At 43.1% G+C, this 70,940-nt stretch overlaps 4 protein-coding genes across 4 annotated transcripts in view; 1 reads left to right on the top strand and 3 right to left on the bottom strand.

Moving 5' to 3' along the window:
• The window catches only part of ATPSCKMT (ATP synthase c subunit lysine N-methyltransferase), a 19,315-nt gene extending 4,361 nt beyond the window's left edge, over positions 1-14,954 (bottom strand). Inside the window, exons 1-5 of the mRNA XM_048312034.1 lie at positions 14,719-14,954; positions 14,012-14,283; positions 12,015-12,152; positions 11,227-11,277; positions 1-6,452 (exon numbers count right to left, since the gene is read on the bottom strand). The exon at positions 1-6,452 is cut by the window's left edge and continues 4,361 nt beyond it. Of these exons, the coding sequence (XP_048167991.1) occupies positions 6,255-6,452; positions 11,227-11,277; positions 12,015-12,152; positions 14,012-14,278 (654 nt within the window). The 5' untranslated portion in view covers positions 14,279-14,283; positions 14,719-14,954 and the 3' untranslated portion in view covers positions 1-6,254. The remainder of the gene's footprint in view (positions 6,453-11,226; positions 11,278-12,014; positions 12,153-14,011; positions 14,284-14,718) is intronic.
• Positions 14,955-15,088: 134 nt separating this feature from the next.
• CCT5 (chaperonin containing TCP1 subunit 5) lies at positions 15,089-23,135 on the top strand. The gene is made up of 11 exons (XM_048312021.1): positions 15,089-15,251; positions 16,165-16,225; positions 16,319-16,483; positions 16,965-17,163; positions 17,918-18,110; positions 19,011-19,160; positions 19,488-19,607; positions 20,011-20,196; positions 21,211-21,348; positions 21,725-21,905; positions 22,851-23,135. The coding sequence occupies exons 1-11, from the start codon at positions 15,147-15,149 to the stop codon at positions 22,976-22,978; spliced, it is 1,626 nt and encodes a 541-aa protein (XP_048167978.1). The 5' UTR covers positions 15,089-15,146; the 3' UTR covers positions 22,979-23,135.
• A 16,563-nt stretch (positions 23,136-39,698) lies between these two features.
• On the bottom strand, positions 39,699-49,486 carry LOC125335322 (serine/threonine-protein kinase SBK2-like). Its single transcript, XM_048322851.1, is given in 6 exon segments — positions 39,699-40,977; positions 41,225-41,427; positions 42,160-42,355; positions 49,251-49,343; positions 49,345-49,470; positions 49,472-49,486. Coding segments are annotated over 6 exon segments (1,203 nt in total). The 3' UTR covers positions 39,699-40,407.
• A 13,064-nt stretch (positions 49,487-62,550) lies between these two features.
• Positions 62,551-70,149, bottom strand: LOC125329699 (carboxymethylenebutenolidase homolog). Its single transcript, XM_048312008.1, has 6 exons — positions 69,915-70,149; positions 67,220-67,442; positions 66,324-66,431; positions 65,270-65,412; positions 64,053-64,144; positions 62,551-63,054 (listed from the first exon to the last, which is right to left on the bottom strand). Exons 2-6 carry the CDS (start codon positions 67,432-67,434, stop codon positions 62,875-62,877), a joined length of 738 nt encoding a protein of 245 aa, XP_048167965.1. The 5' UTR covers positions 67,435-67,442; positions 69,915-70,149; the 3' UTR covers positions 62,551-62,874.
• Positions 70,150-70,940: the final 791 nt, after the last annotated feature.

Raw genomic sequence — 70,940 nt, 5'->3', positions numbered from 1 at the left:
GCCACAAGTTCTATATGGTCTTCAAGAATCTCCTTTACTTTTAAAAACCACAACATACACAGTAAGCTGAAAAATATCCCTGTGCATTTACTGGTAAGCAGGTTTCACATAATTTTTACCAATGCCAGCAGTTCACAGGAGTATATCACAGTGATTGTTCCAGGTCTACACACCAACTTGCAGAAAAAACATCCATCTGACATTTCAACCAAAGCCTCTAATAGAAATACCAACATTATACTAAGAAAAAGAAATCAGCAAAAATCACACCTGAACAAACAACCCAAATCCAAAGAACAACCAAAGGGATAAAAGGCCTGTATTCATTTGCCATATGATGAAATATTATAAAAATGTGCATTTAGGTACTTAAAACTACTAAATAGCCAGAATTGTTGTAGACCAAGGCTATTTTTCAGTCTAAATACCATTGGTGTGGATGTGTTTTTCTTTCATATACTGGAAACAAAAGTCATGCTATGTCAGCACACAGACTGCAAAATAAATCAAGGTTAAAATGTTAGACAGAAAAAGAACATTCCTTAACATATTTAGTCTTCCTTCAAAGTGGTTGGGGAAAAAAAAAGGAAACTAATTTACAGGAAAAAAAACCTAAAGGAAATTTAAACACTGACTCATTTATGAAGTCAGTCAAATTGTAAAAAGACAATATGAAAAATTAAAGCAAACACTTAAAAATGAGGGAGAACTCAGGAAAAGAATGGGGAAAAAATGGTAGTTATCCATGTATAAGTCTCCCTCAGTAAAACATACAAGGATGAACAGCAAGATTATCATGCAAAGAAAAAAGCTGCAGAATGAGTATTTTTGTAATCTTACTCAAGGGTGATTTTTAAGTTAAACATAGATGCCACACTATCTTATCAAGAATTCAAGAGATCTTCTAGAAGCAGCGTATATTATTTCCGAAAAGCAAGTTGGGGCTACATTTTAAAACTACAGAACCACAATCTTGGCAAATGTAAAAGAAAAATAATTCACTCACAGCAGAATTTACTGGCGTTAAATCTGATGTAAGGCTGCCCTCTTCAACCACAGAATCTTTGAATATCCTAAGATGGAAGAGACCCACAAGGATCATTGAAGTCCATCCTGGCCCTGCACACGACAGTCCAAAATTCAACTATGAATTTGAAGGACTCGTGTCCTTTCTTGAATAAATGCTTCAGTGTTTAGCAAACTACGGAAAGTGAAACTATAGAGGTATGAGGCAAGCTATCAATAATCAGTGTTCATCCAAGAGCAGTGGTATCAGACATGAACCCATTTCTGAGTGAATGCTCATCACAGCCCATTTGTGGCATGGATTCTCCTACGCAGTGAGAAGTACACACAGATGATGCAAGTCTGTCAAACTGCTTCCGAAATAGATCAAACTGCCATACTTGAGCTATAAGATCCCCTTTCTCCCTTCCTCCCCTAGCTCCAAATATAAATAGTAACTAAAATGCTGCCTTTGCTTAATTCTACAGATCTTAATTCTACAGATCTTAAAATGGTCTTACAGTGGTCAAACTTTTTGTAAAAACACACGTGAGAAAAGCAACGCTGAAGTCATTGTTGAATTATAAAGAATTCAGGAGATCTCTGCTGCCTTCTGAGCTGTGTCCTTCGTGAAAGGTGAAAGACTTCCCCAAAGCCTGGAACCTGGAACTCTTTCCACAGACCATATTCACTCAACCGGTTTGTGTGGTGCTTAATCTGAAACTGGATTCTGTATCTTCTTACCTGGCTACAACTCCTGACTCAGAAATAAACAGTAGCTCAGAGACAGAGGATTAACTTCCTTGGAGCAGTATTAGATTAAGTAGCAGCATGTAATCAGACCAGAGGATAAACCAAGAACTTCAATATGCCCAGTAATACAGAAATGCCTAAAACCCACAAAAAATGTGTATATTTCCCAAACAAATCTGGACAAGTTTGGTTGACTGCTGTGTGGCTGTAGTGACTGCAACTTACTGAGCAAACTGCCTATCACGTCTTTCTTGCAGCCATACCACCACCTCCTTCTCTCTACAAAGCCAATTTCTGAAAAATGGAAATGGAAAACTACAAAATTAGAATTGCAGCACTAAGATGCTGCATTGGCACAATTCATCTTGCATCACAAAACCTGCATGGACATAATGTGTCTCAATAAAGAAAAAAAGGGGAGGGGGGGGGGAGAACAAAAACATTTCTAGGTCTGACCCTGACCTTTACTATTTACAAACAAATCAAATTCTACAGTATTTCAAGAAAGCATTAGTCATTCAGCAATTTTTTTTGCTAAAATCTGGCAGGGCAAGGAAAGAATAACATCAGTAACTCCAAAAGGCAAGTGATTCTACTATAAGAAACAAACAAAGAAAAACTACAGGTTTTTCTGTGCATCTGAATTACTTTGGTATTGAACAGCATGAGTAGCTTGAATGTTTCCTCCTTTTGGCTTCAGACCTATGCTATCATTTGATTAAGGTAATTCTCTTTCCTGGTTTTCCGAAGAAACAATTTTTTATTCTGAAGTATCATATCAACAAAATCATAATACATTACTTTAGCAGTTGGAAGTGTATCAACATAATAATCCATACAGTGGTAACTAAAGTCACAGTCAAGTAGTTAATCTTGAAAACTATCAAATGAACATAGCAAGTGACAGGAAAGGACAATGTATCAAGAAAATTATTTCCCAGTCCTCCTGTGTAAATTGGAACACTTTGCTTTCCATTTCACACTTAGGCCACGGAAACAGGAAATACAGCACATTTCCTTATGTCATAAGGAATCCCAAACCTTCAGACCACTGCCTAATTCAGTGGAGGCCCCCAAAAGTAAATAGCCAGAGCAAGAAACAGCCCTCTGCATTACTTGAAAACATTCATAAATCTCTCCTTGCCTTGAGGACAGCACTTAGTACTCCTATAGCTCAGGTCACCACATCATTAATTCTATTGTGCCCTCCTCAGCAAGTAGTTCTGGAGCAATAGGTGGTAACTAGGAAGTGCACATCCCAAAACCTCTACCACAGGCAAAAATGAGAAACTCAGTTTTAACTTTTAACAGGCAAAGGTTAATGCAATAGAAAAATATATAGTCACACAGGAGAAAAATAAATAACTGCTTCATTCCCTACAAACTAAGTTTAGTGAAAGCAGGCTGTAGAAACCTGGGTCAAAGCACTGCACTGCAGATGAGTCACAATTCAAGGGATCAAAATCTTTTGCCTCCTCTTTTCCTTTATGATCATTCAGGGAAGAACTTCGCTTAATTAGCCAATTTCCCCTTTGTTAGTCTATTTTCATTAGAAAACATTCAGATTTGCTTTGTCTGAGGTTCCAGTTTTATAGCCTTGGGATATTAAATTCAGGCATTTTAGATAAGCCACTCTATCCCTTGTCATGTCATTGTGCAATGATCATAACACTTAAATCATTATAGAAAGAATTTAGTGTAGTTTTACAAGATGCTTTATGCATTCTTGCAGCAAAAGTCTGTAAGACTGCTTACCAGACACTGGTGTTCTTCAGTACACACAGTCCTCATGTTCACAGCTGTGCCTTTCCATGCAAGGCTGAAATCACCTCTCCTTTGCACACTCCAAATATATTTGCCCCTTTCTTCTCCTGCTTTGTGTACATTTTCAGGACAAAACCATGCTCCATTTCAAATCCTCAGAGCAGGATTATTATACTTACATTTTAACTTCTCCTTCCTGTCCCCTTGCACCAAAAAGCCAGGGTACATCCCAAATAACATCCAACTTCTCTTCAAGTCAGATTCTACAGACCAGCCAAATTTGCTTTACCAACACCTGATAAAATGTCAGACTTTGTATTTACCTCAAATTGTAGGGTCTCAGCACTTCTCTTGGACTGAGATCATTTTAGTTGTGGTAATGACTGCCTTGAAGTCAGGTGACAATTGCCCAGCTTTTTTTAGCTTCATTCTATGGGAAACATATATGCAAAGATCTGACAAACTTGCATAGTTACTGCTTAACAAAGAGACTGTACGTTAACTGGGGCCAGGGGAGGCTGACTATGAACTCTCACTAATTGCTAATGGGTGAACACAGTAAGACTTTACCTGGAAACCAGAAAAGAAGAACAAGTAAGCAGAACATGATACAACAGAAAGGTGTTGTAACCATGGCAGAAAAGGAAAACTTCCATGCAGTGACAGTACTCCACTGCAAACCAGCATCAGCAAAAGGACAGGGACAACTTGCTTCACTTACAAGGAAAAGCCACACAGCGATACCATGAGTTTCTGAGATCTCATCCAATGATACAGAAAAACAGACGGGGAAACAAGTCTGATGAAAACCTCCCTTCTCATCTCACTATAAATTAAATGAAGTTTAATCAGATATAGACAAACGAGCCAGAACAACTAGCTCTGGAATCAAGAGACAGACTTCAAGTATTCAAGTAAGCAACTCTCATCCGTATCTTTATCCAAAGTTTGAGCACACAGAATTGGTGGCACTTCTGTGACAAGTAAATGACTTTTGAAACCCTTCCTAAATCAGAAAGGTTAGGAAAAATTATGGTTGTCTGCAACAGCTTATACCAGTAAGAGTTCAGCAAGAGCATCCATCCTTCTGCAGTTTTGTGTTCACATAACAAGTTGTCCTGGTTGCAGAGAGGGGTCAGAGCTTAGCGCTGTGGCCAGGTTGGTGTTTTGGTGTTCTATACCTCCCAAACCCTTGCTGGGGGGATGGTTTCGGTAGGAAGGAAAATCCTGGTGCTCCACTGAAAGTTGGCCATTTTGCCTCCCCAGCCATCATGCTGCCGATGTCTGGGGAAGCCATGCAGACATGATCTATGGGAAGCATCCGCCATCTTATTGTTGTTCCCAGTGGTGAACACCTTTTCTGTCAGTAAAATACCTGCTCTTTTTGTATCCTTTTGCTATTAATATTGCTGTTGTTCCTGTGCCATGTCTTATTCTTGCTTTGTGCTTTCAGTAAATTGTTACCTCAACCCATAATTTCTGCTTTTGCCCCTCCCTTACTGAAAGATGTGAAGGAGAAGGGGAGGGGCTTACTTGGGGTTTCTTTTCCAGCTGCTGTTAAAACAGCACACAAGTTAAATAAAAGTACATTAATATAATCAGAGGTGGCACTTGTGATAATGAACGAACGACAAGTTATATTTGCCTCTTTAGTCATACTCAACTTTTAAAAGTACACATTCAAGGCTGAGGTGTGAAACATCGGTGTCATCATCACACTCCATCTGGATCAGTTTTGTGCATGCAGCATCATGCCACTTGGCATACGTAATTCAGACATTTGGGAAACAGCTCATTTGAGGAGCCACTTGCACACCACTTCCAACACCAATAACAATTCTGAAAGAATGTGTAAGTTCACCAATTTGAGCATTTAACTTATACATATATTCCCCCTAACTGTAGTGAATGGTGTTCTAACCCATTTTCCATATTAAAGTTTTCCACCTCTATAAAAACTTTTTCATAATTTTGGCTAACAACATGTCCTGGTTTCAGCTGGGAGTTAATTTTCTTCTTAGTAGCTGGTAGAGTGCTGTATTTTTGATTTAGAATAAGACTAATGCTGATAACACACTGATGTTTTAGTTGATGCTGAGCAGTGCTTACTCCAAGCCAAGGACTTTTCAGTTTCTTATGCTCTGCCAACAAGGAGGTGCGCAAGAAGCCAGGAGGGAGCATGGCCAGGACAGCTGAGTTGAACTGACCAAACGGCTATTCAGAACATCACAGAACATCATGCCCAGTATACAAACTGGGAAGAGTTGGCTGGGAGGGGCCAATCACTGCTCTGGGATGGAATGGGCATCTGTCAGTGGGTGTGAGCGAGGGTATTGTGCAGCACTCGTCTTTCTTGGGTTTTACTCCTCTCTTGGTATTGTTGTTATTATTATTAAATTTATTTCAATTATTAAACTATTCCTATCTTAATCCATGGTCATAGGTATGACATTTTTTTCAATTTTCTTTCCCATTCTACTGGGGGAGTGTGGGGACTGGGGTGAGTGAATATCTGTGTGGTATTTCACTGCCAGAAGGCGTTAAACCAGGACACTGTATTAAGCAATTTAACTACACCTTTCAGTAACCTTGGTGTGCTTTCAGACAATCACTGTACTTTAGTTTTTATAGTGAATATAGATCTTCATATGCCAGGGCTCTATCTGTGTTAATCTTATCTTCAACAGGCCCAGTCAAAGCTAAAAATTTCAGTAAAAAACCGAATTAGATGTTTAGGATTCTGTCTCTGCTGTAATTTCCAAGATCTTTGTTTCGCATCCCCTAGAACGTTTCAAATCATAGGCCCACACAGTGTCTATTCCCTCTCCAGTAGTATGATCTGGAATCCAGCAAGGGAAAGGAAAGCGACAGGCAATGATTCTGGCATTACATTCAAGTTCATCTTCCAGCTTCTTCTCCAACTGTGGCATCTGTTGAATTACAAGAAAAACCTCTCAGAAGCAGTAAAAAACCAGAAGCATTCTCTTTAAAACCTAATTCAAGTGCTCAAGACAAATCCAAGATTTCAGGTTGGTTTTTTTTTTTAATCTTAAGAAAGTATTCATGATATATGCTTTGACTTTGATGCCATGACAAAAAATATTTAAAACCAGAAAATGGTTATTGTGCCCAGATGGGTAAGATCAAGGAAATCATAACTTTAAGTTCTAAAAATTAAACCAAAACCCATAAATTATCCTTTAAATTAAAAAAAAAAAAACAAACTGCAAAGAAGAGACTTTGCATGCTCCAATTCATGATTCTCTTCAGTGGGATTCTTCTCTGTAGAGAATAAAAGTTCAGCCCCCTGAATTTATGCTATTTATGACACCCCAAGGTTCATGAGCTATTGAGTGATACTCAAAGGTCACCACCACTCAAAATCTACAGTCTAACTCCAAGACAGATCCTGGGACACTCAGAACATCACACAGACAACAACCCAAAACAAACATTATGCTGTCACTCTATGGTAAAATACTGTTACGTTAAATAATACTGAAATTGAGCTTAGTCGAGTCCCCACCCCATTAACATACGCACGTGAATCCCTTCAGCACCATTCCATGAAATGGAATGTAGAATCATAGAATGGTTTGGATTGAAAGGGACTTTTAAAGGTGATCTAGTTCAACACCCCTGCCATGAGCTGGAACATCTTTAACTAGATAAAGGTTGCTCAGAGCTCAGTGTAGTCCCCATCTGCCTCTCTGGGCAACCTGTTCCAGTGTTCCATCACCCTACTCACAAAATTTTTCTTTCTTATATCTAATATGAATCTGCCTTCTTTTAGTTCAAAATTATTACCCCTTGTCCTGTCCCTACAGGCCTTACTAAAAAGTCTGTCCCCATCTTGTTTACAAGCCCCCTTTAAGTACTAATAGGCCACAATAAGGTCTCCCCAGAGTCAAGTCTTCTCCAGGCTGAATAACACCAATTCCCTCAGCCCGTGTTCATAGTAAAGGAGCTCCTCTGAACCCACTCCAACAGGTCCCCAACTGTCCTGTGCTGGGACCCCAGAGCTGGATGCAGCACTGCAGGTGGGGTCTCACCAGAGCAGAGCAGAGGGGCAGAATCCCCTCCCTCACCCTGCTGCCCACCCTGCTTTGGATGCAGCCCAGGACACGTTTGGCTTTCTGGGCTGTGAGTGCACAGTGCTGGGTCATGTCCAGCCTCTCATCTCCCAGCACCCCCACGTCCTTCTGGGCAGGGCTGCTCTGATTTGTTCATCCCTCAGCCTGTGTTGGTTCTGGGGGTTGCCCCAACCAGGAGCAGCACCTTGCACTCAGTCTTGTTGAACCTCATAAGACTCTCATGGACCCACTTCTTGTCCAGGTCCATCTGGCTGGCATTCTGTCCTTCAGGCATGTCACCTGCACCACTCAGCTTGGTGTCATCTGCAATTTTTTCTGAGAGTGCACTTAATCCCACTATTTATGTCATTGATGAAAATATTAAGCAAGACTGCTCCTAAAACAGACCCCTGAAGGACAACAATTGTAACTGATCTTCATCTGGACACTGAGACATTGATTGTCTGAACGCAGTCATCCAGACAATTCCTCATCCACTGAACAGTCCATCCACCAAATCCATCTCTCTTCAATTTGGAGAGCAGGGTGCTGGGGGGAACTGTGTCACAAACCACTATGCAACTCTCCTTGGTTGAACACCTACAGTCCAGCTTTCCTCCATTCACAAAAACTGAGAGGAGATCAAAGTCAGGGGAAATATCACTACCCTCCTGGAGCAGAGCAACACCATGAACAGCCAGATGCTCTTTTTCTACTAAGTGCTTTGCAAATCCTGCCATGGATTAAGTGAGAAATAAATTAACACATGTAGACTTCAAAGAAATTTCTTTCCCATCCCAGATAGCGATTATGTTCTAGGAAAAAAAAAGAAACGTAACAGATTTAGCCACTTTTGTCCTTTGGAAAAGTTTGATGGTATGCTTAAGGAGATCAGCAGTGCACATGCATTTGGAGTTCCTTTTGTTCTTATATATTGTATCTATCTGAATGAATAATTTTAACAGCAAACTCTACAGGCTACTTCTATCACATGTAAAACACTATTTACTTTGATATCATGCTGTAATGTTTAGATATTAAAAAATTAAGAGGGCAGTAAGCCACAAAGACACTAAATATATAAAATTTCACAAAAAAGAAAAAAGAAACAAAACCCAAAAGAAAATTATTAGAAAGTAAGACTGACTGAAGAAAATGTATTTCCAAAGGCTGCAAAGAGCTTCCACTATCACATACATGCAGGGTGTGCCTTTGATGTAATATCCTATTACAGCTACATTTAAGCTAACAATGGAGTATTTTAGTAAAATTATAGTCATAGATCTAATAGATCAAAGAGTTACTTCCAAATATTTTTAAGGCTTTGATTTCATCCACTGCAAATACTTTTGCTGCCGCACCTTAAACAAACTAGAAAAATAAGCCCACTTTGTTATCTAAAACTGAGGTGAGGCACCAGAAAATTTTTTGATTTGTTACAGAAATTACAGATATGGACTAATTTTTTAGGAGTAATTATGAAAATTAGTGACACTGCATTGTCCATATTAGCTCAAATTAGAAAACATCATTAATAGTTCAGCCAAGTTTAGCCAAAAAAGAATTGCATCCTTAAACCAGTCAAGCTAGTTTTTAATCGAAATATATCAGTTACATTAGGTGTTAAAATCATACTGTATTTTATGTGAAGCCAGAGTTTGGGCTTTTTTTTTGGTGTGTCAACAGAGATACATAGTTTAGTAAACCTTTTGTACAGTATATAATCAGTTAAAATACACAGGAGCTGCAAACATGAACACCTGGTAAGAATTCCATCATCCCACCCAGAACAAGTAAGTCTCTCTCTGCAATGACTCAGAAACAAACACACCTTCCCCCCCAGATGCTTGCAAGAACAAGAGAGGTCTTAGTCTTCCCTGAAGATCAATAAATTCAGGTTTTTAAAGCTAATCTTGTATATGAAATAAAAGCACTGTGTGACAGCATCAGATCAGGCCAGCATTATTTAAAAAGCTAAAGAGATCTATTGTTCCTCAGTAAAAAAGAAGAAATGCATTAAGGTTTCTAGAAAATTAAGTTAGTCATTCAGGAGGCTGAGCATTAACAGCTCCTGAAATAAATTTAAAGGGGATCATAAGCAAACAAATACTCAGGAAACACGGAGGTTCGTATGTTTGCATCTGTTGCATTTATGACAGTACTGTTGCTGAAAGAATTTAACCTAGTACTTACTGGATCTACAAAACTTATTCTGAGACTTATTCTGAACCCATTCTATCACAGTTGTTACTAATGTATCCTGCTTTATTACATTTAAAAGTTAATTCAGTATTTCTGCTGGGCTTACTCACATTTTCCCAGGGCATTTGTTTATTCCTAGTTTACTGAGACATCTTTCCCCACCAGCACTTTTCCTCTCGGTGCAAAGAGAGAATTCCTGACGGCAAATCCAAACGTTTCCAGCGCCCCCTGCCGGAACTCAGGCAAGAGAGCACGTACCACCCAGAGCTGGCAGCATGAGGAGCACCACGGTGCTCACTAATACCCCACCCGCATCCACTTCAGTTTCCAACACTGGTTACAACTGGAATCAGAAGTAGAGATTTACTTCCAGTGCCGTTGAAAAAACAAACAAGCAAACAAAAAAGCACAGAATAGAAAGGTTTATTTTGCTTCCTGTTACCGCTGCAGAAATGTTTTCAGTGTATGCTGTGTGGTATGGCACCACATACAGCTCTTCACTCACTTCATCTCACATCTGCCTTAGCAAAGGAACAAGCAATACAGAAGCAAAGGCTGACAGAATTGGCTCTGTTCAGCATGGAAAAGAGAAGGCTACATGGTGACCTAATTGTCTTCCAGTACCTGAAGGGATCCTACAAGATGGAAAAGGACTTTTTACAAGCACATGTAGCGACAGCACAAGGGGGAATGTCTTCAAACTGAAAGACAGTTGCTTTAGATTGGATATCAGCAAGAAATTCTTCACTTGAGGGTAGTGAAGCAATGAAACAGGTTGCTCAGAGAAGTTGTGGATGCCCCAGCCCTGGAATTGTTCAAACCAAGTTGGATGGAGCTCTGAGGAGCCTGGTTTAGTCAAAAGTGCCCCTGCTCATGGCAGGGTGGTTGGAACTAGAGAAAAGAAAGTTGCACGGAGACCTCACAGCAATGTTCCAGTATCTGAAGGGGGCCTACAGGGAAGCTGGAGAGGGACTCTTCATCAGGAACAGTAGTGATAGAACAAGGGAGAATGGATACAAATTGAAAGGGGAAATATGGGTTAGGTATTAGGAAGAAATTCTTTACTGTGAGGGTGGTGAGACACTGGAACAGGTTGCCCAGGAAGGTTCTGGATGCCCCAATCCTAGCACTGTTCAAAGCCAGGTTGGATAAGGTCTTGAGCAACCTGATCTAGTGGGAGGTATCCCAAGCACAGGAGCGTTGGGACTTGATGATGTTTAAGGTCCCTTCCAATCCCTTAATATTCTATGATTCTATGATTGTTACTGACTACCTTTGACCGTCTGCAGGTTGATCCATGTTGCAGATGAATGTATTAACACTGAATGCCTTGGTATTAAAATATCTAAACATTGTAACAAATAATTAAGCAGTATAATAAATAAAATACAATACTATAATAAAAATATAAAATAAACAGTAAGCTTACCATTTGAGGTACTCCAAAAACAACAACATTTGTATAATGGGAAAAAGAAACCTGAAATAAAATTTGAGAACAAATCTTACTGAAAATGGTATTTATAGTTGAAAAAATTCTGACCATTTTTTTCTCCCAATCCCTCTAGCTGCCCTTCTTTCAACAAGGATTTAGACCAAAAATGTGTAAGGAGATCCCTTACCAACTTTTCATCACAAAAATTTCCACATAAAGAAAACTTTATATTGCTGAACAGCAAAAAACTTCTACTGTCTGGCCAAGAATATAGCACCAATTCTAGTAGCACAGAAAGCATTAGTTTAGAAAATACCTACATGATTTTACTAATAACTAAGGGGTTATTCTCACAACTCCTGTATATGATATAATCATGTATGCTTTAACTTTGCCCCTTCTTTTGTTAAATGTTAGCTAGCTCCAAAAACTTTCTAGGCATTCTAGTGACTGGGTTCTTCCAGTCAGTGCCGTGAAGTTCTCCTATGCTTCTCTCTGAACACAAAAACCCCCGTACCCACATAAAACCTCCCAGATAATTCATCAGGCCCAGGCCTGCTCAAGGAGCCTCTACTGATAAAGGAATCACTTCAACAAAGCACAAAAGCAGCAAACAGCATACTGAGCCCACAGAAACCAGATTCCCAGCACAAGTACTTTACTCAAAGCCCAATATAGAACCTTGTGGTCAGACAGCATTTCAGCTCTTTCAGGAAAGTATTTCCAAACTAATGAAATCTCTCAATCACCCCAGATTCATCCTTACATAATTCACTACCTACCTTCCATAAGTCTGAAATATGAAATTTGGTATTCTGATGTACCCCATCTCTCCAGGCACGGTATCTGGAGTACCAGACTAGCCACGGATTTAATTCATAACCGACAGCTTGGAATCCCTTTTTTGCAGCTGCTATCACCTACAAGGAAGAAAAAAAATCTTCACTTAGAAACATAAAAGTCTATTCACCTAAACAGGAGCACACAGTTTTATTTAAAATATAAGGGAAAGCACTTTTCTAAGTCACCCAGGTTTTAATGCCCAACAGATTAGTTGTATAGTGAACAAAAACTCAAAACTACATTTTACTATTATTACTAGTCCAACTGAAATATAGTCAGGCAAACAATATGAAAACAAACATTCACAGGGCAAAGCTGTCAGCTTGCAGTACATCTGTGACTTACATGAAAGTTTAATTTAACTCATTCATGACGCTGTCTTGAAATTAAAGAGTACCACTGAGAGAATAGTGAAACTCACAAGCAAAAATGCTCAAAATTAGACCACTTATTTGAAAAGCAGTGAGGGGAAGGCACTTGAGCAGCCCCTGAATCAGAGCCAAAATGACATGCCAATAGAAAGAGTCTGAAAGTGATCTGTCAATCTACATTTTAAAAAATCCAAAAATGCACTGATTTCTAGAATAAAGGTTTGAGACACAATTTAAAAGGTTACTGCCAACTTCTAATCAGGAATCACCTGATGAACTGTTAACTTCAAAACAAGCAAGGTGAAATCAGGAAGTCACATTTCTTACCAAAACTTCTCAAACAGCATTACCTGGACAGTATATTTCACACTGTTAAAATAATGCATCTTCCATCAGAGAGCACTTGCAAATTCACCAAAAACCTGACATGGAAATGTGGTAAATATCTTCATATTTATCCGCCGATTACACCTGAGTAAGTGCTAAATATTTAAAAGCATCTGAACATACTTTTTTCAAAACAGATGCATTAAGGAAGCACCAAGCATTCAATTTTAGGTACCTGGCTTTCCAAGCAGTCTTCAGTCTCCATTTAGGTACGTATATAATGCATCGGAATTAACGATGCAATACCTATTCGAATTAGATACCTCTGATGAGAGTCAGCAGCCACAATGATGAACAGAGAGGGCATCAGAAACTGCACTTACGTTATGCCTAAATTTTTTGGTCTTTTTCCTACCCAGGCACAATTCAAGCAATCTTCACAGATTTGGGTTTCCAAATCAATTTTTTTTTTGCATGTGTTGACTCATTCACATAAAACATGGACAAACGTAGCATTCAAGAACTTGCTTGTTTCCATAAAAAAACACCACCCTGTTGCTAAATAGGACTTGAAGCAGATAGTTATGAGAAAGCACACGGAACATCACAACAACAAAGAAAAACGAAATGACAATGTTCTCCTCTATATCCTCACCACCACATTTCACAAACTGGGGCTCAAACAATACCCTGGAAACACAGTATCACTTTGTCTTTCATGATTCTCACCATTTCCCTTGGTGTTTATTCTGGTTTCACCACATGGACTTGGAAGTGGGGAAGCCAGCACTGCACAAAGGTGTGAAGACTACAGTTCTAGCCACACCAGGATTTTTATTTTTATAATCCATCGCTCAGTGCTCATTTCTTTTTGCACTTCTATCACCTTTATACATTAAGCACCTCACAGCCTCATTTGCTGCAGTTACACACCTTTGTGGAATCAGTATCAAGACTCTGATCCCATCTTTTCACGTGAATGCACTGTGATTCCCTCCAGTCAGCACAATGACATTTTGTCCACTACCTTGGTCAAGCTGCTGGTAAGACTGCAGCAAAAACTACTACTCATCAAAACTGAATGTAAACCTTTCTCAGCTTTGATCCTCTTCATAAGACTCAGGCAAAACCACTGGATGCCAAAGACAAGACACTCATAAGTGTGAGAAAATACAGCCCCAGCACTTTGGCACCTTTTTAAGAGGTGATCTAAGAGGAAGACAACATCCGTAACTTACAATGCGGCCATCCCCGCTACCAATATCAACTAGGGAGCCACTTCTGTTTTCCAGCATTTTCAGCACATTCTGGATCTGAGCGGCAGTTGCAGGAACGAAGGGCAGGCACACCTTCCTCAGGGCCGGGGTCACGAAGGGGGTGGCCACAGCATAGAGGGCCACCAAGGTCCCTCCCACACCGGCCGTGACCAGCAGCCCCCAGCTGCTCCTCCGGGAGCCGCCCTCGCCCTGCTCCTGCGGGATCTCCTTCGCTACCGCCTGGGACATCGCGCCTGGGGACGGACAAAGAGAGTGTTTTCGCTGTCACATTTATTAAATGCTCACTTGAGAAAAATCAGTATATTGTAGCAAAGAGATGGGACGTAAAAGAGAAAAAAAAAAAAAGCACTTTATACCCCTGCAGACGATTCCCAGATCCCAGAGAAATGTTACAGCTGCTGAAAAGCTGGCGCACGAGGAGGCAGGAATGCGGTTTCCATTTAAACCTGCGGCCCTCCACACGAGAGCGGGCAGCAGCGGGCCCCGAACAGCTCAACAGGGACCTTCCCGCCACGGACCGCCCGGGAGCCCGCGACCGGGGACACGTCCAGGAGTTACTGCTCTTGCTCTGCGGAGGAACTTTTCCCCGGGACATAGCGATATATCCCTGAACACGCCCCGACTGGCCAATGACCAGCCCAGCACTACTCTCGGCCTGCAACACTTACACAGAAGGGCAGTACCACTTCACTACGCAAGGGTGGGGGACCGAAACCTTTCTGAAGACGCTCCGGAGAGAAGCGCCGCACACACTGTTTCCGCCGTGTGCCTGTCTTCACTCCTCCGCCCTCACGTCACCCGGCGCAGCCCCCTGCCGCCGCGCTCGGCGCTCGTACTCCACCCCGTTCAGTACATCCTCTCTCCTTCCCTCCCCGCCCCCGTGAGCGGGGGGATGCGGCCGCGAGCGCCGCGCTCCTCCCCCGGCGCCGGACGCTTCCAGAAGGCTCCGCTGGGGGCGCCACAAAGGTCCCGCCCGCGAAATAGAGCGCGGCTGCGGCGGCTGCGCAGGCGCGGGGCGCTGCGCGGAGTCGCGGCGGGCGCGGCGGCTTCCGGGCGGAGCGCGCGAGCGGCGGCGGTCGGAGCGGGAGTCGCAGCCATGTCGGCCATGGGGACTCTGGCGTTTGACGAGTATGGGCGGCCCTTCCTCATCCTCAAGGACCAGGAGCGCAAGACGCGCCTCATGGGGTTGGAGGCGCTCAAGGTGAGCGAGCGGGGCGGCCGCCGGGGCCGCCCGCGGGCCCGCGCTGGTTGGGCCGCGCCGCGCCATGCTGTGCAGAGCCATGCTGCCGCGAGGGGCGGGAGGATGCAGCCCCTGGGGCGAGGCGCTGCCGCGCTCATCGCCAGCCCCGCCCGAAGCGCAGGGCGGATGGAGCCTGGTCTGGGCCTGTAAGCATGGGAGAGATGGAGGAAGAGAGAAGACATCGCCCCTGGTGCTGGGAATCGGCGGCACGGCGTCCGTGGGGTCTCCGTGCCGCAGATCCACCCCGGGGCTTTGGGGCAGTCACCCCCGTGGGTGCAGCGCGCTTCTCCCCGTGGCTCCTGCCCAGGTCCCCGCTGCCCCCTCCCTTAGACCGCCGCCTGAACCTTGGCCGCCGAAGGAAGGCCGGGGCTGAGTGCGGGTAATACAAATCCCGACGGAAGAATAAAGCAGACACTGGAGCAGAGAGGTTGTGGGTGCTCCATCCCTGGCAGCGTTCAAGGGAGGGTTGAATGGGGCACTGAACAACCTGGTCTAGTGAAAGGTGTTCCTGCCCCTGACAGGGGGTGGGACCTGGAAGATCTCCAAGGTCCCTTCCAACCCAAACCATTTTGTGATGATTCTGTGATGGGTGAAATTGCACTGCCTTCTCTTTTTAGTATTGCCAGCTTTTAGTAATGCTCTGCGCATTAGGGCTGTCATTTGGCTGTTCTCCTTTCGAATGCTTTATCACAGCCAGCACAAGCAATACAAGAAAAGGCATAGGAAATGTTTCTGTCATAAACCCAGTCATAGTTAGTTGTCAGTTGAATTACAGCATTTGCAGTACTCACTGTGTCTTTCATAGCTTAATGTTGTGATTTCAGAATACATGATAATGATTTAACTTCTGTCTTTATTCTCCTTTGTTGTACAGTCTCACATAATGGCAGCAAAGGCTGTAGCAAGTACTCTGAGAACGTCCCTTGGGCCTAATGGTAATAATGAAAAACTTCTAATGGTTCTCTCTTAGTAGTTATTGGGGGGGATTTTCTAGACTTTCCTTCATCCTTTCAACATACGTTTTTTAGGCTTGGATAAAATGATGGTGGACAAGGATGGTGAGGTGACTGTGACAAATGATGGTGCTACCATCCTGAATATGATGGATGTGGACCACCAGATAGCCAAACTTATGGTGGAGCTGGCTAAATCTCAAGATGATGAGATTGGGGATGGAACTACTGGAGTCGTTGGTAAGAAAGTCTTTTAAATTTAACTGTGCTTTTCCAGTGTTAAAATCAAGGTGCTTCAGCTATTTTAAGAAACGTTTTGAGAAGTTCTTCTTTAGAGTATTTATTGTTGCAGTATTCCTGTGAGTTCTTGTATTAGAAGTCTTCTAATTAGAAAGAAACTTTTGTGTCCATTTTGAGTATGGTTATATTTTAAAGTAGTGCTGAGAGCCCTTTTAATACCCTCAAAATTCTTCTGCATAATTTTCTTCTGTAATCTACTTGTCCTGCCTTGGTGCCTGTGCTTTATTTTGGTCTTAACATAATGTGGTTTTTTCTCCTAAGCATAGCAAGTAGGGGTTTTCTTGGACTCATTTTGTTATTTAGGAAACCTTGAACTCTTAAAATACTGCAGAAAAAATCAGAAAGTGTACTTTTTAATCTGTTGATAATGTACTTAAAATTATGCACCAATCAAGAGTAACCTTTAATTTTTTTTTTATAGTTCTGGCTGGGGCATTATTGGAACAGGCTGAGCAGTTACTAGACCGAGGCATTCACCCCATCAGAATAGCAGATGGTTATGAGCAGGCAGCACGCATTGCTATTGAGCATCTAGACAAAATCAGTGACAGCTTCCCAGTTGATCCACAGAACATTGAGCCTCTGATCCAGACAGCGAAGACAACTCTGGGCTCTAAAGTGTGAGTCATAAAAACAGAGTATTTAACCTTCCGTTGAAAACCCTGTGCGTGGAAAGGAGAAATCCTGGTGTTTTGGTGGATTATTAAATTGTTTGTGTTATTGGAGTGCTGCTGAAGGCTCTTCTGTGTTTTGTTTTGGCTAATTCCTCAGTGGACTCATGTCTCAGGATAAGAAATTGTGTCTCTAAAGGGTCAATTCCGTGAAGTTAAACAACTGCAGCATCAATTTCATTCTAACCTGTTAGTTCCAGGTTTCTGCATCATAGCAGGTTCCAAAAGTAATGTAAGTCTGTTAAAAATAATTATGTGTCATCTTTTGTTGGCTTTTTTCCCCGCTAAAAAAATTTTAACTTAGGATGGTTCCTTAAGTTCATTTTCCTTTATGGGTTCTGTGTGTAATTCATAAATTCAGACATTAGAAGGACTTCCTTTGCAGAGCTGTCTTAAGAGTGATTTCTGTTTCTTGAATGTTCTATAGTAGTTAGTTCTCCTGACTTGTTCCAAATCTGTATTGAGACTATGTTCACAAAGGCTCCTCACACTAACCATATTGTGTGTTCTGTTTTCTGCGATAGCCAGCACCTTCTATTTCTGTAAACAAACAAGCAGGGCCTCCTCTTTTAGTGTAGTGTGCAAAAGTTGATTGCTATAGTGATACTTTTTGCTGTTTGAGATTGATTGATTGATAAAATCACCTTTTTCTTCCAAATTGGGGAAATGGAGTGCAACTTGATTGTATTTTTTTCAAACCTAGAGTGAACCGCTGTCACAGGCAAATGGCAGAGATTGCCGTCAACGCCGTACTGACAGTAGCAGACATGGAACGTAAAGATGTTGATTTTGAGCTGATCAAAGTGCAAGGCAAAGTGGGTGGTAGACTGGAAGATACTCAGTTGGTTAAAGGAGTGATTGTGGATAAAGATTTCAGTCATCCACAGATGCCTAAAGTAAGTGATGTCCTTGTGTGCATTTCTTGTGTGTAACGGCTTAAATAAGAATTTCTAGTCTACCTCAGATGTCACCCTCATTTATTAAGTACTTACACAGTCTTGTGGTTTGGCTTGGCTTTTGACCCATGTATCAGCAGAGGAAGGGACAAGGAGCATGACATTTTTCATATTGGAAGAGATCAAGTCAGAATTTACAACAATATTGAGAAATTGTGGTGGAAGGGGGGAATTACTGTATTACTAAGTGAGGACAGGTGCAGGGTTCTATGTTGTGTAGAAATAATTATTCCTCATGTGTGATATGCTTAATATGCTTAGTGCAATGCAGTGTCGAGATTCTTAACCTTTATGAATTGCCATGTTGTCCTGTTTGGAACACCCCAGAAGCTGTCCTTGGTTTTATGCTTGGTGTAGGTAAGGTCTCCAAGTCTTTGGGCAGTGTACTTCAAGAAAACTTCTACTGTTATAAAATATTTTTCTAGCAGGTGACACTGTATCCTGTGAAAAGGAAGACAAGTGGAAAGTATCGCTCATCTAGTAGTTGAAAGGTTGTTACAAAGATGAGTAGTATTCTCAGTGGTCACAGTGCATAGGGATGGTTTAATTGAAATTGGTTTTGTTTGTGAAACATTAAACCATAAAAAGGCATCACTGGTAAAGATTGTTAAGGGCTTAAACAGTGTCTTGGAGCTATGGAATTTGTTCTAAGTGGTTTATAGAGACTATTGACAGAATTATTTTGATGTAATTAGTTCACTTCAGAATAAGTTAAATGATCTTCACATTTCCTGCTATGCTTGTGTTTATAAAGATATGTCTGTATGTTTTGCAGATACAAGAAAGCTATGTTAATGAGGTCAAAAATCATCTTTCTTTTTTTTTTTTTTAATTGCCCAGGAGCTAAAAGATGCTAAAATTGCAATCCTTACTTGTCCATTTGAGCCACCTAAGCCTAAAACCAAACATAAGCTTGATGTCACATCTGTGGATGATTACAAGGCACTGCAGAAATATGAAAAAGAGAAGTTTGAAGAGATGGTGAAGCAGGTAACCTTTAAGATGATATCTGTTTTCTTTGTCTTTCATGGCCTTCAGGAAAAAACAGCATAGTGCATTGATTTATTCCTGTAAATGAGCTGCTAATCCTGGTGGGAGGCAACATACCAAGTGATTGTAATACTATGAATCGAAGTTAAGTTTATGTAAGAAAGAGATGCCAGCTTGGTTTAAAATATATTCTGATCTCTCTGTGTGCCAGAGGTTTCTTCTTGAGAATTGTCTTTTGAGTAAGTTGGGAGAATTAAAACCATGGAGAGTGTTTTTTATTCCTTTGTTAGTTCTGATCAGAAGTTTGATGATTTGTGTTGCTTTCAGATAAAAGACACTGGTGCAAACCTTGCCATTTGCCAGTGGGGTTTTGATGATGAGGCAAATCACTTGCTGCTCCAGAATGAGCTGCCTGCTGTTCGTTGGGTTGGTGGACCTGAAATAGAAGTAAGTAAAACTGGACTTTGTACCAGTTGTCAAAACATTGGTGAAGTAATGGGCTGTACCAGCTAAAAGCTCAGGCTTTCTGGGTAGAACTGCATAATTGTGTACATGGGGTGGGTACTGGAGAAAAATTGTTGGGGATTTTTGAGAAGAACCTACCATGAAGGGGATTATGCTTTATAATTGGAGCATGTGCATATTGCTTAATAAAAGTTGTAGGTGTCTAGGAATGTTTCTGCTTTAGTCCTGACGTTTGCAGAAATAAAACAGTGTCTGAAGTACTTTGAAGCGATGGGAAGATAACCTTTTGGAGCAGGCATTTGACAGATGGTTTTCCACTAGTTTTATGTTCTGAAAACACCATGGAAATACCCTGTTAGAATAACTTGTGGCTGTTTAACTTCAGCTGATCGCCATTGCGACGGGAGGGCGCATTGTGCCTCGCTTCTGTGAGCTCACGGCAGAGAAACTGGGCTTTGCGGGTGTGGTGCGAGAGATCTCCTTCGGAACAACCAAGGACAGAATGCTTCTCATCGAGCAGTGTCAGAACTCCAGAGCTGTGACCATTTTCATTAGAGGAGGAAATAAAATGGTGAGATGCTTGGTTTGATACATAGTTGCAGAATGTCTAGTTTCTTTGTAAAGCAGATTAGTACACCCTTCTTGATTTTTGTCTACATTTTTTTTAGAGTGTGGGCAAATAAAAATGGGTAAGGCTCATAGGCAGTCAGGACTGTGTGTCAGAAGTAACTTTGTCAGATTAACATCCTATGTTTTTGAATGAAAACTTCTGTTTTCTCTCTGTTAGACCATATAGTTCATAAATACAAAAGTAATTTTTCCTGTGGATGCTCTTAATTTTTTTTTCTCATGAGAGGGCCACTTTTATGAGTAAAGACATATTAGCATATTTGAAAGATTTGGTTTTATTGTAGACCTAGTTGTATCACCTCTGATTTAGTCCAGTTAAAATTATTTAAAATAAAAACCCCCAACTAGTGCAAACTGTATATCCCAACACCTTATATCCCCCACTCCCCCAGAACTGAAACCACTTTAAATGCTTATGTATTTAAACTGGGTTTTGGTTGCACTATTAGTGTTAAACTATATTTACTATAGGTCAAGTGTTACTTTAAATGAAAAACCTTGGGAAAAAAAGGGCATAGCCTAGTCTGAAAATTTCTTTTAAGAAAGCAGAAATACTGCTTTAAAGGTTAGCGTTTCTGTTTAATCTCCTACATCTCTTGAAGCGGAGAGAGGACAGAAACTGCAGCCTGAAAATAATGTTGGCATTTAAAGTTCAGCGGTTTTTGTCTTGTACATATGCAAGATTGAAAATCTTATCCATGTAAGCTTTTGTTATTTCAAATTATAGATTTAACAAATAACAGTGTATTTTTGTGTATATTTTTATTCCTTCTTTGCCACTGGATGTCTAACATTCTCTATTTTTAAATAGTGTACCATAGCAGTAGTAGAGCTGCATTGGAGCCATAAAAAGATCTTACAGTTTATTTGCAGTTTCCATGTCTGTATTAGGAACTGTATCTTCGCAGCCTTCAGATGTGTGTATTGTCCAACACACGCTATTCTGTGCTTCCAGATCATTGAAGAAGCAAAGCGCTCTCTTCACGATGCCTTGTGTGTGATCCGGAATCTCGTTCGTGACAATCGTATTGTGTACGGTGGTGGCGCTGCTGAAATATCTTGTGCCTTGGCAGTCAGTGAGGCAGCAGATAAGGTAAGAAAGGAACAGTTAAAACTTCCTTTAATGTATGAAGGATTAAGCCTGCCTAAAGAGATTCCAGAAGAACTTCAAAGATCTTCCAGAAAGTTCCGTAACATGCGCTTTCTGACATTCCCTGATAACCAGCGTTAAAAGTTATCCTTCCCTTCCCTGTAAAAAGTCATTACCAGTTCTTTTTACCTTCTGTGCTAGGAGCAGTTTAATTTTTCTTTAATTTTCAAGTAGTTATCATCCAGAGGTATTCGCTAAGTTATTATAACCCAAATAAAACCTGCATATTGTGTGTATATATTTTATATCTAGCATGAAAATCTGCTTTTACTAGCATTGAAGTTTAATGACTTATGAATTTGAATTTCTTTTCCTCTAGTGCCCATCTTTGGAACAGTATGCTGTGAGAGCTTTTGCAGATGCCCTGGAAGTAATTCCCATGGCCCTCTCGGAGAACAGTGGTATGAATCCAATACAGACGATGACCGAAGTGCGGGCGAGGCAGGTGAAAGAAAATAATCCTGCCCTGGGCATTGACTGTTTGCAGAAAGGAACAAACGGTAAGAAACTGCAACGTGGAGATGGAGGAGCATAAAAGCTTTTCTTTCTCAAAAGCTCAAAACATTCAATATGGTTTTTTTAAACCTGTGCATCACTTGAATTATTCTAACTCTTGTGCCTTGCCATAATAAATGGGAATGTGCATGGAGAGTACATGCATGTCTTCCAGGAAGAAAATGTATAATTGTTTGAAAACCTCTATTTGGTGTCAAGATTAGTTAAAGATGTTGACTGATATTGTAGTGCTGGAAAGAAGGTTGCTCTTATGATGAGTAGGCTGTGCTTTAAATACTGCAGTTTTAGTGATCCAGGTTACACTACAGTCCTAGAAACAGTTGTTTTGAGAAACAGCTTGTGAAGAAGCTTTTTGTGGACAAAAGGCTGGAAATATTTGTAGACAATGATATTCACACCAATATGTCTGCATATATAAACCTGGAGCAAATATGTGAAGACTAAGAAGCCAGTGTATAAAACGTTATTTTCATCTGGATCTACACTTCTCACCTTCTTTCTCTGTTGGTTTTTTTCAGAAAAGAATGTGGTAAACTGTTACTTGTACATTCATAACCCTTCTTTGATTAAATGTTCCTGTTTGATGGCATTTGAACTTTCACTTCTTTAGCATTTGGTCAGCTTTGGGTGCTTTTAATATATGTTTATGGAAATTTTGCTTTCCACCATTCTGCATTATGTTTTGAAAAGCAGAATCTAGTTGGGAAAAGAGTTGTATCTTAGTGTCCTAGGATCTTTGGTAAGAACCCAGATGTAAAACTCTTGTTTGTACAAATTATGTTTGTAAACCACAATGGCCAAGAGTAGTAATTTCAAAGTGTTCTTTAAAATGATGTGGAATTTAGTATCACTGATTACTAACACTTACAGGTTAGGTGTTACATCCAGATTTGAGGAGGGTGTCTAATTTTTCTGCTTCCTTTTGGCAGATATGAAGCAGCAGCATGTTATAGAAACCTTGATTGGCAAGAAACAGCAGATTTCTCTGGCAACGCAGGTTGTTAGGATGATCCTGAAGATTGATGATATCCGTAGGCCTGGGGAATCTGAAGAGTGAAGGTTGAAAAGCAGGAAACATTAAGGGGCCACAGCAGTAGCGAAGACGGTAGTATTCTGATGCTTCATCTTCAGCTATTTATTCTGGACACTTTTTGTTTCACATACTGTAATGGCTAGTTGCTGGAAATAAAACAATTTAGCACTGGTGATTTCAAGACTTGTTTCAGAAGTATTGTTGTATCTTTTCTTAGACAGGTGTGAGTATTCATAGAAAACACTTCTTGCATGTATAGGGAAAAAAACATAAATAATGCAGCAGTAAAATGTGATGGATCCTTTTCCATTGTTCCTTATGGGGGAAGCCCATAGAGTCTCATTTTAAGTGGTCTGTCACTCTTCAGTGAAACTAGCAGAAATTACTTCAATTATTTTAACTAAATTTAATTAAATATTAACTAATTATTTTAGCCTCCAGTAATTCTCATATGTTAAATATATTAAGTATAACATTTCAATCTGAAGATTTAAAAGAACTGTATTTCTTGCTTCCAGTTGCTTCCATTTTTTTCTCTTCTTGTTGCCCTGTTCCTGATTTATGAGGATTAAGGAGAGTTTTTTCCCAGGGTCATACACATTCAGCCAAGTGAGGGTTCTTCCCAAAACTTTGTCTATAATACCACAGGTGAGTGCGCCTACTTAAAAAGTCCCCAGTATGATCTTAGAGTGGTAGAGTAAGATTGATTAGTAAAGTGCTTTGGCTGTGAAACTGTCAGCAAGAAACAAGTGGTAGACCAGAGCTAATGTATGATTTCCTTGAAAGATTTTAAAAGTGAGGGAAGTGTTACAAATACAAGTAACAATGCCAACTTGGCATTACTTGTGTTACGTAGGGCAGAGGAAGCTCTTTACTGGCCACTGTTTGCTAGCAGGTCATGTTCTAATGGGTTTTTGCTGTGACTATACCTCCTTTGAGTCAAACAAAACCCTTCAGTGAGTGTTGATAGAGGAAGAATGGTAGAAACAAGTTGACTAATTACAGGACTGGTTTTATTTCTAGAACTGTTAGAGGAGGAATCATGCAAAGCTTTATTGTCATTGATAAAAAATTAGTCGTAGGTGTTTCATCATTACTCTTTTGACTTTTCCCAAATCAGCTTCATTTAGATGCAACAACAGTTTATCAGTTTTACTGCTGCCGAGCTCTGGCATTCTGAATCTGTTCAGGGTTGTGTGAGTCTTAAAATCCATAAATACCTGGGCTCATGTAGAGCCACCTCTTACTTTGCTTGCTAATACAAGAGGAAAACAGCTGTAGCTAGAACTTGAAAGGGAGCGGTGTAGTTATACTAATGTACCCCTTTCACCTCATGGTGAAGTTGTCCATGTGGTAGAAAGGAAGTGAGAAAACAGTCCAGTTTTACTATTCACCTTCTTTCCTCTGGCATGGTCGAACCCCTTTTGCCATCTAAGCTCCATGAAGTTACAGTTTTTGACTATAAACTGCTGCCTAATACAGAAGCCCCTAGGAGCACAGGACAAATGACTTTGAAAGTTGAAATTACGGCTTTACTGATCTGACTTAAGGAAATAAACATTTTGTGCTCTGTATATAAATACTTGTTAATGTTCAACTAGATCTTAGTATGGGAAGTCTGAAGCTTGGCAATGGGACTTTGATAAAATTGTAAGAAATGGAAGTGGTTCATTTTTTCAGGGGTTTGTACTTCTGCAACATAACAAATGTGTGGCATTAGCACTGTCAGTCAGTGCTGCATCGAGGCAACTGGAGGACAAATGGCTTTCATCACAGCATGCAACATGAAACTGGAAGTATTAAACCAAATTAATGCAGCGACTGCAGCTCAAACTGGTACACTTTCGCAGCAGGAGTAATTACATTTGTGCTTTGACAGAACAGTGGGAATACCCATATTGGTAATTTGTGTGCTGGTCTGGCTCTGGTCAAACAAAACAGGAAACATCTGAATAACGACAAGGTTGGGCAAGGCAAACAGTGATGCTCAAATTAATCACGGTGCATTTGTAACTACTGGGCAATAAAAGCCTGGCCTGCTGGTGTGTTTGGAAATAAGGTCCATGGGCCCACAGTTCACACACTGCTCCATGACTCCTGGGAAAATGCAGGGTTCACCACCGGAGGGCAACCTACACCCATCACTGCCGTGGCAGACTGCATGTGGATTTTTTAAAATCGAGCTGAGGCAGCCGGCGGGTCTTTCCCGGCATCACTGAGGGCGCACATGGATGTCATCAGCAAGACCTGAATCTTTACAACTTCCCCTCAAGGGCTCAGTTACTTGAGATAATTTCATTACTAGTTCCATGTGCCCTCTTACATCTAAGTTGTCACATCGTCATAGGACCCTTAACTTGGCCCTGCCTGAATGTCCTGCTACCTCTATCTCTGGTACCAGCTGCCTTTCCCCAGCCTCATCTGTTGGTCTCTCCTGCTGTGTTGCCAAGCCTGGGCTCCTTTCCTCCTCATTGCAGGGACACAAGGCAAGGCTGCCAGGAGCACAATGCACAGTGCACAGACTCCTCTCGCTCCCTCCTGGTCACACTCAGACTGTAGCAGCTGTGGGGGGCCGTGCATCCAGGGCTGAGCTTTTTACTTCAGGTGCGCCACAGTCTGAGTGGACTTTTTTCAGGAATAGGATTAAGCAGAGCTGTGAAGCAACTTTCGTTTCTCTACAGACACTTTAATTCTTCCTTTGTTTAGGAAAAAAGTCACTTTTTGATCATTTCTGCATACTGCATGGGGAAAGATGCCTTATGATGTGAACAGTTCCCATCCCAATGATCCAATCTGACAAGTTTACAGATAGGATCATAAGTGGAGCAAATCAAGCAGGTTTTGCTAATCCGCAGGTCTGTTAGCTCTCCCACTAATATCAAGACAATTGGATATTAGGATACCTAGACGTACCTAATCTAAGCTCAGTGGCTCCAGAACCTGCCTGGGCTGTATGTTTTTATGCTAAGTCTGCGCAGAAAAGCGGGCACCATGGTAGCTGCTCTCCTCTGTGGCAGGATGGCAGGACTGTCCCTTGCAGTATTAATAATTGCTGTTACATTGGCCATGGGCATGGTTATTACACCCTCTGGACTCTCATTATCATCATCTGAGGACCGATGACTCAGTTGTTAGGTTTGGGTCTGGGAGACCCTTGTTTGTCCTCCCTGCACAGAAGTACCTCTCCATTTCATGTCTTGGAGGGTTTCCCAGGAACTTTCTGCCAGGGAACATTTCTCACCACGTTAAAGAGCTAATTAACTGGACTGACAGTGTTTGCTTTATAAGCAACTCATCTCTGTGACACAAGAGAGACACTTTGCTAAACTCAAATGACTCTGGAGTAAAGCTGTAGTCTGTTCTCTGTAAGATGTGGACTCTGTGATACCTGCCTGGTATACATGCACTAGAATCCGTGTTCCTTGTGAGATTCCTCCCCAAGCTATTTGGGACCAGTAGTGGTGTTGTGGTGAGGCTCCTGGCTCACTGCAGCACAGGCACTGAGAGACACAGGTCTCTGCCAGCTCTCTGGTGCCTAGGTGCTCACTGAGCATGGGAAAATGGTGGGGGTGAGAGAGAGCTGGGGAGAAGTTCTCCCTCCTCTGCTCCAGTGCTGCATTTAAGCTCAGACCATGCCCTTGCTGCTTGCCTGAACTATGTCTCAGTTATGCCTGTGCCTTGCTGATACTGATGCTGGTTTGGCTTTCTGGCTTGTCCTCAGTTTTGCCTTGTCAAGTTGGACTTGCCTGGTGATCTTGACTTTTCACTGACCCTGGTCACTGTGGCTGAACCTGCCCTGCTTTTTTTTGTTTGGGTACATTAAAGCCAAGGATCTCTGGAAGAGAACAGTGGCCAGAAGTAGTCTGGAAAGAGAATTTCAGAAGGCCATTGAAGGAGTCCTTACTCTTTGACATGGGCAGCTCTCCTGCAGTGTACAAGCAAGAAGGTCTGTTCAAGCAAAAGTAGAGTGAGCAAAGGAAAGATGGAGAATCTCAAGGAAATCAGCACAATCTGATAACTTGATCACAGGGAATGGTGGGCACTTGGAACTTTAGTCAGGATGTAAAGAAATATAAAATATTAGAATTAGGAAAATAGATGTCAGTAGGAGCTGTCATGGACTGCTAAAGGCATCAGCTCTGAGGGATGAGGTACTAGCCGAAGCTCTCTCTCCCTCTCAGAAAAGTCAAGCAGCTGAGTAACCCAGGATTTCAAACGCTTGGTGTGTATTCCAACTCTTTATCTGTTTGAAGTAGGGCCCGTAATGGGATACAGTGGTTTTTGACAAGAAGAAAAGATAATGACTGCTTCAGTGTCATCTTCAAAGTATTCCAGTGCAGTGGCTAAAGAGGGAGCAGCAATGAAGAACTTCCTCCTCTGTATGAACCAGCTGTGCTGCCAAGGAAGATATATATTCCCTTCCCTGGACTGCAATATGCAGTTTAATTCTCAAATCCATGGGGGAGGAAAACATCTATAAAGGACTGTTGTTGAGCTTTTGGTGGGGTACCCTTCCTTCTCAGACCAGGGTAAAAGAGCAGAGGAGGCTGCTGTTCTGCTAAGTTCTTTACTTCATAGTCTCATGAAGGCAGAGTTCGAAGGGCAAGCAGCAGCAGCAGCAGCAGGCAAAAACAGCTGCTTCTTCTTCTATATGCTCTATATGCTCTATACATTATACTCTGTCCTCTATATACTCTATTTTCTAGACTCTATATTTTTTCTTACAGAAGTGTGGATTATATTTGTTATCTGACCAATAAGATTAACACACAGTTCTAGTTTTTCTTTTCTTAACCTATCCTGGTCTAATTCTAACAGTTCTAAGTCTTACACAAGTGTTACATAGGTATTACACAGATTTGTGTGTACAGTTTCTATCAGCTCTTATTGTTTATGTGAACACTCTATCTAAAAAATGTGAGCAGTATAATTCTATCTATATTTTGTCTAAAGTAAAAAATTCTGTGAAAAGGTAACACTGCTGCAGTAAGAACTGTGTTTGAGGTCTCTGCTGCAGCTTTTCAATGTTGAAAGCACTTAGCATATATTTCTACTAAAAGTTAAAAATCTCTATTTCTATTTCACTTTGGTGTGGCTTCATGTATGTCAGCTTGTCCAAAGGTTTTAATTCAATCCCTGTGCTTTGGCTTCTCCCTGGGCCTGCGTCCAGAGGAGCTTTCACTCCAACAGACCGCTACACTTATTCTCCACCTATCTGCAGGCTCCTCCTAAGTCAAAATCTGCTGAAAGCTGGGAAGTGTCTTTGAGGAATTGTGACTATATGCTTGCCTTGTCCTTATAACTATTTTTAAGAGACAGGATATTGGATTAGGTTAAACCCTTGGTTTAATGTGGAAGTTTAACTATGTTGAGACAAGCTCTTCAAACTTTGTGCTATAGATAAAACTAGCTGATGTAAAGAGCAAGGAGTAACTGGCTAACACTGGTGAACTGGCAGATTGTTTCTGATTCTCACAAGGCAATTGTCAAAAATATGTAGCTGTCTAAGACTTCTAAAGAGGTACATCTAAGACTTTTAGATGTACCTCTTTTCATGGAGCATAGTCCAAAGTTACAGGAAGAGTACATTCTTCCCATAGCCTAATTTCTGTGAGAAAACAATTTTTTTTTTATATTTGGGTCAATCTTGTATAAGTTCAATTAACAAAACATTTAACTCATTAAAATTTACAGAGATGCCACTGAAGCAACATTGCTTTCCTCCTTTAAATATTTTGATTAGTTGAATATTAAATGAACAGTCTTGAAAAGATTTCCTTGAATTCACATTTAATTTGAAATTATTTGGTTTTAAAAGAAAAATTAATAGAAGTCAAATATTTAAAAATCTGTTTTGAATTTAAAGGTTTTGTGATTTCTGATGCAGTATGGTGCCTTTTTATACCATGTGAAGAAAATCGTCCGTTTCTCCACAACTCGTAAGTAACCAAGCTGATTCCTAAAAAATGTCATTTATTTTTTCTCTCCAGATCATGAGGGAGTGGTTTCCCTGCTGGCACAAACAGAGGCTATGTACACAGGGAACTATCTGGTGTCACATCAGCTGCTCTGATCTCAGGGCATCAGGGTCTCACACTGTCTCAGTTTCAAGATTTGATTTATGTGCCTTATGGCACCTAGTTCTCAGAGTATCATAAAAAAACTGCCCAACATTGAAATTGCTGAGTTCCCACTCTCTAAACTGAACTGTCTCATGGGGAAATTCTCTACCAGCTGCTTGTACTCATCACTCACTGACCATTCTCATCACCCAGCTCACAAGTGAGAAGTCCTCTGCAATCTCCTGACCATTCCCCTATGTGTGCACCACTGACTCCCCAGCTGCCTGCTGCTAGGTGTGTGTACCCACAACCCACTGGCAGGAGCTGATGGTCCCCACACTCAGCTGGGTTTTCCAGTGAAAATAACACTTCTCCAAGAACCCTTGAACCATGTCTTGATGTGCTCGCCCCAAGTAGTCATGGATTCTCCCTGCTCTCTGCTGCTTTTTGAATTTGAGTCTTGCTCTGAGCTGACGTTAGCTGGTTTCTGTTTTCCACATCCAGCTACCGTGCTGGCTGGCATTTTGCAAGTGCCTTGACTAGACAGTTCGATATGAGGTCTTCTCATTAACGCGTCCGCTGCAATTGGAAGAAGGCCAAAGGCTGGGAAAGGCAAGTTTCCAGCACTGCCTTTGATTTAAGGGCAGCACTAATAGTTAAGGTTAAGTGAGTGCAAGTGCTAGTGACTGGGAGTGAGCACAGAGGGACAGAAGGTGATTTGGGCCAAGGAGTGGGGAAGAAGGAGTGACTGAAATGACTGAAAATCCACTTAGGAAACATCCTTAGCCAAGTAACTTCGGCACAAGGTTGCAATGGTACATCCTCTTAACACTTGCTACGCTGCCTTGCATTTCAGCTACATTGACTCGCTCCTAAGAAAAGCTACTGCTACAAATCCCATGGGAGCTCCATTTCTGACTCCCCAGGATCTGGGTCAAGCTCTCTCTCTTGCTATTTCATGCAGGGATCATGTGAGTTCCCAGGAGATGGACAGATGATCACAGCCTTGCCTTCTTTTCCTTGACAAAGGTTGTTTGCAGCAATTTCTTCTCTTTTGCTAATATAGAAAGTATGTAGCCTCCAGCTCCTGATTGTTAGGAAGAGCAGAGAGCAGAGGATGTACCTGTTCCAAAACTGAGCAGTGAATATTAATGATTTTCAGTAGAAGTACAGAAGTTAACTGGGACAACAAAGTTCAGAGACTGCTGCAGTGATTTCATTCCCTGGCTGAAACTAAGTATGGGAGGAGATGAAACTCAGTTCTGGAGGGAGCACTTTAGAGCTGCTGGAAAACAGGTCATGTTACTAAGTCCCAGGCAAATCTGGATTCCTGAGGCAGGAGTTATAGTGGGTATGGGTGTTTGAATCCTTGGCGTGCTCCCAGCACTGGAAGCTTCAGCTACTGCAATGCAGCAGTGTGAGCATCCAAGGGACTGAGATGTGGCAGTGAGAATTCCTGTAGTGAAACAGTCCCTTTAAGGTAATGCAAAAAGCAGATCATACCTTGCTCCAAGAAATTGCTCTGCAGATAAGGCAGAATGGGGACAGGACCACACACCACTGGTAGTTAGTGTGGGAGTATAATCCTTACTTCCAGATCTGAGCTGCAGTCTCTGCTCCAGCTCATTAAAGGAAGATGGGCCAGCTCCTATGAGGGTTTAAGCAGTGCCACAGATGAGATTAGCAGAGTCTTGCCAAGCACACAGAGAGGGTAACTCAGTGAATCTGGTGTCATGATTGTCCACATCAGAGACCTGGTCCTGTTGGCTTCTGCTGTGTGTGTCAGGATTTCTGTGGAAGTCAGGACCTGAGTGACCAGTAACAGTGCACACCCAGGCTGTGCTCCATCATGGAGCAGGGATACAGAAAGGATGTGCAGGAAATCATTTACACATACCCCAGTTTACATGCTACCACAGTTTACCAGCCCCTAATGTAATGCTGAATTTATCTAGTGCTTGATTTACTAACCTACAGTAAACACGTATATTTATCCTCTCTGCATACTAATATAACTAAATCTTGGGGCAAAGCTGTAGACCTGAAAATTGAGAAGGTTTGAGAAGGCTATAAACCCCTTTCTCAGCAACTATTCTCAGCTATTCCCTAATCAGTAGCCTAGTGACAGCACTATAAGGAAAGAAAATGTGTGAATGTGAAGACAATCCAATAAATTCCTCTTCTCTGAGACTGCGAAGTCTGTCTCAAGACATGTATTGGCTGATTTTCTGTTCTTAAATGCTTCTTTTCAGCCCCATGACACAGGCAAGAAATTGTCTGCTTTAGGGACTGCCCAGATATGACTGGTGTGCTGGTGCTTACCAGACAAGCTACACAGAAGGGCGAGATTTACTCCTTTAATCTAAGCAATATGTGTCTACATAAGCTCTTCCCTTGTCTGCAGCCTGCCAGGTAGTAGCCCTTGCCTCCTAATTGCAAGAAAATTATTTGTCAATGAAATGGTGACCAGATTTATCTCTGAAGTAAATACATCTTTAAATCACAAAGACAATGAAGCTGAGGCTAATGAGGGAGATTTGCAAAGCAACAGCTTTGTGGACAGCATGGAAATTTCTTCCAGTATCCCATGAGACCCCAGAATAAAGGGAAGAGCCGGAAGAAAGAGCTGAACAGTATCCAGCCTAAAGTGAGCCAGCCTTGCTAGAGACCTGCAGCAGACCTGGAGCTCTGGTATTGCTCTTGGTAAGAAAGGGTTCCTCTCCTCTAGCAAAGAGTTTCTTTTCCTTTACCATTATCTAATTAGGATTACATATGGGAAAATAGCAGTTTCCCCATGCCATTTTCTTCAAACCTTAAGAAGATGAAAATTTAGAAGCAGGGATGTGAAATCCAGCCTAATCCAACCTGAGCATTGGTCCTTACCTGCTACTCTCCCCTGCATAATTCCAACATAAGGATGATACCCAGCCATCCTGTCTCTGCTAGCGAGCTCAAAACAGTCCCCTGAGCTGCTAAAGGACAGCAACAAAATCTGTATCAGAGCTTGGCAAAATAAGTAGCCGCGCCAAAAACTGGAAGCACAGGAAACAGGACCTGGGTCCATACAGACGTTATTGCCCTTGCTTTCGCTAGCATGAGGTAAGAAGGGAATGAGTGGAAAGGAAAATGAGCAGTCAGGGTCAGGACTTGCAGTTCTCTGCCTAACTCTGGAAGAACAGTGATACATCTAATGATTAAGGAGACCTGAAGTCAGGATTACTAAAGTATAGTTTCCAGCCTGCTGGGCAACCCACGTTGCAGCTCAAGACTTTGCTTTGTGTCCAAATTGCTTATCAGCAAGGCTTCCACTCATTGAACCAAACAGATTTGTGGTGGTGGGTGGCAAGCTACCCTCTTGAGGTGCCACCATTCTTTTCACCAGTGCCACTTGGCAGCCCCCACACACCACATGCCATAAACTCATTTCTCTCCTGTTACAGAAAGAAAGGAAAGGACAGGGGCATCCTGTTACAGCCAGGTCTCTGCCAGCCCTATCCAATTCCTGACATGCCCTTGTGTAGCCAGGAACCAGTGGGAGGGTAGCAGGCTGTGCAGGGATAGGGCAGAATGGCTGCCTGTCGTGGCTCCCACTTCATCCCCAGATTTCCATTATGGAGCAGTACAGAAGAGACCAATGAGTTCAGCAGTTCCTGGGACAGCCCAGCAACGGTAAACTCAAACAGAGATTGGCAATGGATACCTCCAAAGACATGCAGAGAATCACCGGGAGGTCCAGCTTCCCTCAGCACTCACCTCCTCCGGTGCTGGGAATAGAAGCCACCCAACTTGCCTGCTTGAAGTCCTCTCCTTCCCCACTACCAGCAGTACCCAAACAGGAGCTTCTCTTTGTGCAAGTGTTCTCCTATGTTTCCAGCTGAGGCATAAACATAAAGGCACTGCAGTCTTCTCTGAAGTACTCTGAGCAGTCTGGCTGTGAGAGAGGAGAACCCGAGGACACAAGTGCATGCTGCTTCTTGCTACAGTCCCCAGATCAGTGGTGCAAGGAGGTGAATTGATCCAAATGGGTGGCACCTCTCCCACATGAGTGAAAGGAGCCACTGACTTGTACAGTGAGTGCCCTGTGTTGCTTCTTGAGAATATAAAGTCTTCCAAGGTCTGGTATCAAAGGATACTTCCTTTGCACCAGGATGATCCCAGCAAGGTGAAAATGTGGATGGACAAGTGATACAGAAGCAGAGATTAAGGAGTGAGAGAGACTGAACAAAATGCAAGAAATAGAAAATAAGCTGTACCACAGAAGGAAAATTCCTGAAAGTTCCTCATAGATGAAGGAGGAAAAGAATCCCTGGTAATTTCCTTTCTTCAGTGTAAGGGATGTCAGTGCATAGCAGTGTGAGCACTGTAATTTTACCAAAGCCTTATATCCATGGAGCAGCTCTCACCACCCACCTGGGATGATCTGGACCTTTGAGGATAGCACAGTTATTTCCTGTCATGCCTCCATGATAGAGATGTGGCTGTATGCAACAATGCTGAGTCCTGGACTTGGGCAGGCATGGGTCTGTCTGTACTTCAATCCATCATGTAAATCTGGTGTGTTGTGAAATTCCTGCACTTAATCTGTATTGTCCAGTTCAAAGGCATGGAGGTTTACCATTTGCTCATCTTACTCACTTCCAGGGGTTTGGACGGGTAAACAAATCCACACCTCAGGGATTTGACCTGTAGGCAACAAAGGGCTTATCATATCATAAAGGTATGAACAACTAAATGTGTCTTGGTTCCTTCCAAGAGGTCTGAGAAGCCAAAAGTTATGCAGCAACTGTGGAAAGGGGTGCAGGATAAAGCAGAGAGAGGCTCTGCTGAAGGAACTGTCAGGAGTTAAGCCTGTCCATGATGCTGCTGGGGAAGACAATTATGAGTTAGCTCTGCATTTGGCAATGTCTGCAAGATTTACTGTCCTGATGGGGAAGATAAAACAGTGTCTCAAAGCAAATGTCAGCTGCAACAACTGTTAGTGACAGAACAACGGGATGTGAAAGCTGCCACTTTTTCTCTACCTGAATTTGGAAAGAGCAGATTCTGTAGATGTCAACCAATGTTCTGACATTTCTGTCCTTGCTCTGCTTCCATCTCCTATTCCTCCAGTGCAAGGGAAGACAACCGGCTGAGCCAGGCACTGGGGAGCTCTGGGGTCAAGGACAGAGCACTGTTCAAGCAGCTGTTTGAAGACATCTGCACAACCTCTATCATGGTAACATGACTGCTTTGCTTGAAGCCAGCTCTGTATATCTAGATGTCAGATACACACTTAAAAAAACTAGTTTTACCACTTAAGATAAACTTTCTCCTAAGCACCACACTTAAATAAATCTGTTCAGTCATGAGTCCTTTTTCCTGCTATCCCCTAAGAAATACGTCAGCAAAGTACAGGTGGAAGCTGCACTCTGAGTTAGCACACAGAAGGTGGCTACCAGGGAAGACAGAGCCTTGTGTGAGTCTACACTGAGACGCAGGTGCCAGCCAGAGTCACAAGTCCTTGGTGGGGGGCAGCTTGTAAACAGCAAAGAGGGTTAGAAGTGCAATTAGTCTGTGTGACAACCATGACTGCCTTCTGTCACCACCCTGGGCCAGGCCAAATCCCCTTTCCTCCCTCTCTTGCACAAAGCTGAGCCAAGGCACCAGGCTTATAAACATGCCCAGCTGCCTGTCAGCCCTGGGGAAAAAAAACAAATGCACCACAGCAACAGGCAGACCTGTATATGGGCAAGCCCAGAGTATTGGCTGGTGTGCCTGGCTGTCAGACCTCGGTGCATCCTAAGTAGGGAAGTCTAGGATACTGGCTGATACTGGCCATTAGGGGATTTAGTGGTGTTAACTTCTCTTCTTGTGGTCAGCAGCAACACAGATAGCACAGTGCAGCACAAGGGGAACTAAAATTACAGTATGGGTAGCAAGGTGCTGTGCAACCCAAGCTACGGGATGTGAAAAACACTGAGGTGGTTCCTTTGATCTCACTGTCTGAGGTGTTTCCCTCTGGTTTCTTCATCTCCACCCAGGGATGCAGGATAGAGATAAAAAAGGCTAAAAACTGAAATTCCAGGTATCTTGTACTCCAGCCACTTTATATCCTGCAACTCTTCTGCATGACAATGACATTTTATGACTTCTCATGGCTTCTCAGCTACAGGCAGCTCTAGAAGACAACAGCTGGGTTGTAGTTATCATCAACATGCCCCTACACGAGTAAGAATGAAAGATAACAAATTTCACCATTTTTATTCCCTATCTACTTTCTCTTTCCATCCCTGTGCTCAGAAGGAGAGTTGCTCAGAACAGGGACATATTTTATGGTTTTTAACAAAGCTCTGGCCTGATTTGTCTTTGAAGTGAAAGTCAAAACTCAAGAACAAGCAGTGTGGGAGGAGTCAGGCTCACACATCATGCAGTCCTGCATCTGCCCTATCATATTCCCTGGCCTGAGATGCTTTCCCCCACTCATTTTTGGTATCTGGTGCTCAGTCCTTTTGCAGTTATCAAGACCTGACATTTGTGGGTGGAGTGGGAAGGGTCACAAAGGGTGGTCAGCATGTGGTCTTGTTCAGGGAAAGCTGGGAAATACTACCCTTCCTAAGAAACTGATTCAAACACAGTAATGATACTTAAGGGGGTTTAAGTGGGAAGGGATGGAAATAACATAGCATTGGAGTGGACAAGGCAGAAGGAAAGTTACATGGAAGCTTCTAGAAATCACTCCAGAAGCCTAACTGCTAAATTCATGAAGGTTGGGCCTCTACCCTGCCTTTAGTCATTGCTCCAGTGTCCAATAAGGGTGACTTCCATCATTCTTCCTGTAGAAAAAGGAGATGACCTTGACTCCACTATGCAATTTGGTCCTACCCTGCCTTTTATGTCCTGAGTCCAGCCAGTGTCACAACACAGTCTCTGTGCTGGGGACACTGCTGACCTGTGGTTAGCCCAAATAATTTGCCTACACCTCTCTTTAACATTCAGTATTTTAATTCTGAGATGACTTATCCGGGGCACTGTTTAACCATTATCACGACTTGCGTCATCACTTTCAAATCTGCCTGAATTTTCACATCTCTGTCTAGCAAACAACTTTCACTTTCACTTCTCCCTAAAACACTTCCTAACTGGGAGAAGAGTTACAATCAAACTGTCTGTGCAGTTAACAGATCCAGGCTCAACCCATCGCCCTTCCCCCTGCAGTACCGAAGTGCTGGCCCATACTTTCTCTACACCCTACAGTCTCTGATCTGCACCACATTCCCCAGGCTGCTGCTGAGTGTAACTATTGAGGAGCCATGTGGACTCCACAGTGCAGAAGTGGAAGCAGAATCCGTAGTGAGGTGCACAAGGGGATCCAGAAATATAGACCATACGGCCCGCCAAAAGCCATGGGATCCATGCTCCCAGTCTGTTCCTGCAGTGTGCTGCAGGCACCAGGGCCTGGATTCACACTTCTTGGACCTTCAGCCAGAACTCACATAGTGTGGTGAGCTCGGTAATTACCCACTTTATCTCTTCATTCCATCCCAGAGAAGAATGAAGTACCTCATTTTTCCCTCCCCTTAAGAGCCACCTGATGCCCCTTTGGGGATGACACCAGATCCACCCCATCCCTCATGCCTACATTAGCTGAAATGTTGCCCTTTACGGTGCTGGGCACCTGGCCAGCCCTCCTGCAGCCAGAGGCTGCACGTGCAAAGGGCCGGCATGTTTGCACACAGCTCCGTTCCATTCAGCCTCTCCCAACAGCTGCTCTGGGGGTGATGGAGGCAACCAGATCCTTTTCCAGACCTCCTGGGGATAGTCTTTGCCAGGTCTGTTTATTCATTGATTTAAGAAATCCAGCTGCAGTTATGAACAAGCTACTGAGAAAAGGAGCCCAGGCTGGGGACTTGGCTCAAGGCAGGGCTTTTTGCCACTGTGCTCAAATCTGTGCTTGCTTCATTGCAGCCCGGTCCCCACCACCATCACATGCATGATGCAGTCACCGTGCTGATTTCATCACTTCACTCTGCATCACACAACCTTCTGGGAGCAGAAACCCCTTCTACCAAAGTCTCAAGGCTCTGTGACAAAGGAGACAGAGAAACAATCCTGGTCACTGCCTCTTCTCACTGCAATTAGCCTCTGCCACATCATCTTTGTCAGACAGCACCGAATCCCTGATCCACATTGACATAATTGGCTCCTGCAAAAAAACAGCCTGGGTCCTGATGGCATTGGGCAGCTTGATCTGTTTCCCCAAATATGTCAGCATTCCATCAGTTCAGGTTCACTTTAGTTTGGAATAAACCCTAAAATCTTGCTAACCCTTTCTTGTCAAGCTAGTTTTGCATTTATTGCCGAGCTTTGCTGAGACCATGCTGAGCAATTCCAAAAGAGAGACATTTGGGAGCCCTAAACATCCTTAGCTACAACACAGAGGGTCTTCAAAATAAAAAAATGTTGTGGAATCACAGCATGGTTGATACCAGACAGGATGTATGAAGATTGCCTACACCAATGTCCTTCCCAAAAAAGAGACAGCTAGATAAAGTTTACCAGAGTCTTGTCCAATCATCGTTTGAGTATCTCCGAAGCCATAGACACATAACCAGTGTTACAAAGCTTGGCCACCATCAACATAAAGCCATTTTTGTCATGTTTAAATGCCTTCCCTCTCACAATTTATACTCGTGCCTGGAAGTCTGAAGAGGTATAAGATCCACCCTGACTCTTCTCCTGTCCAGGCTGAACTTTCCCCATTCTCTCAGCTTCTGCTCATATGATGGTTTCTTTCAGTAGGCAAGAACCTCACTACTGGAGTGTTTGGCTTCAACCTCTCATGGTTGCTCTTGGATCGTTCTCAAATTGAAATAGGTCATTAGTAGGTGGTATTTTCTTCTCAGTATTCTATACCATAATCAAATCACCATCCAGTCATCCTATTTTAAATAGTTTAGCTCGTTGCTTTCTTTAAGGCTTTCTTACAGCCTTAAACCACAGTCCCACCATGGTTCTCTTCTGAGCTGCCTCCAGTTTTCCAGCTTGCCTGTAAATGTGATGCCATACCCAGGATTTTCCCATGAGGCATCAAATACTGATCACTCACTCCTACTTTCCACACTCATATTTAGGCCAGCAGGAATCTTGTTAGATCTTTTTGCTGAAGATTTGACCACCCCTACTCTCTGCACCTCTTTAGCCATGCAAGGAGCCCATTTGCCTTTTTAACAGGACAGCACAATAAGAACTCATGTAATCTAGTGTATCCTCTGTGACTCAGCAAGTTTTTAGGGGTCTTTTTGTAAGGATGACTTTTATTCCTATGTGCTCCTACCTGATTATGTTTCTCCTGCCGGTAAGAAAATGTATTTTGTTTGAATATACTCAACTTACCAAGTTATCCAGATCCAGGCTTTGAGTGGCCTGTTCCTCTTGCTACCACCCTATTCATGTTTGTGTCATCTATGGGGTTTTACCTGCAGTGGCTTTGTATTTTCTTTAAAATCATGGCTGGAAATATTAATCAGTTTTCATTTAACAACTGATCCCTTCAGAAACCAAACAAAATAACCAAAGAGCATTCCAAGCAGACAATTATTTCTTCTCTCCATTGAAAGTTCTCAATCCACTTGCTCTATATTTTATGGACTTTGCATAGTGCATCTTCTGAATCACTACAACATACTATAATTCTCTTTTTATCAATAGCTCATGCCTTACAAATACTCTGTACCATAATGCTATGAATTTACCTTATCAAACACAACTTTATAATAAAATTGAATATCTCATTCCAAAAAGCCACATTCCTCTTCTGTAATTCTCTATTAACAAGCATCTGTAATAAATTTTCCATTATTTTTCACTGGATAGTTGCCAGCTCCCTGGCCTTTAGATCCATTGGTCTTAAGGCTTCTTCACTTTAAATACAGGAACTGTGTTGGCACCTTAACATTCCTCTGCTATTCTTACAGTGATTAAAGAGCAGTTAAAGCCAAATATCAGCAGGCTGGAATTGAGCAGCATTTATTATGACTTCAAGTAAGGAAAGATTCTAAGAGATGGAAGTAAGCAGAAGAAAACTGCACCTTGGACAGTGTGAGCATAATGCTATTTGGTAAGGTATGCTGGGGAGCTGGAAGGAAGACACAAGGCATAGGTGATGTAAGGAGCAGGAACAGCACAAAATAGCAGTACAGAAGTAATGTTGCTGAGAGAGGAGTGAGCAAAAGGTGTTTACCAGGTGATGGGTAATGTTAGTAGAGTAGTTAAGTAGTGATAAAATGCCAGTGGGTGAGAAGAAGCTGGAAAAAAAGAGCTGGAGGTCGGGGAAGCATAGAAGAAAGAGTGTGTGCAGGAAAGGGTCTGAGATGAAAAAAAAAGATGAGATGCTAGACAGTATAGTGCTGGAACACTGCATTTTTAGAAGTTAGGAAGCCCCTGAGGGTGGAAAATGAGTTGCGAATGTTTCCAGCAAAAGACCAGGTTAAATGGAGGAAGGGATTATTACCAACACCATAATCCTGGGGATTGGAAAGAGGTAGAAAAGTAAGAAGGGCTACTAATCCCTAATTCTCTCTTTGCTACCCTTTTTCAGGATTAAAATGTGCACCTAGGAGGATATTGAGGATTAGGAGAAGTGTGTGTCTAGGAACAGGCTAAAGAAGTGATAGGAAAGGGGAGAAGGAAGGTCTTCTAGAGGTGTAACCAGGCCTCTAAAAGAGCATGAAGGACATTGTCTTAGGACCTGAAGGCAATACAAGGGAAGACATGTGCTTGGGCTGGCATGAGATAACCTCAACTCCATAATCATTCCCCAGCCACATGCTAGGGTCTCCCCAGCCCCTCCACTCCACCAGCCCAAAGCCACCCTCCAAGGGTCCTGGTGTAGGTCTAGGCAGCATTCAGAGATGGCCCCTGCCTTGGACAGCTTGTCCTGAGATGGCTGCAAGTTCTGACATGCTCCCTGCTCTCTGACAGCAGGTGGGTCCCACCAGGCATTTATTATGAGGGAAAAAGAGCCACACAGAGAAACACAAAAGTGCGTATTTTGCTCTATTTTGAGACAAGGCAGGTGCTGCTGCAGCCTAAATAACTCCCTGGAGTTCCTGTGGCTAGGAGACAAGTAGATGCTTCACACACAGACAGTCATTTCCAAGAGAAAGGAGGCTCCAAGCTGTGTTTCAAACTCCATGGAAACACAAAGAGGTGGCGCTGGGCAGCACTGAGTCATGGGATGAAGACCATCAGCTGGGGAAAGAGCTTGACTCTGTGGCAGCAGGGACAGTGCTGCAGAGAAGTTGCTCTCTGTGTCACCATAGCCTCTTCACGGCCAGGCCACCACAGTGCCCCAAACCCTGAAGCCCCTTGCAGGGTGAGACCCTCCTTCCCTCCTGCCATGGGGAGCAGGCTCTAGGACTTCACGGCAGCCTCCTCACTGCGCCCATCCTCCAGCCGCCAAGGGCAGTCGACGTAGCGCAGCACCCCGCTGACAGGGCCACGCTTGGTGGGATCCAGAGCCAGCAGGCTCCGCAGCATCCCGGCAGCCTCGGCTGTCAGGCGCCTCCAGTGCCGGGGCACGTCCTTTTCTAGGCCTGTCTCCTGCCACTGCATGAAGTCCTCAAAGAAAGGGTCCTCTGGCAGGCTCTGCTCCCAGGGGAAGTAGCCGGTCAGCAGGCAGAAAAGCAGCACCCCGAAGGCCCAGGCATCCATGCTGGTGTCGATGGGCACCCCCTGGGCATCAGCAGTGTTGCTCAGCTCGGGGGCAGTGTAGGGGATTACACCGGCCACCAGCTTGAGCTTGGTACCCTTGGGCCGCGTGAGCCCGAAGTCAGTGAGTTTGACGAGGCGGCAGTCGGGGTCGAAGAGCAGCACGTTCTCAGGCTTGATGTCGCGGTACACCAGCCCCCGGCTGTGGATGAACTCCAGCGCGCTCACCAGCTGCTTGGCACACTGCTTTGCGGCCGGCTCAGGGATCCCGTCCTGCGCAGGGAGAGAGACGGGCGGGATGGCACACGGGGCACCTCGGCAGCCCTGCTCTCACCAGAATGCTCTGCACTGGGAAAGACCTTCGCGTTTCTTGCCTTGCAAGCCCACGGCTCCTTCAGTGCTGCAGACCCTAGATGGACCCACAGCCCATTGCCTTCACCTCCCTCCCTCTGACCCAGCCAGCCTTCAGAGGGGCCAAATGCTACAGCCCCAGTCCCCATGGCCTTGTAGCAACACTCACGCGGGGTTTGATGATAGAGATGAGGTCTTTGTGCAGCGCTGGTTCGTAGAGGAAACCATAGTATTGGCTGGACTCGATGGCAATTCCAAACATGCTGATGATGGCAGGGTGGGTGGCTAGGGACAGTGCTACACAATATTCATACAGGAAGGTGTGCAGCTTTGTACTGGCTTTGGGTAGCAGCTTGAGAGCCATAGGAGTCCCTGGGGATGGGAAGAGTGGGTTAGACTCCTCTGAAACTCACTCACACCAAGGCAGGACAGAGCAGCCACAGATCCGGGCAGTCACAGCCACAGGGAGGTCTCTAGTCCAAAGTTTGTGAGGGTATACCCTGTGGACACCAGGTCTGGGAACAGGCAATGCCACTGGTATGACTTTGGAGCCCTGGGCACACGCAAGAGCCCTGGGCAGAGTAGGGACATTCAGGAATGTGGACTCATCAGTCTGAGCTGGGACTGCTGGGGAAGAGCAGTGTCAGGGCACTCATATGGCCCACCCTTCATTCATTCATTCACACCCTCTGTCCATGGGCCTTAGGGCACCACTTCAGCCCAGGCTTGGGGCTCCACTCCCTGACTGAGCCCTGGGGTGGGACTGCTGTTTCCATCTATATCACATCTGTGCTGGTGCCTATCTGTGAACTCTCTTGATCCTGACTTGTGGATTAACTTCCCAGCCTGACCTTGCTCCTGTCTCATCACTATAATCTTGCCAGATGTTCTGGGCTGTCCCCTGGCATCACCTGCTCCCTGGCTGCATGTAATGGGATGGTTCCTGGCTGGGGAGGTCCCCATCCTGTTGGTCTCCCTGGGAATCCTCCCAGCCATGCCTGGTTCCTGGCCACGAGGTGCCACCAGCCCACCCCATGCCCTGTGCCTCGGTGAGTGGAGAGGAGACAAGGCACAATAGTTCATAGGGCGCAGTTAGTGCCTTACCTCTCTGCCTGTGGGTCACCAGCATCACGTGGCCATACTTGCCCCTGCCCAGCTCCCGAATAACCTCATAGTGCTCAGCCACCTCAGCGCGCACCAGGCTCTGAGCAGTGATCTCCAGGAGCTCCTCTAGCTTGGTAGGTGCTGCTCTCCCCACTGCTGCTGCAGTCACAGCTGAGCTCTCGGCCATCACTGAGTGCTGCAGAAACACCACCGCTGGAGTCAGGAACAACAGAGCATGCACAGGGAAAGCCAATCGGACACGCGGCACAACCATGCCATGGCAGGGCATATTTCTGCCACTTGGAGCCTGAGCACTCCTGCTGCTGTGCTTGAGTTGAACTTGCACTTTTATATAGAACATCTCTGGGGAAAGCCCCTCCTCATAGAAAAGGTTTCTGTATTGAAGGGAGCCTCCTTCAGTCCTCTAATCCTTTTGCCCAATATTAGACAACAGGCAAAACATTAGCAGAATCCCAGATTTTCAAGCATGACCCAGCCACCCACCTTAGCTTACTGCAGCAGGACCTTGTCTCTCTGCTCAGAATCCCACCTCTACTGCTTATAGAAGAAAGTCCTTGAGGTAGCAGCTGAGACAGACCTGTCCCTTAGGCAGAGGCACAGCTAGCACATGAAAAAAAGGCAGAGGGCCCTGAGGAAGGCAAAGGGAGCTCAGTACCTCACATGCCTGATGACATTTTTGACCAAAAGTCACTCATCTGTGCAGCCTTATACAGGAAGTAAGCTAGAACATCAATGGCATTTTGAGCTGTAGCCAGCTGCTTCAGACCTATTTCAGAGAAGTGTATTTTCACTTTCCCAAGAGAGTTACAATGCAGCATTTTAAGGCCTCTGTGTCAGCACTCTCTGCCTGTCTACCTCCTTGTGCTCTGAACAAGGCACCTTGGGCCTGGGAGTCCCTCCTGGTTTTGGAGCAAGGTCACATGATGGTCAAGGCCAGAAGGTACTTCTGGAGACCACCTACTGCAACCTCCTGCTCAGAGGAGGGTTAGCTAGAGCACGTTGTCCTGTGCCCAGCCCAGTTTTAAATATCTACAAGGATGGAGACTCCACAGCTGCTGTGGGTAACCAGTTCCAGTGTTCAATCACCTCTGTGGTAAAAAAGATTTTACTTATGCTTAAATAGAAGTTGTGTTTCAGGCCCACTGCCTCTTGTTCTGTCACTCAGTATCATCTGATGCTGTGATACGCCTGGCTGTGTGTTTTTGCAGGTATTCATATGCATTGATCAGAAGCCTTCTCTTCTTGAGGCTAATCAAGTCTTAGCTCTCTTAGCCTCTCCTCCTATGAGAGATATTCCAGTATCTTAACTGTCTTCACAGACTGGATTTTTTCCGGTATGTAAGCATTTCTCTTCTGCAAAGGAACTCCACTGCTGCTAAATCCAGTCATTCTTCAAAATAAAGAAATTTGGAAAAAAGAATTATTTAAACCTGGGAAATCTACAAAAGGGCTGGATTTGTACAGGATCCTGGGACTATTTGTGGGAAGGTTCTCCTTCTCTTCCCTTCTTTCTCTCCTAGACTGCATTTCTAAATCTTATCCAATTCAGAAGTGCCAAGTAAATGGCCCTACTTTTCTGTAAAGGCTTTGGCTTGCTGTGAGAGTCAACAGCAGTCAAATTTAGTACAGTCAGTAGGGAGTACAACAATGAACAAATGTTTGCATGGGAGGGAATAAATGGAAGGCTGGGGAGAACTCTGGGAAAGAGTGTCTGGGAAGTATTTTAGAGATTTTGCTTTGATGTCCTCCTGTTTGCTCCCCAGCCAACAGGGCTTGTGAAATTCCAGACAGCAAGGGCATCTCAGAACCCACAAATGGACCCACCCTGCCAAAATATTTCCAAACTGGTGCTTCCACATTTAGGTGTTATAGAGAGAAAAATTTAAGTTGAATATAGAGAAAACACCTAAAATGTAATAGACCTGGGAAAGGCATAGATATTAGATAAGCTAAAGCCACATTAAATAGTGGAGTGGAACAATAGGAGAGATGTCCACTTGTCATTTGAAGAACACATTATATGAGTATTTGTGGAAAAAAATATCAAAATAGCTTTTCTGTGAGGCAGTGTTTCTTCTATATCAAATTCATGGTCATATACAAGTTCTTGTCAGAAAATGGTTCAGAGTCTTCTTAGATAGCTGAAAATCTCAAACGTGAGTCAGGTAAAATTTCTTCCATTGTACGCTGGCCACTTGTTACTGCTATTTAGCCCAAAGGTTAGAATCTTCCTGTTGCATCAACTCTACGTATTATTCAATAGTTATGTACTTTTTAGATAGATATTAATTAATGTTTTATTTGTATTCCATTATTTATAACATGATTCATCCATTTCATTAGGTGCATTACTTCTCTCCTATTTACTATGCAAACACTTGCTTTTGTGAGTGGGAGGATATGTTTTTCTGTATATCCTTGGTTCTCAGTTCACTTCAGGGAGTCAAAACATTTCAGTCCATAAGCTTTTGCAATAAAAAAACCCAAAACCACCCAAATCCCAAAAACTCTTGTATTCTTCCACTCCACAGTTCAAGTGAACTGCAATATAGCTGGAATAGATCCATACTTCCATCTGTGGCCCCAATAGCATGGGAGGGAAAATGGTGCAGGCTCAGAGGAGAGCACTAAAGTGAATGAGCCAGCTTGGAAGAACAGATCATCAAGAGGATATGGGTAAAGTTTCTTGAGGGCCTGTGACCTGTGGGTCTGATCAGGGCTCCTTATGAAGGAAGCCCCAGCTGCAGTCACTCCAGAACAGTTTGCAGACTTTGGCCCTTGCTGCCCTTGAAGTCATTAATTGCAAGACAAAGTCCATACTTGAGAAAATAGCCGGCGTTGTCAGGTCTTTCTTTGAGATGCCACTGCGACTAGCTAGGAAGGTAAGTGAGGATCCAGTCTGGGTCACTGCTGAGTAAAGTGTGCCTGGGTGATCTGCACTACTTCTGATACCTTCTAAAGTGTCATTTTCCCTGTGCAGATTGACAAGCACTGAGGAGAAGGTCTCAAGGGCCCTGACCAGGATGCATTCACCATTTGGCTGTGCTGTATTGAAGGCAGCAGGCAGAGTCCTATTCAAAACTGTTCTTTCCTCCACTATTCTTTCTGTGCTTCACCCCTGCTAGAGGTCTTATTTCCAGCCTGCTGACTTGTGAGAAACTGTAATTCCTCAAAAGAATCTCTAATTACAGCAGCAAAAAGCTCACATCCTTTACACCATCACAGGATACTTCTGAACCACCTGAGAAGCTGAGGGGGATCTAGCCTATGGAGATACAATGTCCTAGTCCAGGTAATGTTATTCTGGTTCTTCAACCAAAATGATTAATGTATTTAGTGCAGAAAAGCACTTCATACATGTCAAAAGCCAAAGACAGTGTGATCTCTGTACAACAGAGACAGTGCCATGATGACAAAAACACAGAGGTGTTTAGGTTGGATGGGACCTCTTGAGATCATCTAATCCAATTCCCCTGCTCAAGCAACAGCAATTGAAGCATCTTGTCTAGGAAGGTGTTCAGCCAGGTCTTCAATATCTCCACAGATGGAGATTCCCACCAATGATCACTGCTTGGAAGAGTCTGGCTCCCTTTTCTTCATTCCCTCCCAGCAGATATTTATATACACCAATAAGGTCCCCTCTGAGCCTTCTCTTTTGCAAGCTGAAGAGTTTCAGCTGTTTCAGCCTCTTCTCATATCAAAGATACTCGATTAAAAATGGCCTTGAGCATATGGCATGTGGAGTCCACTTTCTTGTCTGACCTTCTGCAGAACCTTAATACAAACCAAATGACAAATAGCATCTGGGGCATCTCTTACAAAAAGTCATTCAGGCTTGATCCAATGACAATTGGTCAATTATAAATGCCAGTGTAAAAATTCTTGCTGTTACACATTTATATGATACCCTAATCTGAATTTACCTAACCTGCCCATGAAGTTCCTCAGATAGAGAAAATAGGTTTTTAATATCTGTTAAATTTCTTGGGACTCTTGGAGGGTTCATATGCACTGTGGTCAGAGGTATGACCACAGGCTATGAGAACACATTTGCAGTTAATTACGTTGACTAAAACTATCAGACTGAAGCTCAGGCTATGCATTTAACCAATGCTTTACTTAGGCTTCACAAAGCACCTGTCACACTGTGCTTCTGTAGTGCCTGCACCAGTTAGCTGAAAAACAGATGTGATGCTTCCAGAAGATGTGGTCACATTTTGAATTGAGAATAAGTATCTCTATGCTCTCTGATCAAGACACCCCTCAGTCTTCTTATTGGTTCAATGCCTTCAAATAACCTTCTGTCTAATTGTCAAACCAAGCTCTCAGATTGTCCAGCCCGATTGTCCAGCTCTCAGATCTGCTTCATGGCCCTGTTCTAAAGCCTCATCATTTTTCTCCTCCCATCCCCCATGTTAAAACCCTGACTGTCTTGGGGAGAATGTCTCCTGTCACACACTCAGCTAGAATTCCCCTCTGCCTCATTCTGTGGCCTCAAGATCTCCTTTTGTGGGAACAACACACAGGCTGTACTACCTTATATTTCCATTATGAGTTCAGAGTTTTTCCCAGTTACTGGGGAATGTTGGGGGAAAAATTCACTTCCTCTTCCTGTCCGTTTACGGGTGCTGCCTACCTGGTTTTTACCTGAATATTTTTGCACCATGTTTAGTAAAGCACATTTTGCTCAAATGGATTTAGTGTACCAAGTAATTCAGATCACTTCATTCTGTTGTTATAAAACTTCTGCTTAGGGGCTGTGCAAGGACCCCACCTGCAAGCACTTCCCACCATCCTCTAAACTGTTGGTTTGAAGCAGTTCTCATGCTGGTATTGGTTCATACAGCACCTGCTAGAAATGTCCCATTCTCTGGTCGTTTCCTGGAAGTTATCTGTACAAATTCATCCTGGCATTGGTCTAAACCAAGAAGCCACACATTTTTAATTAATTTCTGAAAGCCCAGTATATAGTGGAAAATATCATATTTTATTGGTGTTCTTACCTTAAACAATTATTTTTTTTTAAATCCTGACTCTGTTATAATACTTTTACCTTTGTCAATGATCTAGACAAAAACACTGAAATCATCCAGAAAATGTTTGCAAATGGCACAAAAAGGGTTTGGGTAGACAATGCATTGCTTCACAAAACTAGTGCATGCACATACACACATACAAAAGTGTTTCAAAGGACCAAAGAAGTCAGGATTTTAGTCTGGCATTAGATAGGTGACAGGAAAAAAAAGTAATATTAATCAGACACATCTAGATTCTTCATGCTGCTTAATGGGCACTATGTAAATCCAGAAATGTAGATCTGGTACAGCCTCACTTCCCTTGCAGGCTTTAATACATTGGATGATACAGAATGGCAGTAGGAATAATCTGCAGTGATAGAGATGCACATCTTACTGATACAGACACAAGTCTAAGAGCATAACAGTACAAGGGTTACTGATGTTGCAGATTCCACTTTTGCATTCACTTTGCTGAAGAGAATGCCCAAAAATAATTAGACACAGAAAACATCAGCAGTGAGAGGCAAACTAGCATTTTCCAGATGCTAAATTAAGAAGGTAAGCTTCACTGTAAACAAAAAAGAGACAGCTGTTCAGCTTCACGTAGGCTGAGATGATTGTAACAAAAGAAGAGATCTGTTCTGAGGCGATGTGCCTCTTACAGTGAACTCCAGTTTCTGCAGAGGTTCCTACATACAGATGCCGTGAGGCAGTCTGAAATTTAATCTCTGAAAATCAGCTGAGTTAGGGAAGCTGTATTTCTGAAGAGCTGGCCACCTGTTAACAGCTTCTTCTCTACAATTGAGAATATCACACACCAGTGGAATTTGTATTTTTATAATAAATTAATTTTCTCAGTTTGCTCTGCTTTGTATTCTTCTTGAATACAAATGTTTCTTGAAAAGTTAAAAATATACTGATGTTTCTTGAAATGTTAAAAATATATTGATGTGAAGAAAGCCTGGGTAAATTTCCTGAACTCTTCTGGAGGGCAGGTGATAGATCAACAGAACCAGATACTGGATGTTTTCTATCTTTTTAATGATACTGGTGAGCCCACAGTTCAGCAAGCTAGCATTGGTGTCCCCAGTTTGACAGAAAAAGGACCAGAGAAAGTCATGACAATGACAACAGGGTTGAAAATTACAGGGGAAACTTCCAGGGGAGCTGTCTTTATAGCTTATCAAACAGATAGTGAAGAAGTTACTCATCACCTGTATGTACCTTCCCAAGTACTGGAATTTCACTAAAAAGGGCTCTCCCAATTAGGTAGAAGCATTATAATAAAACCAACAGAAGACGCTGAAGTGAGGCCACTTCAGACCTCTGTTGTGGTGCAGATTTTGTGAAGAAGGATATTTGCCCCTAAAAGTCTCATCAAACAATATGGAAGGATATCCTTCCATCCCCCTAACTTTTGGCTCAAGAATGGCACTTTTTTTCCTAAAAGGTCCACTCTGGTGCAAACCACGTTTAATACGACAAGGGATAAGAACAGATTATCGCAATGTTTGCTTCTGGCCTTATTACTGGTAGATTTATGAACTTCTTTCTAAAACTCGTCAGCAGGCTAGTGCTTAATCTCGCTGCCGAGCATGGCATGACTGTCCCGGTTGCAGAACTGTGTATTGCTGTTCTGGGGCAGAGACACTCAGCAGCCTCCCCGGAGAGCCCCGTAAGCCTCTCCACAGCACGCAGCACACCACAACCACTGCACAGCAGCCTCCTCGGACAGAAACCGGCAGCAATCCCACTGGGACCAAGCCACATCACCCCTTTCTCCCAGCCAACCCGCCAGTACGGCAGCACCATGCGGCCGGACACGAGTGGACGCAAAGCAGCCTCCCAGGGCAAAGCCACCAACGAGCTCTCCATCAGCCCGCTGTGGGAAATGGGCGCGCTCCGCATTGTGCCGGCACACCACTCTCAAGCCTCCAAAACCAGATTGAGAGGGGTGGGTGCCCTTTTATATGCCTGTCCAGTGTCTTTCATCCTGCCACCGCTGCAACTTCCCTTCCCACTCTCCTTTCCCGCCTGTACTAAGCCTCTCACCTTCTCCAGCAGCGCAGGACAGCCAGCCAGCCGCGACTGCCGCGCTCCCCTCGCCGCAGCCGCCGGGCTCAGCCTGCGCCAGCAGCCGGAGGGGGCTGCCAGGCGCTACGGGGCCAAGCGTAACGCTCCGCCCCGTCCCCATGGCTCTGGACCTGGGGGCACACTGCCTCCCCGCTGAAGGTGACCTTCGGAAGGGAAGAAAAGAGGGGGAAAGGGGGGAGGAAAGGACTATCCATCTACCGTCTTAATGGAGAGGGATGTGTTTCAGAAGTCGGGGTGGGATTGTTTCTGCTCTAGCCATAGCATTGTAAACCCACAGGGACCATTGGCAGACCCGCCTTGTTCAGCTCTTTGCTCCAGCTGAGGGAGCAAAGCAGCTCCCTGGGCTGGAACGTGGTCCTTGCTCTGGGGCTGTGCCAAGTAAGAATCCGTTCCTGATGGAAGCGATCAGAACAACCGTGGACTGCCAGTGCTTGTCCTTGGCTACCAAAGGTGCCCGTGCCAGTGAGCATCAGAGACCAGGCACAAACCATGGCTGGTTCAACGACCCCTCTTCAGGCCCAGTGGGTCAGGGTCCTCACACACACCAGGGCTGCAGAGCGTGATGGTGAGGCTGAAATTATTAATGATAACTACGATGACTTGCAAGCATTTCACCTGTTCTCAGTACCTGACCCCAGAGTATACTCCTGTGCCAAGGTCTTCCTTCTTCCACTTGAGCATGGAGATGAAAACATCTCCTGGGTGCGTGGACACCATGCAGGTCCTATATCTTGGCTCTTAAACACTGGTTTTTTTCTCTCAAGGAAGTGGATCAGTTTGTGTATCTGAAGCAGTGGTGCATGCAGCTGTGACACAGGTGTGTCACAGCACTGGCCTCCCTGTTCCCTAGAGCCAGAGCCATGCTGGACACTTGTAGTGATGAGCCTCAGCACTCCCTGGCAGAGAACTGGGAGGAAGACTGGGAGAGGTGAAAGACAGTCTAAGAAAGGAAAGAAGAGCAGCCCCCATAAACATAAGTACTCTGGGTCTCCAGCACAGGCCTGAACCTTTCCACATGATCTCAGAAGGGAAAATAACTGTGTGAAGGGCTGTCACTCAGTGCTTTGCCCCACACGGGCAGCGAGGTGAAATGAACTGGTCTGCCCATACAGGCCTGTGAAGAGCCAGTGTGCTGCCACTCAGAGATGGTGCAAATCAGAGGGCAAGAAGAGTAGCACAGTCAGGCTCCCAGCTGTCCTTGTGCTTCTGGATAAGAGGTGGGGTGTGAGATTGTTGTACTGATGACCCAAAGGTCTTGTGCCATTCAAGGCTGCTCCTTCACACCCATTCTGGAAGGTGTGACTGGTAACAGCCTTCATGTGCAAAGTCCCTACAGGCGGGAACATTACAGCTAAGGGTGATGTGAATGTACTGAAGAAATATATCCAACATCCAAGAACTCAGCACTGGGATAAATGGGGTAGTGTAGCCACTGCTCTCCGGGAACAGGGACCCTGTATAACCTATAGTCTTCTGGTGCAAAGTGTGAGACTGTTGCCTCTGCTTGAGAGACAAGCGAGAACTGAAGAATGTCCCTGGGGACTTGCTACAATTTACAGTTACAATGTAATGCTGGGAAAGCAGCCCAGGTTCCCTGACTCCCCCAGTCCCTCTCTCCTTCTCTCCAATCACGATCTTATACATGCTTCCAAATATAGGAACCAAATACAGTAGCCTTCCTTATTTTCCAGTTAATTTTTGAGAGACAGAATCCCTACATTATCTATTTCTATTGAGATGGGCACCTGCTGAGGGGTTTGGTTTAGAGGAGACACCTCTTCCACAGCTGTACCTGGAGTGCACTGACAAGTAGCAATTTTGCTGAGGGCTTGCCCCTGATCTGCCATTCATCTGACGCTACATCTGCAGGGCTTGTCCTGCATTCCTCATTAACAGGGAATATGTCACGTACCGTGTATCACATGTGTGTTTGAGAATCCCTGACCTCCATTCCCTGAGCACTGGGCACAGGACAGCTGTTGGAGGCCCTAGGGCTGCAGCACGACTAATGAAGTCCACACCGGTGCATTTCAGGACCTCCGTAATTTAACACCTACACCTCTCTCACCAACGCTGCACACATTTTGTCCCGCTGGCCACCAAGATGTTGGTCAAAGTCAACACTTACAGAATATGGAAATATGATGTAACCAGAATTGCCTTCATGTCTTGGAAAGTTTGATCCCAGGCTATGGAGGAGGTAGAACTGGGAAGGAGAGAGAGGTGTGGGGGAGGTGTTTTTTTAAGGTCTTTACTTCTCATGATCCTGCTCTGATTTTTTTAGCAATAAATTCTATTACTATCTCTAATTTAAGCCTCTTTTGCCTGTGACAGTATTGGTGAGTGATCTCTCCTGGTCCTTATCTCAACCCAGGAACCTTTTGTTATATTTTCTCTCCCCTGTCCAGTGGTGGAGGGGGAGTGATAGAGAGGTTTCGGTGGGTGTCTGACATCCAGCGAGGGTCAACCCACTACAGTGACACACACAAGCATTGGGGATGGCCTCTGATATGTAACAAATACTGTATGAAAATGCATCCCTTTCCTCCTCCGAATTATGGTTGGTTTAGCATGATGAATATCCTGTCTCTTGCATGTCTGGCTCAGAATAGGCAGCACAAAGAAAAATAACAGAACATTAACATTTCCAAGAGCCAGACATGGCAGCCAGTGTCATAAAGTCATAGCAGTGACAACTGCATGAGGAACAGCAGGACTGAAGTAGCTACAGTAAAGGGACATAATCAAGAAGGGCTCTCCTTTCCATCCTTCTTTCTCTTCCCTTATCACTCATTCTCAGCGTACACAGAGCAGGCTGTTTCACTCACATCAGAACAGCAGCAGTTCTTCAAGCACAGCCATATACAGCCCTAAAGGATCAGGTTTGATCACTTAATAGAGAGTCCTCTATAGTCATGTGATGCCAGATGTATGGTTGCAAAGGAACACTGCCCTTCCAAAGAGAAATCCACCATCCTCCAGCAAGTACCCTAAGAACCATGGAGGGAACTAGCTGTCCCAACACACTTTCAGCAGGACACAGTTTCTCAAGTGTGAACCCTTTTTCACAATATCCCTGGCTGATGACTCTGATCATTTCCACAGGAGTTGGGTGAGGAGGTCTGTACTCCTGTTTCAGAGTTACCCAGCCCCATAGGGCTCTTTAATTCCTGTTCTATATTATCAGAGGCACCAATAGCATCTAGGGGAATGGAAGATCTGATGCCATTTCAACCCAACAGAGCACTCTTTGGAGGTGTGGAGGCTTATCAGCAGGGGTATGTGTGAGAGAAATTTGCTGAAATATGAACATCAGGCTCTTTTAGAACGGCCTAAAATGTCATTGCTCTTTTAATGCTGAAGTCTATGGCAATGCTCAGTTTGTCTCTGTATTTTCAAACTGACCACAAGCATTTACTCAGAACATTTCTGATAGCAGCTTTCCAGAGCAGTCCCAGTCCCTTAGTTTCCAGCATTAAATTTTGCTCGGCCTTTTTCAGATCCAGTTTTGTGCCCGGCACTGGGGTGGGAATCACTCTCTGAGTTTCCCCACTGCCCTTCTGCTTCTTCTGTTAATAATTCTGTGAGCTGCCAACAGTTTCCTCCCCCCCAGCCTCAGCAGACAGGCAGGCAAGCCAATCTGCAGGGTACTACAAGGTGGGGCCCTGAGCTCTCCTTGGCACAGGCAGGGTGCTCAGAGGAGTCCACCAGCTGCACAGACCATTTGCGCTCTGAGGTCATTCAGTGCTACCCCATCACTGAGGAATCTGCTGGCTGCCTTCCTGACAATGCCGTACAATGTCCCACCTCACTTTCCAGCTAACACAACAGTCATGCTGAGCCTGGGCCCTGCTCCCCAGAAGTGCTTCCCAGCTATGTTCCCCATCTTTGTCAATACCCCTCACACCTGAAAGCTCTGGTCACCCACTGAACATGGCATATGCTTCAAAGCATTCTGCTCAGCCCCACTTCAACCTACTCCCTCCATGCTGCTGCTAGGTGCATTGTGGGCAGAATGAATGCAAGAGGCAGTGCTAATCCAATGGAATCCATGAGCACTGATGCCAGTGCCTCAGAGCAATGCTGGGGCAGTGCCCTTCCAACCCAGCACAGGGACAGGGATCCACAACTGCTGTATTTTTAACCTTCTCCATCTCTCCCATCCTGTCCTCCAGGGCTTAAAACAATATAAAATATCCAGTAACCATGGTGTACATCAGCCTTCTGCTTGAGACTTAATGACTTATTTGTGACCACAGGTACAGCTAGGGACTGTTCAGGAGGCAACTCAGCTTGCAGCTCCCACCTAGCCTGGTAAGATGGTGCCATTGCAGGAAGCTGAGTTGGCCGGGGCTCCAGATGGCTTGGTGACAGATACTGGGAAGGGAAGAGTTGTAGTGAAAAAAGGCTGGACTTGCAGAAGAGTGGGACTCAGGGCAGGGACAACATGTTTTACTGGGAAAGCTTTCTTCTGTCAGGGCAGAGAGGTAGTCCAACTGCTCCTAAGCATCTGGGATCCAGAAGACAAGGGAGAAAAAGCTGGCAGGAAAAGGTCTCTCCAGCCAAGTCTTGTCCCAGTTTGCTACAGGGTGAGAGCAGGCAGGCCCAGGGAGAGACTCAGGTTCCTCTGATCATCAGATGAGCTTGTGGTGGCAAAGCAGATCCAAGGTCTTGCTGAGAAACTGGTTTGCAGGTCAATGTCAATCCTGGTGGTGGCAGTCAGTGCCAGTGATTGCCAGGCAGGTATGAGGTCAAGCCAGGAAGCCTGGGTTAAGACAAGGAAGTCATGCCAGGGTTCAGACAAACAGTGAATACAGCCAGGCATAGCTGGGAAAGATAGACCACAATACAGCTCAGGCGGGCACTAAAAGCCCAGGGCTGAGGTGAAATGGGTTTCCTGGCCCCGTGGGAAGATGTTGCAGAGGGAGACCCAGGAGAGGCTGGTCAGGGCCATCAAGACTTATCAGTACCCTTGGAGCAAGGCAAAATGATGGCTCTTGCCTACCTCTCAATTCTTCAGCAGCTTCTTGCCTGCCTCTAGTAGCGGTCTGGAAGGCAAAAGATGCTCCCACTCCCCGAGAAAGGCTGATCCCTTCTGTGCTACCCTAGCTCATTTTTCATAGCTTCATCTGCACAGACAAGAAGGCCAGCACCCTGCAAGTCATCTTCCACCAACCAGCTCCTAGGGATCACTTCTGCTGGGACACTGTCCCCAGTGTTGCTGTCTGTCTAATGTCAAGGCATTGGATGTGTCTCTTCTGGGGCTGTCCAAAAATTTGTGAGGAAGGGAAGCAGGGAGTTCAGTCACTCCCCTAGCTCATCCATGAGGATGCTGAATAAAACTACTCCCAGGAGTAGTACATGGGCTATTCTTGGAGGGAAAACTCACTGCTCTCTCCAGGTTCCAATAACAAAAAAACCCCCAACCCATAAAAACAAAAACAAAACCAACCAACCAACTGAAAAAAAACCCCCAGCCATTGCAAAATAGTAAGACCTGGAATCCACTGTTAATTTCTTAAAGGATCTTATTTCCTAGACAATTCTAAAGACATTTTTTCAAAAACTGGGGCAGTGGGGGAGGGGGGAGGAGCAAGAAGGGGAGTAGGAGGGCACTATCCTCAGACTTTCTAAAACCACAGAGGTCAGTAATTTCTGGAGGAACTCAGAGCACCTAGAGTGACTGTGTACCATTTCCCAACCATCTAGTTTCCTGAGACATTGCTGCTCTCCACCACTGTGCACAGTTAGTTCAGTACCCACTCCCTTCTACTGTAAAACCTCATAGCACAGCAGCGCTAGCAGAGATCACAGGCTTGCACTGCAGGAAGCTGGTCTTCCCATGTGGGCACATCTATATAAGTTCATTTAAGGCATCCCTATCAGCATTAGCTGAGGTGAAATTCAAAGTGATTTTCTGCACAGCCCCTGACTCAGATTTGTGACCATGGCCAGCTATCAGTGATGAATCAGGATCTGAAGTAGATCATTTCCTCCACTAGGAAAGACACTGATCAAAGTCTCTTCCGTAATAGCCACATAAACTCCTTAAAAGCCATCTCTTGGGGTTCCTGCACTATACTCTGCTCTTTCTTCAGAGGAGGAAATGTCTGGGGTGTTTGTGATGATCTGGCTGGACCATGAGAGTGGTGCCTGTGTAATGTTGCCCAGTGGCTCTTCGCCACAGCTTGGAAAGACGAACACTTTCCAGCTAATGCGTTATTTTATTTCCATGATCTCATGTTTAAAGCATCATTTCCTTAATCTTAGGCTCTCCCATGGGGTCAGTAAATTCCACATTCAAAGAAGATTTTAATTCCTTGGTGAGTGACAAGCTGGAATGGCGATTTGAGCCCTAATCCCTCTTTTGAGTGGTGAATGAAGCATCTTGTCATTAGTACATCAGCAGATGATATCAGAGATATCATGGGAATAGCAAACACCATCAATCTGAGCCAGCTGGAAAGCAATAAGGCTTGGAATGGTACCCTCTCCACCCCATCAGCCGGCAGGGATCTGCCAAGCCCTCCCCACCTCCCTCTTACTGGTGAACCAGTAGAGACATCTTTCTTTTCCTTTCTCTTCCAGCTCTTTTCCTGCCTTCAGACTCACCATTCCCCAATTTACATGGGGGAAAGTAATAATTAATTGTTCCACCTTATTCATTCCTGATTCACCTCCTGCTTTGAATTGTTTTCCTTGACTTTCTACAGAAACATCCTGACATGTTTCTCTTCAGCCCCCCTTGCATGTACCACTTGGCATCAGCCCAGCAGAAAAGGTCATTTGGAGAGGCAATGCAACTAGGGCTCAGCAAGGGAAAGGGGTGGGTGACAAAAATCCCAGATGGCAATTTTCCCCAAGAAGCTTTTGTTTTACTGAGGAATAACTTCCATCATCTCACCAATTTTGCTGATTACTTCCTGACATTATCTTGAGTTGAGCAATTCCTGGAAATTTCACTTTGGACTTTGGCATATGATCTACAAATCACCCAGCAACAGCCATGCAGCAACACAAGGCCACCTGTCTCCTACAGTGCCATTGCTCACAGTGTGATGGAGAAAGGCTTAGTGACAGCAAGAAGTGTTTATCTCCTCAAATCTCTTGGGCACCCAGCAATAGAAATGTCCCCTGCCTTGCCTCTCCAGTGCTGACTCAGTGCCTCTCCTTTGAAGCAGATCTCCCTTTATCTCTCTCCGAAGAGAGGCTCTACCTCCACTTAGTACTGCTGGATTTTTGTTCCTCTCCAACTGAGGCACCTCTACTAACATTATATAGTGCTCACTCAGGGCTGATTCCCGGCTCATTAAGTCAGGAAAGTGGAGCAGAGGCATGGGATATCTGTGACTTTCAGGAAACACCATCACTGCCAGTGTTTTTCCCCACATCTGCATTTCCTGCATTACCTCTCCCTTTCACTTTTCTGTTTTCTCTTCTATACCACCTTTCATTTGCTTATTTGATTTTTCAGCTGGCTGACCTCACAGAGACTTATTCAACAGATTCTTAGTAAAGCAAATCAGCACAGGTAGGATGGACATGGACTAGTGAAAGTGATCTTCAAGGGTCAGTCTCAGATCTTCTTTTCTCCTGCTTACAGTGTCACTTTTGCTTCTCGCTGAAGTTCTGGAATGCTCTACTTTTCCCACAACTCTGATTTTCATCAACCAACACCACTCTCTGCTCTCTTCAGTGCCCACCTTTGAGGTCCCAGTTTGAGACCCCAGGACACCACCTCACACATTTTCCCTTTCACAGCGAACTATGTGTTCCCTCTTCATCCCACAAGGTAACTCTTCACTCTTTGTTCCAGCCTTATCAGACTCCTTCTGCTTCCTTCTTCTCAGGCCTGCTGGAAAGATCCTAAAACTGTGCCATCTCTTCCTGTTCTGTGGTCTCTGCTGCTCTGCACAGATTCACTTGCCATAGGTAGCTGCTCGCAGATATTTAATCTGCAAAAAGTGACAAATGTGAAAGAGTGAAAAGTTATGCAGACAGATAATTAGGTCTGGGCCTCAGCAGTGTTTTGCAGAGGCAAAAAACAAAGAACTAGATGCTCTCTACCCTATTGCCAGTCAGTGCAGTCCCAGTCCCACTTTGCTATGAAAAATGATTTCCACCTGACATAATCTGCTGAGATTGTTTAAGCAAAGCACCCATCTGACAAGGCTATGCAGCTTTAGCCCAGCTCAGGCTGTGAGCAGAACAAGTTCATGGTTGCTTGCAACAGCCTTGACACAGTTAAGCACAACAGTGCTAACCTCTGCCTTGGTGTTACAAAGCACAGAGACATCAGCAAAATTTGGGCTGGAAATGAGCAGCTACAAATAATGTTGCTGCAAGAGTTTATTACTCCCATTTTTTCCAGCTTAGAGGGATTTTCTTGATGTGATTTCACAGTTATATCAGCACAAAAAGTTCCACCGTTTTACTTATTTTGTTTTTCTTACACTGTTTTTTATACTTCACTATAGAGACAGAACATTCTTCTTATCACATCTGAAGATATGTGTGTGATATACAACCTGTACACATCAGGAACACCCCTGAGCAGGAGGCCAGCTCTACTTTACTTTGCGCTGTGGAGCCAGAAGTTAGTTTCATCTGTAGTGGATAACACATATGACTCAGCCTGTCCTTTTAATTTTCACCCAGGGTTTCTCTGTGTCTCAGAAAGAAAAATTCTGAGTGAAGTTGGAGCTAAACCAGCTGGGTGAGGAAACCAGGGGAAAGGAGGGACAATAGCAAGCTCTCATTCTATTCAAGCCATTCAACAGGATCAACTTACCTTGCACTGCTAACCTACCCTGAGCTGCTCCCCTACTGCTGTCCTACTGACAGGGAGAGCTTTCACAGCTCACTGCTCTCCAAAGCAACATCACAGAGCACTACAGACTATAGTTCTTGCAAATATATACAAAATGTGAGCTTATCCCTTCCCCCTGCATCTCTTTCTTCTTGCAAACACCCGTGCCTAAATTTACCTTCCACTTTTGCCTCAGAGGAGTCAGAGGAAGCAAAAATGTTTTTTCTTTACTGAAGGACATAGGTTTTTTACTTGGGGTTAGCCAACCATCTAAAGTATCTTAGAAACTTTCTTAATTTTCTAAGGATTCTGGAAAAAAAAGAAATAACTTTAAAGAAATTTTCAACAATCTGTAAGCTCAACACCTGGAAGTAAAACTGAAGAACAGTTTATTAGTGCAGTTGGAATAACTTGCAATCCCCCTAACGAATAACATTAGCATAGCTTTGCTGAAGTTCTGGGCAAACTACCAGCCCAGATGCAAAATTTCCTCACCAGCTCTTAACATAGTAGTGGCAGGAAGGGAAGGAAAGGAAACGTATTTCCACAGGTGTCACCATCTGCTGCACTGATGGTCTGAAAGGGGAATTTTGTTTTGGAGCTTTATTAGCCCATTCCGCTCTTCACTTTCTGAAATTCAGCATTCTGTTATTCACTGGGCTTTGATAAACTTCAGTGCCTAACATGAGAAACCAGAAAATAAGTAAAATGTGCTGGAGGCTTCTGAAGTTAAAGAGGAGATAGGTACCAAATTCCCATTGCTCCTCCAATGGGAGCTCTGACTAAAATGCTTTAAGTGGGTCTACTTTTATTTTTTCTAGCCTCAAATAAAATGAAACTAGATTTTTTTGTGTCTCTGAAAAATTGTGTTCTCAGTGCACCTTTCTAGAGCCTAAGCTACCACTCCTGGCCTGTGGTGAAACACATCGAAATCTCATTAGTTAGAGGTGTGGAGTCCAGTCTGATCACAACCTCTGTAGGCAACTACAGTCCTGAATAGAAAACTTAGTATGCCTGTGAGTGTGGCCAAAATTAGTTACAACAAGGCATTCAGATGAGCTGTAGTTATCTACATTGTGTAGTCATCTCTATCACATCTTCCGTCAATTCCCCAAATTCCATCAAGTTCAACTTCTGGTCAGGCTTCTAGCCCCGAAGCCTCACTAATCCAGCACAGCAATCATTCAGTTCCTTCCCTAGGGCCTGCTCTGAAGAAAAAAATAAGACAAAAAAGCCCTTTCAAGACCTAGCAGCAGAGTCAAAGGTTGCAGCTGAGGAAGGAGAACTGCTCCCCACATGACTGCAGCTGACACTGTGCAGAGAGACACATTTTTAAAGCAAGTGCACAGTCTCTTATAATGTACCATAAAGCATAGATGCCCTCTTCCCTGCAAGCCAAAAGATGGAGGGCATTTTTTTATACTGACCAAGTGCACATTATTTTATGGGAATTTTGGCACTGTTACGTATGTATGCACTGGGGGGATGACGGGAGGGGAATGCTTTTCTTTGTCCTTGTGTATGGCCTGTACACTGAAAGCCCATTCCTGTTTGGAGTTTAGGAGTCAAAGAAGGTGAGGAAAATTAACAAGCTAAAACAGTGACTGTCTGGTTTAGACACCACGGTAAAAAACCACCCAGCAATAAATGTGAACTTGACAGAGGGCAATGCAGAAAAAGGAACAGAGCTGAAGAGGCATTTTGTGTATTAAAAATTTTTGCCATAAAGATTAAACTGAAACCCATAAAACAGCTCCCATTCATCATGTAATAAAAAAAGTAATCCAATTAAGGAGTAGAAGTCAGCATAATATTAAACTGATTAAAGATAACAGATGCAACAAAAATGCTTGTGCCAGTGATTGAGTTTTCTGAGTTTTTCATCTTAGATACTGTATTTCACAAAATCACAAAATCACTGGTAAGGCTGGAAGAGACCACAGTGGGTCATCTGGTCCAACCTCCTTGCTCAAGCAGTCATCCTAGAGCACTGCACAGGATTGCATCCAGACAGTCCTGGAATACCTCCAGTGAGGGTGACTCCACAACCTCTCTGGGCAATCTGCTCCAGTGCTCAGTCACCTGCACAGCAAAGAAGTTCTTCTCATGTTCAGGTGGAACTTCCTGTACCTCAGTTTCTGCCTGTTACCTCTTGTCCTATTGTTTGACGCCACCAAGAGGAGCCTGGCTCTGTGCTCTTGACACCTGCCCCTCAGATATTTGTAGACATTCATGAGGTCCCCTCTCAGTCATCACTTCTTAAGGCAGAACAGGCCTAGCTTCCTCAGTGTCTCCTTGTAAGAGAGGTGCTCCAGCCCCTTAAGCATTTTTGCTGACCTCCGCTGGACCCGCTCCAGGAGCTCCATGTCTCTCTTGTAGAGAGGAGCCCAGACCTGGACACAGCACTCCAGATGTGGCCTCACCAGAACTGAGTAGGGGAGCAGGATAACCTCCCTTTACCTGCTGGCAATGACCTTTTCTAATGCACCCAATTTTTTTTCCTATAAAAGCAAATATATAATAAAATGCAACACCTGTCCTACACAAGTGACTCTGAATTCTCCAAGGAAAATGAATTTTGGCAAAATACTCCTCAGTTTCACAGTCTTTCCCTGTCTCAGAGAAAATTTGGCAGCTCTTAGCCCTTTTTCCTAAGACATCTGTTCAATCACGTAAAAAACCAAGCTGGACAGGTTTGCCAACCAAGGTATTACCTTCACAGAAACCAAGGCTCTTTTATTTAAAATCCACATGAGAAAATAATTGTAGAGCGTTTGATTTCATCAAGTCTCTCTGTTCTCATAGCAACCCTGATAAATTGGGCATGAATCCAGAGCTGGGAATTGAATTTGCACTTTATAGATTACCTGAACCACAAACCTACGTTGCTTCCTTCCAGGAAGGTTTGTTCATTGTTGTTCCCATTCCCTAGAGCTGGACAGGTACACACGAGATGTGCCTTTGCCAGTGCATGAAGGTGTCTGTAGTCCTCTCATGTGAAAGTGTTTCTCTTCTACATGCTGAGAACAGAACCATGCCAGGACTGGCAGGAAGCACAGAAGTCTGGCCCTTCCCTCTGTCTGTGTCACTGGGAATCTGCACAGATCGAGCACAAGGGCAGGATCAGCAAGGGCTTTGTGGAACTTCTCACCTCCAGTGTGGAGGGACTATTTCTACCAACATGACTCATAGCAGCAATGCCCTGCAGACCTGAAGAGGCTTTCCCTGCACTGGTTGGACCCACTAAGAACTGAAGGTTCATCTCTCCTGAAATCATTAAGCAAGAAGACGGAAACACAATCTGCAGTGTTCAAACCACAGAACAGCAATAATCACTGACCAAGGGCATGAACCAAGGAGCAAGGGAAGATTTTGAACTTTTGTCTCAGAGGTCTGCATGAAATCTTTTTGAAAGATGGGAGATTTTCTTTGATATCAACTCAGTGTGGTGCAGAGAAAACTATTTTCTCATGGGACGTATACAGTGTATTGCAGGAGGGAAGGAGTGATGTGAAGAAGGGGGTCGAAATGGGGATTTGGGGCCTGAGGTGGGATCCATATGGTGGGAGGCTCCAAAGCCGAGACACTGTGGAGTTCAGACACACATGCAGCTACAGCTCCACCACAGACTGCTTAAGACTGGCCTGGCACACGCCCCCAGCTAGGAAAGAGCCAAAGGGAATGTGATTTCGTGAGGGAGATGCCAGGCATGGCTGGCAGCAACAAACTCAAAAAGAAAAATGTTGTGGGGCAATGGAAACCATGGAGGGGCTGCAACTTGAAAGGCAATATTCTGTGAGAGCTCCCTGGGCTCACACTTATTTCACTGAGGGGAAAATGGGCAATGTTCAGTACAATATTTTAGCCACATCTATTCCCTCAGCATCACAGATGCAGGCAAGACTTCACCATATGGTTATTGGGAATTGCACTGGGAGAGTCCTAAGGAGCTGAAACATGGTAATGTTCCCCCACTCACCAGGAATGGGCTGTGCCTTACCAGTAACAGTACACAACTAAATCACAGCAGAGAGAAACCTGAGGATAAAGGAAAGATTTGTGGAGGTGAGGAGGTAACGTTGGAGGTTGGTTTAGATTCAACTCTGAATTAGGTTCAGTAGGTAGGGCAACTGCCTGAAGCCATGAGAGATGAAGGATTTGCATCAAGATGATGGTGAAATGATGTGATTTTCTCTAGTCTCTTCAGTCATGGCTCCCAAACTTTTGGAGTTCCCCTCAGTTCACATACATTGATTTCCACTGTCTTTCTCCTTCCCTTTTCTTGCTCTCATTTCATAAATTCTGAATAAGATATTCTGTTTCCAAGAAAATGTCCCAGCCTTCCAACCCAGAACTATATTTACCTAAAAGCTGAAAATCTTGGAGCTGAAAGTCTCACAGCTAAACAACTCTAAACAGAGCTTTAAGGAGAGAATTTCTCAAGCGTGGTCAGAGTTTCAATGATTTTTAATCATGTTGACATTGACATAAAAAAACTAAACTTTCAGGTGCCAGGAAATATGCCACACGATATTCTAATCATTTTAAGATACACAAGACCAGTGTTAAAAACCTTCTTTACATTTATAGCTTTCAACATTTGAAAAGCCATCTCTAAGCCCCTACTTAGAAGGTAAGTGCAAATAAGTAGTGTTATTGCAGAAGAGTTATACAAAATATTTTTATGGTTGTAAGAACATTTTAAGCAATATAGTCTGTATTATTTTCTCATTTCCTACGACAATTGATTCTGTTTGTTGACATTAATTTAACCTAAAGATATTTATTCAGCCAGTTGATCATATCCTTTCTTCCTTCCTCAATATAAGGTTTATCTTGAGGATTGATATCTTCTCTTTTCCGATGCACAAACCCATGTGTCTGTCCAGGGTAAATTTTAACTTCATAATCAACTTTACAGTTTTGTTTAAGCTTCTGCTCCAGCAATGTGACCTGTAACACAGAACATTCTATGTTGGCTGAGCACAAAGGTAAAAAGTTCTACATTTACAGTCCCCAAATTGTCCTCATTTTTTACTTTTCTGAAAGACAGACATAATTTATCCTTGCCACCGTTTTCTTTTCTACTAGTTTTATACCTAAATGCATTTCTGTTGCTGCACTTGCTTTATTTAACTAGGCTTTTTTTCCCAGTAAAATATCAGTATGTGACTGTATAAAATGTAGAAAAAAATTATATGGATTACAATATTAATATCTGTAAATGTAAAAAACCTACTGCTCAGCATCATGAGAAGGTTAGCATGTAGTGAGCACTGTATGAGTTGCTACTGATAGACACCTCACATAAAATAACTGGGGGAAGAGTTTGAATTAATTTGAGGTTGGGGAAGAGGAGCAGAGACAAAAATAGCAGTTCAAAGTAACTGGAATTTTTGCCAGGAAAATTAAAGCCAACATCACTCAATAAAAACATGTTTCTCTTGATCCCCTTGGCAGATAACCATCTTTCTCCAATCATTCTACACCCAGGTTCCAGAGAAAGGCTGTTGACTGAGTAATAGAAAGGAGAATCTCTGCAGGACAGTGGAAAAAGGAGAAGGATAGCCACAGGGTCTTTTTAATTTTCCTGCAACAAGTGATTCCATTGGTACAGGTGGGGAATTTCTGCTGATTTTATGGACCATCGGTATCACTAAAGAGAGCCTCCTATCTTAAACTTGTCAGGCTTTCTTTGAATTCTTGCTCTTTTCCTAGGAACTGATGAAAATCAGCCATATTTTCAAACAGGAACAGAAAATATTTTTAGTGTCATGGTAAAACTTTTTGATTTGGGGATAAGCAGCATACATTTGTGTAGAAGTACTGTAAGAGTTAGTGAAAGAGAAAGAAAAGTGCAAATTAGTTTTCTACTGTCTCTTCATTGAATACCAAGATACAAAATAAACATGAAAAGCATTAAAAAGACGCATCTGTGATGGGAAACTCACCTGCTCCAATGGGATGATGTCATCCTTCTCCCCAAAAATGAAGAAGGTAGGATGCAGCAAACTGTGTTTGTCTGCAAAACGACTGATCACTCCTAAGGCAGAAGAAAACATACATGCAATGAGTTATGCTACCTAAAGTAGCTAAACCACTACAAAATCTACAAAAACTTCAAGACATTTTCATCAGCTAGTGATGATCAGTTTGTAATGGGATTTAACACACTTTGCTTAAAAGTCCTTTTTGTTGTGGAAAATTTGTGATACCATTAAAAAGGAAAAGACCGGTTCTGTGGGAAAAAATCAGGGAAGAATTGTTACTCTTGTCCCATTTTTGTGGTTTGCTTTGAGCAACTGCTTCTGATCACTGTCAGAGACAGGATTTTGTGAAAGATGGACACTTAGGAACTGCTCACCTCTGGCTTGGGAAGGCCATTTTTAAGATAATTGTAAATACTCATCATTCCACCTACATGGTTATGACTTCAGTGTACATATATCTATACTGATACAATTTCATAACAAATTGACATTTTAATTTTAACTACTCCAATATATTTGAATTAAAGTTACAGTAAAACTAACCAGCTGCCACCCTAGATACTCTTTTCATTCCTGAGATTATTACAACAGAAAAAGTTAAAAAATTAGCAAGTAACATTGTTGAATTGACTCAGCTGATCAGCATATCAGTGCAGCAAAACAGTCCCAATAAGCTTTCTGGAAAAATACCTTAAATGTGCTTTCACCTCTAACTAATATAAATTGCTCTGGTTATGTAGAAGTACAGAGGTTTATAAGAAAAATATCAAAGTTAGCATAAATATGTTGAGAATTAAAGTGTGAAGGGTTAAAACAGAGAAGTTAAAACTGTTCCTATTAGTAATGAGGGACCACTGTCTAAAAGATATAAAAGATGTGCCCAGAAGCCCTTTTGTCATTGCCAGCCAAGAGGAACCTCAGCCACAGTCAGGCCATGGCATTTGGCACTATGATCACAGATGTGATCCTAGTCATGCCACTCTTTAAATAAAATTTTGCTGGGTGCACTTAAGTGTAAAAATGCGAGTGTGAAAAAATCAAATCACTTACAGATTATTTATAATAAAATCACCTTCTTCCACTAGATGTCAAACTGAATTTTGTTACAGTAATAGTCCTAGAGAATTGTTTCCTGCACTGGCATCCTGCTCAGAATGTAGCAGGTCTTTCAGGCTTACCATAGAGGGACACTCCAGTCTTTAAATGAGGATTTTTCAGCATCAGATGTTGCACTGCTGCTCCACCCCAGCAAAAGCCAATGACACCAATCTTCTTCGCACCACATTGGTCCTTTAGATACTTGAGGACAACATCAACTTCTCTGAGACATGCAAATGAAAGTGAATTAAGGCTCTAGCCCTGTTTCTCTGGCCTCTTTGGTGGCTGCTGCTCAGAGACTGGCTGGGCATCAGTCTGCTTCTGGAATGGAGTGACTGTCTTGCATCACTCCCTGGTTTTCTTTCCCTTACTTATCAAATTGCCTTTATCTCAACCCATGAGTTTTCTTGCTTTGTTTCTCTTATTCCCCTGTTCCTCTTGTGGGAGCGAGTGGTGGTCCAAGTTATTGGCTGATGGCTGGGGTCAACCCACAACACTACTTTACTGTTATTCATTTCTAAAATACAAGACAAACTCCAGGGAAGAAGACAAAGGAGAAAGTCAGTCTTCCCAGATCATTGTTACTAGGACAGGAGGTGATTTTATGAACAGCAGTCCAATTAATTTCACAAATAGCAATAGTTATCGTATAGGCTAATACAAATAAAGTTTGAGACACACTGCCAGTCAAGAGCATCTTGTTATCACAAATGTGACTTATATGTAAACTATATCCCACAAGGAGGACAAACGTTTTATAAAATCGTGTTTGCTGACTGCATTTGCACCCTAAAATCCATGGAAGTTGTGCCTCCCTGAGCAATCAAAGTGGCAGGAGTGAGCTGCATTTTCTAGCTTTTGCTGATTCCTTACTTTAGAGTCATTCATTTTGCTTCTACTCTCTGTACAGGCAAACACTGGGCACTTTTGTTCTTGTTCAAACATCTACTTTTATCTATAAAGCACCCCTCATATAACCACGAGCTTGTTCCATGAGCTGCATGAAATTTCCATTTGTGGACATCCAGCTTTATTTGACCCACTAATAAGTTAGGATCTAATGCCTCTTTACTGAGGCAAAAATTCCTATGAAATAAGGATGTCCACTTGCTGGTCAAGGAACAATGGTTGTACTTGTCTATTTTGCCGGCATCTCGTGTTTTCAGCCAGTCATCAAAAGATGCCCAGTCATTAGAAGGTTTCCAAGCTTCTTGTCCCACAAAAAAATCTGGGCAGATGGCTCTGCAAGAAAAATGAAAATATTTTATGTCCATGAAATAACACTGAAAAAGGATTAAAGGGAAGATCCTATGTACTACACAATGAATTCATTTTGCTGAATACATAGTACTTAACCCACATCAAAGCATTATACCAGCAACCCTCAATAATTTTCTATATCTAATATAAGGACTTAGTATAATTTCCAGTTACATTTTGCCCTGTTAAAATTCATTTCTTAAATTGATAAATAGTTAACTGTAACTGAAAATCCTTGGTGGTTTCCTACCAAACTTAAAAAAGAAATCCAAAACCAAACCAAACAAACTGCAATTTACACAGTACTTATGTTTAGTAGAAGGGACACTAACCCAGTAATACAGGATAGAGGATACTCAGTATGCTTTTCACATATTTGAGGATTTGTTTCTCTATTTGGCACATGCTAGTACACTTTCCCTTCATAGAAAGATCTTCAGCTTCTTTGAAATTTTTACCGTAACAGCCAAGTTGCACAGAGGGAGGGAGGAAGCAGGCTGTTTCAGGGTCATAGAGGATGAAAAATGCAGAATAAGAAAATTTTCTGCTTCCTCTCTCTTCTTTTGTGCCTATATACTAACTCGTTATGGTAGGGTGACTCAATTATTTTAGACTTCTTTCACTGTTTTAAAAGAAAACTCCTTGGAGAAAGGGATAAAGAAAGACTGTGGAATTATTTGTGTTTGTATGGTTTATATGAAAAAAGGAAACAGTTGGTTCAACAAACTTTCTTATTAGAAAGACACTTTGAAAACAGTAGTATTTCTTACATGTATCCATTAGTTGTTAGCATATCAGCTATGTATCTGGTGTTTGGGAGTTGCCATCCAAATATATCGTGGATCACAATCACTGCTTTGTCGGCACCAGCAGGAGGTTTGCAGACATAGGCCTTGATGTGCTCAACTTGCACCTCCTGCCCACGGCCTCCATAGTCAAACCTGTCTCCAATATCACATGGGCAGGGCCTCGATTCATTGGCCATGTGTGATACTAAAGAACAAAAAATATTCAGCAATGAATATCAAAGTATGCCATATTGAAGAGTTTCAAAAGACGGCAGTACTTCAGACTACTGTATTTTTTAATCATTACAGTAATAGGATGAACATGCTCGTTACTGTTTGATCTAAAATGAAGCATTAGTCAATAAGCCCACGGGGTTATTTAATACAAATAAGACTCCAGTTAGATTTTCTTATGTTACAAACTCTTCAGCAGGGGCCTGGTACATGATAGGATGTCCATGCCCTACAGTAAGTAGTACAATTAAAATAAAGTTCTGAGCAAGCAGCAAGGCAACCATCACAAATTATTTACATAGCAATGAAGCCAGTCCTTCCACTCTTCATCATGTGTATTTCCTGTCAGGAATGCATAGCTTTCTTTGGTAGAGAGTAAAGGCTTAATACCAGACCTAGCATTTTGAAAGAAAAAACCAACAGCTACTGTGTAGAAAGATATAATTACACATAGATTGAGCATTATGTTTTCATCCAGGGACTTAAAATATTACCTAACTGTAATTTTCAATGTCAATAAATCCTTTTTCTAAACAGCTGTAGCCTCAGATGTTGCAGACTTTTGAAGAAGGATACCTAAGAAAGGTGCCAAGAAAAATGTACCAGCAAAAGTAAGAGTATAAAATTGTATTTCTTTAATATTAAATAAAGAATGCATTAAAACTCCAAGATAGGAAAAAAAGAAAACTGAACATAACCAAAATCTTTAAGTCGAGCCAAATCAAGAAGGTAGGTATGGTTATGGTATGGAGTAGGGTATGGTTAATTTTTTTCAAACTATTGCTTAAATTAAAATAAACAAGTAATTCACAAAGGTCAAAAAGTACCAGCAGAATCTAACACACATGTAGCTCCTTGGACTCAAGTTAATGATTTTCTGCCATCAACCCCAGGTTAACCAACTCAGTGGACAGACCTGAATAACTCCTTTGAATATTCACAGAATATCTACAAATGATTCAAGAACATGGAAAGAATTTAGATAAAGTTTTACCTAAGCTCTCTACAGATTAATCATGTGTACTGCCAAAGAAACTTTGCTAGCACAGAAACAAAGATCTTCAAACTTGACTCTGTCAAAAATACAGAGAGAAATAGGAAAAAGCATATAACTGAACTGTCCCTGGACAAGTAGGACTTAAAGATTTGTGGCACTAAAGGGACAGCTTTAGGAAAGCCAAGAAACAACTTGGCAACCAGAAAAATTGGACAGAATTTCAGAGACCGATATATTCTGCATTCGCAGATTTTAAAATTCAGAATATCCCAAGCAGTCTCCCCAGGGCTAGATTGCAGATACCAGGAGATTTCATTTTTTCAGATCAGTTCAGATCAGTTCAAGACAAGCTATGTCGTATTTGAAAGCTGTATTATCTCTGGGCACACATCTACACAAGTGCTCTACCTTTTCTTTTTTAAATAAGCCACACCCACCCATAAGCGTCCTCTTTTCCCTACATGGTGTGGGCTCACATACAGGACTTCTGATTTAAAATAAGTACCAGTAAAAAATGAACGAATAAATGAGCATGTAAGGCAAAATACAGTGCAAATATATAATAGGAAGAAGTTCATAACTAATTTTCCATTCATATAGTATTTCCTTTTGATTAGACTAAATCAGAGAATATAACAAAACCAAGGATTGAATATTAAAGAAACATATATTTCAGAACTCCAGAAACACAAATGCAATGCCCTTAGCAGTATATCCTTACAGACTTTATTTGCAAACATTTCATATTATCTGATAAAATGTAAAGCAACACATAGAACATGAGGTATTTAAAGATGTAGATATATTCACTGATGAAAAGAGCTCCAGATACAAGACTGTGAGGGATAGCATTGGCTTGCATGGTTTATAAGCCATATAGATTTGCAAACCTGTAGCATAGGCAAGACACTTCAGTGTTTCTGCATCTGCTGTAGTACATGCAAACAGCATCTTTTTCCATTTCTAAGATGCTATTGAAACATTACTTAGAAATTGATTCCCCCTCTCTTACACTCATCAAAGCTATTCTTTTCGGACTGCAAACCCACAGCCTTGGTGTACCACCATTTCTACCTGGAAGCACTTGAGAACTTACTGGAAGACTAAACAATGACTAATTTTCAGATACTTGTATCTACAGCCAGAAAAATATAAAGATATTGCTGTGTGGCACCATCACTTTCAATATACTCTCCTGAGTCTTCCTCCTCAGTGGTCTTCCCCACCTCTGGAGGGAAAATAAAAGGTTTCTGAACCATCATCTCAAAAAGACAAAAAAAGAAGAAGGAAAGTAACCCCCAATCGCATTTAAATGAGCTTGCACTCTGCCTGCAAATACAACGAAAGTCTCCCGAACATGCTGAGTCACACCTCGCAAGCACTTGTTCTACATTTCTGAGGAAAAAAAGCCATGAGTTAAAAAAACCCAAATAAACCTACACATACCTGGAGCCCAGCAAGGGCGCGAGACAGTAGGGGCAGGATGCAGGAGCGCAGCGTGGGTGGTTCCGGCTGATTGGGTCCCCACACAAAGCACTAACTCACAAAACGAAGGGGGTGAGCGCAAGGATCAGGCTCCTTTAAAAGAGAGTTACATAAGCTACTGCCTTTATCTTTGTGCCTGGCGGAGTGACGAAGGCCACTCTTTTTAAAGCCGTTCGTTTCACTGCGAGCGTAGGAGGGGTGTGCTGCTGTGAGGAGCTGCTGGAGCTGAGTACCAACCCCTCTTTTGAACTTACACCAAATGGTATTCAGCCCTGGAGGGCTTTTTCTTTCAGTTTCGGAATGTTAATTTAGCTGAACAATCCAGCTAGAAAATACTTTTTTTTTTTTTTTAAAGGGTGTTTCTTCGTTTTTGAAGGCTGGGGTAGCCCCACCTTTAAACATTACATTGGCATAATTAGTTCCTTAGACTGTTCATCCATGGCTAAAAGACTTATTTAAAGTCATCAGCAGGGTGAGGTAGTGAAGTAGAGACGTCATTTCAAGGCTCTATACAAGGCAAAGCTTATATACTACAGGACAAATATTTTCTCTTTCAGAATGGAAATAAGTAGCATGTAAGGAAGTAATAGCTTTCTAGATTGCTGTACATACATGCTATACAATAAGTGTTTAAAATACAGACATTTTTATCCTCTCGCAGGGTATGTTATACATTTTTTTTCATTTTCAGTTAAAGTCTCTGGCTGACCTTGCTTCCTTCCCATTCTCCTGATTTTCTTTCTATGGGATTATTAGGACTATTTCTTAAAGACCTTAAGCTAAATGTATTAGAAATCGAAAATTCCCTATTTCCTCAGATGCACATCTGAAACACAGACTAAATGCTCACTAGTCTACCAAACTTCTGCCTTACAATTTAGTCCTCATATATAAGCTGTTTTCTCATATTCTAAATAACTTTGTTAGTGCTCTTTGTTGGCAATCCCTAAATTAAAGTCAAACAAATGAAAAAAAGCCTATCCAAGA

This window comes from Corvus hawaiiensis, chromosome 1 (genome assembly GCF_020740725.1).
Source record: "Corvus hawaiiensis isolate bCorHaw1 chromosome 1, bCorHaw1.pri.cur, whole genome shotgun sequence".
NCBI lineage: Eukaryota > Metazoa > Chordata > Aves > Passeriformes > Corvidae > Corvus > Corvus hawaiiensis.
Note: the sequence above shows the minus strand (reverse complement) of the source record. Positions and strands in the feature narration are given on the sequence as shown.

What these genes read in the sequence shown, in the direction of transcription:
- CCT5 (XM_048312021.1), top strand. Translation starts at nt 15,147, where the DNA reads ATGTCGGCCATGGGGACTCTGGCGTTTGACGAGTATGGGCGGCCCTTC. An exon ending in TTGGTGGACCTGAAATAGAA is followed by an intron (nt 19,608 to 20,010) that starts GTAAGTAAAACT and finishes GTTTAACTTCAG; the next exon opens with CTGATCGCCATTGCGACGGG. An exon ending in TCAGTGAGGCAGCAGATAAG is followed by an intron (nt 21,349 to 21,724) that starts GTAAGAAAGGAA and finishes CTTTTCCTCTAG; the next exon opens with TGCCCATCTTTGGAACAGTA.
- LOC125329699 (XM_048312008.1), bottom strand. Translation starts at nt 67,434, where the DNA reads ATGGCCAATGAATCGAGGCCCTGCCCATGTGATATTGGAGACAGGTTT. An exon ending in CTAACAACTAATGGATACAT is followed by an intron (nt 66,432 to 67,219) that starts GTAAGAAATACT and finishes TTTTTCTTGCAG; the next exon opens with AGCCATCTGCCCAGATTTTT. An exon ending in ACATCATCCCATTGGAGCAG is followed by an intron (nt 63,055 to 64,052) that starts GTGAGTTTCCCA and finishes TCTGTGTTACAG; the next exon opens with GTCACATTGCTGGAGCAGAA.